This window comes from Panthera pardus, unplaced genomic scaffold, assembly GCF_024362965.1.
Source record: "Panthera pardus isolate Hobbes unplaced genomic scaffold, ASM2436296v1 HiC_scaffold_22, whole genome shotgun sequence".
NCBI classification, from domain to species: Eukaryota; Metazoa; Chordata; class Mammalia; order Carnivora; family Felidae; genus Panthera; species Panthera pardus.
Window position 1 is genome coordinate 19570315 of NW_026526788.1, and position 72089 is coordinate 19642403.

Consider the following 72089-nt stretch of genomic DNA (forward strand, 5'->3'; position numbering starts at 1 on the left):
TGGCAGGTCTCCAGTTTCCAATGGGACTTTTGCCTGTGGGGAGGCCATATGGCCTCTACCAAATGCACTCTAAGCAGGGGAACTGCTTCTCCCTGTGTGATGCACAAACTCCTCATACCTCACTGGCTGCTCCTGGGGATTCAATCCTCACCAGAGCACTGCCAGGTATTGAGCTTCAGAATTTCTGACTCTGGGCTTCACTCTTTATAGAATCCTAATGGTAATTGAAATCTTCTCCTTTTTCCCTATCAATGGTTTTAGGGAATATATTTCTTGTTCAGTTCCTTGTGAGTGTTTCCACTCTTTCTCTTTCTCTCCTGCTACTTTCAGGAGGAGTGCTTTTCCTGCATGATCCCAGTGTGCTGCACTCTCCCTCTTTCTCTTTGTCCTCTCTCCAAAAACAGCTCCCTGCTCTCTGCAGCTTTTTCTCCTCCAGTTCACCTCTCTGCACTGTATGCTTGCTGAGTTCTTTGGCTCAAGTTATGCATATTATTGTGTTAATTCTAAGATCAATTTCCTAGGTGTGCAAAATGGTTTGGTATTGATCTAGTTGTGCTTCAGGAAAAAGACAAGCTGAGAATTTCTATACTACTTCTCCATCTTGGAAATCCTCACTCATAAAATACTTATTAAACAAAACAAAAAAGGGTAACTTTTCTGGTAGAATCCCCTAGACAGCACCTTAAATCAAATGATCAAAAAGAACATCATCATTAGTGGGTCAGATTGAATTTCAAATTAGTTGAGAAGTGTTACAGCATTACTTCCCTAGTATTCTTGCCCAAATTGCATAACTTGGATCTAATCATGACAAGATATCAAATTAAGGAACATCCTACAAAGTAAATGACCTATAATCTTCAAAAGAGTAAAGGTCAATAAAGTTAGGAAAGACTGAAGAACAATTCCAGCTTGAAGAAGGCTAAAAGACATGACAACTAAAGGCAACACAATGGCGCCTGGGTGGCTCAGTTGGTTAGGCATCCGACTTCGGCTCAGGTCATGATCTTGCAGTTCATGAGTTTGAGCCCCATGTCTGTGCTGACAGCTCAGAGCCTGGAGCCTGCTTCAGATTCTGTGTCTCCCTCTCTCTCTGCTCCTCCCCTTGTGGTGCTCTCTTTCTCTCTGTCTTTCAAAAATAAATGTTAAAAAAATTTAAAGGCAACACAAAATCCTGATATGGATTCTTTTTCTGTAAAAAAGATTCTTGGAACAAACTGGAAAAATTTGATTGGGATCTGAGAATTAGATGGTAGTTTATGTCAATTTTAGCTCCCTGATCTTTGTATTGTGGTTATGAAGGAAAATATCCTTCTTCATTGAAATTACAAACTAGTGTACTCATGGGTGATAGGGTATCATGTAGGCAACTTACTCTGATATTATTCAAGAAAAAATATTTTATACTACTTTCAACTTTCATTTAAGCCTAAGATTTTGTTTTTTAAATTAGAAACTCTGTAGTCTAGCTAGTCTGCCCATTTCCTAATACCAGCTCCACCATTTATGAGCCAAATTCTATGTATTGCATTTTATTTTATTTTATTTTATTTTATTTTATTTTATATGAAATTAATTGTCAAATTGGTTTCCATACACCACCCAGTGCTCATCCCAACAGGTGCCCTCCTCAATACCCATTGCCTTCCCTACCCTCCCTCCCACCCCCAATCAGCCCTCATTTTGTTCTCAGTTTTTAAGAGTCTCTTATGGTTTGGCTCCCTCCCTGTCTAACTTTTTTTTTTTACTTCTTCCCCTCCCCCATGGTCTTCTGTTAAGGTTCTCAGGATCCACATAAGAGTGAAAACATATGGTATCTGTCTTTCTCTGTATGACTCATTTCACTTAGCATAACACTCTCCAGTTCCATCCATGTTGCTACAAAAGGCCATATTTCATTCTTTCTCATTGCCATGTAGTATTCCATTGTGTATATAAACCACAATTTCTTTATCCATTGGTCAGTTGATGAACATTTAGGCTCTTTCCATAATTTGGCTATTGTTTTATTGCATTTTAATTATTTATAAGAGATAGGTTTGTTACAGGATTAAATGAGATAATACAAGTAAGACTTCAAAAAAAACTATTCAAAGAATTATAATTGATATTAACAAATATTTAAGTATTTAAAAAATTAGGGAGGAAAGAACAGAGAAAGAAAAGACAACGTAAATTGTAAACAAATAGCAAAATGGTAGACCTAAACTCAGTGATATCAAATATAAATGAGTTAAACATTCAAGTTAAAAAAGCATAGATTGCCAGACTGATTGGAAAGAGAGCCCAACTGTATGTGTCTAAAAGAAACTAACTTTAAATATAAAGACACAAATAAATTAAAAGTAAATGGATAGAAAAAATTATACCAAGTAAGTATCACAAAAATGGACTATATTAATATCACACAATTAGACTTCAAGACAAAGTGTACAACCCCAAATAAGAAGGACCTTATTGGAAAGATAAAATAGTCAGTCATTAAGTAGACTTAATAATCATAGATATATATGCATCTGATACTGGAGCTTCAAAATATATGAAGCAAAATTTGAAAGAACTGAGGGGAGAAATAGACAAATCTATAGTCAGTTGGAGATTTTTATCATTCTTCTTGGTAATTGGAAGAACTGGACAAAAATTACTAAGGACAAAGAAGATTTGACCTGATTGATAGTTCTTCAAGTCTGTACCCAACACTTGCAAAAGTTACATTTTTTGCAAGTGTATATGGAATGTTCTCCCAGTGGGGGCATGAAATAAGAATCACCTTCAAAAGATTGAATATTACAGAGTATATTCTCTGACCACAAGAACTTAGAAATTAGTAACAATATGATGTCTAGAAAAGCCTAAATATTTAGAAATTAAACCATACTACACTGTATTTTGATTAACTTGAATTTAAATTAAAAACAACAACAACAAAGCAAAACATTATAACTCCAAATAACACATAGAAAGGTTGAAGAAGAGCACAAGTGAAAACTAAAAATTATCCAACCACTTTGGAAAACTTTTTGGTGGTTTCTTATATACATATATACTATTGTCTCTTTTTTTTTTCCATAACATATACACTGTTCTATCGCCCAGCAATTCCAATCCTAAGATTTTGTCCTAGAGAAATGTCAACAATTTGTCTATAAAACAAGATGTACATGAATATTCATAGCAGCTTTATTTATAATAAATACAAACTGGAAACAACCCAAATGTTCATCAACTTGCGATAGGAGAAAAAAAAATTAGTATAGTCATGCCATAAATATTACTCAGCAATGAAAAAGAGTGAACTGCTGATCATATAACATGGGAAAACCTCAAAAACATTATGTAAGCTTAAAAATTAAAACAGTAGAGTATGTATTGTATTTTTCTATGCACATGACATTGAAAACCAGACAAAACTAATCTATGGTGATAGAAATCAGAAAAGTGGTTCCCTATGGGACCAGAAGGGGTGTCTAGGGAATTTTCTGAAGTGATAGAAGTGTTTTATGTCTGGATTGTGATGTTGTTATACAGGTATATTCACTTGTCAAAACTCATAAAATTGTACATTTAGATGTATGTGTCTCACTGTGTGTAAATTTTAACTCATTTTTGAAAAGATATTTTTTCGTATATTCCTAGAATTCATATTCTACTGAGATAATCAGTCATGAATAAGATAAGTGATATCCCTAAATTGCAAATATGTTGCTTCTGGAATTAAAAGAATAATATAAATATTAATAAAACCACCTCAGTGAATAGAGGTAGAAGAGGATCTCATAAAGCATGTATCATTTGAAATGGATCTTGAAGGTTGTGTAGCAATTTTTCAGGTGAATGGTGGGAGGTCATTCTATGCAGACAGAATGCATTGTGCAAAGGCACATGACATTGACTATAGAGTGTAAGCTAAAGATGGAAAGGAGGGGTTCAAGGACAAATTGCAATGGGCATTTTGGAGTAAGCTGAAGCATTGGGCTTCCATAACACAAACCTGTAGAGGTTTTAAAGCAATGGAATGATATGATTAATGTGTCTTTTAGTAGTATGTAGGATACCCTGGAATAGGAAGAAATTGATGCCCATGTCCTGGACTCTCAATGCCTTTTGAATGAAATTGCTCTGAGCATATCCCCTGCTTGAGTGTGTATTTTAGTTATCTGTCAAATGATGATCAGGACTGTACACTGAATGACCCTAAAGGTTTTCTCTGGGTTTCCCTGCAATGAGCTACCTGCAACTAGTGCTTCTCCATAGTGGTAGCATCTAAACATAGCCTCACTTCTGACATGGTACCCAAATGCTATCAGCTTGGGAGAGCAACTTCCCAAAGTAACTGGTGACCAATTCCATACTGTTTCTCCCTTATGTACAAGGACACTACCATACTTTCCCTATAAAAAGGAAGAGTAATATGGGGGTAGGATCCCACTTTCTAAAGCACAAAAATGGTTCATCAAAATAGCCCAAATATATCTCTCTGCAGGATGAGATCTTGCTGGTGTGTTTCAGAAGTCTCTTTGTCCAGAAATATTTCAAACTCTACACACCTGATTGGACCAGGGGTAGGTCAACCCATACTTTGTTCACTAGCTGACAATTCATAGCCTAGAGTAACAAGATGATTTGTATCATTGACATTCTTCCTTTTGGGGCAATGAAATAGGGAGTACTAAAAGGTACTTGACCATTTAGCAGCAGGAGCAGTTTTTGGAAGAGTGTCAAAAAATGAGTGTCAAAAAGTGCAAACCCAAGCCAAGTATAATAGAAGCTAAGAAGGAGCTGAAAAAAGGAGAATGGGCCAATGTGCAGAGAGAATGGAGACCCCAGGAAAGGGAAAGTAAGAGTACTCAGCCTCCATACCTGTCTTAGGGTTTTTTTTTTTTTTGGGGGGGGGGCGAGGTTACATGGAGGAATTCCAAATTAACTTTAAAGTCCCATAAATTATTTCTATCATTTTTCCACTAGCCTATTCCCTTGGACATTTTCCTTTAAGTTACATGAGTAGAATTCTGTTCTTTACTCTTTGTAAGCCTTTAGAATGCTATGGTAGCTATTGTTTTGAGCTTCCTGAAAAGCTTTCCACCACCCTTACCTTGTAGTAAAAGATTCTGATCCCTGGCCACAGGGAAGAAAGGTGGACATGTCAAATAGGCTTTTAGAAATATAAGACTGAAACTGGAGTGAGAGTTTGGGCTGGAAAGAGATCATCTTCATCATATAGATAAAAACAAGGAAGTAATTTTTTTCTATTAGTTTTTATTTTAATTCTAGTTAGTTAACATACAATGTTATCTTAGTTTCAGATGTACAATATAGTGAATCAATACTTCCATATATCACCATATGTTCATGATCACAGGTGCACACCTTAATCCCCATCACCTATTTAACCCATCCCCCTACACACCTCCCCTCTTGTAACTATCAATTTGTTCTCTGTAATTAAGAGTCTGTTTCTTGATTTTTTCCCCTCTCTGTCTTATTTTTCCCTTTGCTTATTTGTTTTGTTTCTTAAATTCTACATGAGTGGAATTATATGGTATTCATTTTCTCTGACTGACTTATTTTGCTTAGCATTATACTCTCTCGCTCCATCCATGTCATTGCAAATGGCAACATTTCATTCTTTTTTATGGCTGAATAATATTCCACTGTGTGTGTGTGTGTGTGTGTGTGTGTGTGTGTGTGTGTGTGTGTAATCACCTCTTCTTTATCCATTAATCAATTGATGGATACTTGGGCTGCTTCCATGTCTTGGCTATTGTAAATAATGCTGCTATAAACATAGGGGTGCATGTATCCCTTTGAATTAGTGTTCTTGTAGTCTTTGGGCAAAAATACCCAGTAGTGCAATTAATAGATCATAAGGTAGTTCTATTTTTAACTTTTTGAGGAACCTCCATACTGTTTTCCACAGTGGCTGCACCAGTTTGCAGTGCAAAAGGGTTCCCCTTTCTCTGTATCCTTACCAACATCTGTTGTTTCTTGTTTCTTTGTTGTTTCTTGTATTTTTGATTTTAGCCATCCTGACAGGTATAAGTTGATGCCTCATTATAGTTTGGATTTGCATTTCCCTAATGATGAGTGATGTTGAGCATCTTTTATGTACTGTTGGCCATCTGGATGTTTTCTTTGGAGAAATGTCTGTTCATGTCTTCTGCTCACTTTTAATTGGATTATTTGTGTGTGTGTTGAGTTTTATAACTTCTCTATATATTTGGATACTAACTCTTTATCGAATATGTCATTTGCAAATGCCTTCTCCCATTCTGTATGTTACCTTTTAATTTTGGTGATTGTTTCCTTTGCTGTGCAGAAACTTTTATTTTGATATAGTCTCAATGGTTTATTTTTGCTTTTGTTTCCCTTGCTTCAGGAGACATAACTAGAAAAAAGTTACTACAGCCAATGTCAAAGAGGTTACTGCCTGTGTTCTAGGACTTTTAGGGCTTCATGTCTCACATTTAGGTCTTTCATCCATTTTGAATTTATTTTTGTGTATAGTGTAAAAAAGTGGTCCAGTTTCATTCTTTTGCATGTTGCTATCCAGTTTTCCCAATACCATTTGGTGAAGAGACTGTCATTTTCCCATTGGATATTCTTTCCTGCTTTGTCAAAGATTAATTGACCATATAACTGTGGTTTATTTCTGGATTTTCTATTCTGTACTATTGATCTGTGTGCCTTTTTTTTTGTACCAGTACCATACTGTTTTGACTACTATAGCTTCAAGTAATACAACTTGAAGCCCAGAATTGTGCTGCCTCCAGCTTTGCTTTTCTTTTTTAAGTTTGCTTTGGCTATTCAAGTTTTTTTGTTGGTTTCATATAAATTTTAGGATTGTTTGTTCTAGTTCTCTGAAAAAAAATGCTGTTTGTATTTTGATAGGGACAGATTGCTTTGGATTGCAAAGTAAGGTTTGTAAGTTTATTTTGAGAAAGCAAGAGAGAGAGAGAGACAGAGAGAGGGAGAGAGAAAATTCTAAGAAGGCTCTATGCTGACAGCATAGATGTGGGGCTCGACCTCACAAACCATGAAATCATGACCTGAGCCAAATCAAGAGCCCCACGCTTCACCAAATGAGCCACCCAGGTGCTCCCCTAAGGGAAGTAATTTTTATAGAAAACTTCCAACATATTAGGTACTGGCACATTATATATATCAATACCAATTAATTTTGATACATCCAGGGATGTATTGACAGAGGAGGGAACTGAGGTTTAAAGAGTTTAAAGTGGCTTAGCCACTGTCATGCAATGGGTAGGGGTCAGAGTGATCAGTCTACAAAGCCCATGCCCCTCCATCAACCCTGGGGTGCCTCCCAGTTTATGGGAGTTCAGAAGGTCTATCTTCTAGGAAGATATTAATGATGAGAGCAAGACTTGGAATTCTGGGGCACTCCAGCTCTTGAGAAGAGGAGCTAGCCAAAGAAAAGGGAAAGACCCACCATGGTGCTATGGGTGTGGGTGAGTACTTTGAAAAGCAAAAGGGTGTTCAGCCGTCAAATGGTTCAAAAACATCAGGAAGGATGAGGAGTGAATTGGATCTGGTAATTAGAAGCTCAAGTGTGACCTTTGTGAAAACCAATTCTGCCGGTGCTGAAAGTAGAAGCCAAGTTTAAAATTTTTTTTTAATGTTTATTTATTATTGAGAAACAGAGAGAGACAGAGTGAGCATGGGAGGGGGAGAGAGAAGGGGAGACACAGAATCTGAAGTAGGCTCCAGGCTCTAAGCTGTCTGCACAGAGTCGGACCAGGGGCTCCAACTCACAAATCCTCACAAACCTGAGATCATGACCTGAGCTGGAAGTCAGACGCTTAACCGATTTAGTCACCAGGCGCCCCAGTAGAAGCCAGGTTTTAATGAGCACACAAGTTCATAAGAATTGAGGGAGTGAGGAGTGTCAGTAGACCGTATTGAGTATGGGCTGTGACAACAAGGGAAGGAGCCAATAGTGATGGCATACCTCAGAATTTGGAGTTCCAAGGAGGAGCAGGCATGAGGGATTAGCAGTGGATAGAGCAGGATAGAGTGGGCGCCTTTTGAAATAGGAACTAAGGAGGTAAGAAAGGAGTCATAATTGGTAGGTCTGTGCATGTGTGAGAAATTTGGGCAGTTTATACGGTTGAAAGTGAAATCTACAAAAGTAAAAATAAAGGATCAGCTGCAGCACATATTGGAAATCCCTGTAAGCTTACAAATTCCTAATTTGTTATCCCTCTTTTATAGATTGGGTACTTCAGGTTCAGTAACTTGATCAAAATCAAATTGCAAAGACCAACTCATGACCGCGAAGTTCTTAACCTAGGTTGAAGTCAGCAGTAACTCGACCTCGCCAGCGGCCGGCGGCCCGGGACACGGCTGGAACTACACTTCCCAGTGTGCTAGGCTGGGCGGGGCGCGAGCGGGGAGGGCGCAGGCTCCTTCCCAGAAGCAAAAGCGGAAACAAAAGAGTCTCGCCGGCGTCCCCTCCCGCACACTCGCGCACACTCGCGCTCGGGCGCACTCGGAGCAGGCACCGGCTGCCGGAGCGAGTTGGCGAGCAGCGAGCCGGGGACCTGCAGGGTTGATCCAGCCGAGCGGAGAGCGAACAGAGCCCACGACGACCCTACGTCCCCGAACCCTGCAGCCGCCCCCAGCCGGCCGGTGTCCCCGCCGCCCTCCCTGACCCATGGCGCTGAAGAGGATTCAGAAAGTGAGTGCGGAGGCCAGGCCTGGAGCGGCGGGGTGCGCTTCGGCTCCCTGTCCACACTCACCCGGGCGATGGTCCCGAAAGACGCGCTGAGAGGGCACGAGATGGGAGGGTGGGCGGGGATCCGGCCAGAGATGCCGGACCGGCCAGAGGGCACTGGATAGGTGAAGTGGGAGCAGGAGCAGGTCCCGGGTGGCCGGAGGTGCTTGGAGGCGGGGGCCCCGCTGCGGGCTCGCGCAGGAGCTGAGCCAGGAGCCCTAGGGTGGAGATCCTTCTCGGGCTTCAGACCTTCCCGAAATCTGTGCTTCACGGTCACGACTGGATTTTGCCCTATACCGGTCTAGTTTTGGCCCCTGTCATGCTGTTTCCTCCACGCTGTTTCTTAAGCGTGTTCTCTTATGTTCTTGCTTCCCCGGGCTCCGGGAGAGGGCAAGGAAGGTGTGGTGGGCCTGCAGCCTTTCTCCTCGGTACTGTGGGTTTGTTCTTTTTCTCCTCTGCGGTTGGCTCCTGCTCAGATCCCCTAACGGGCTGGAAAAGCCCATTTGGGGCCCAGGAGCCAGAAGAAGCCTCTTTGCCTCTTCTATTTTGGTACCTCTTCTGCTGCCACTTCAGGTCACATAGCTGTAGTGAAAACATAGTTGCTGATACACAACAAGATGACCTCCTGGCTGTGATTCATCGTGAGTCAAGCCAAACAGGTTTTTTCCCCCTTATGATAAACTTACATGTAAAGTTCGAAACACAAAGAAACTGCCACAGTTTAAGTTGTTTGATGCTTTGACACATGAGTATAGAATGAAGAAGAAATGTGTATGTTCATTCGACAAATATTTATCCATTCCAACTCTGTGTAAGGAATTATCTTCCCTTGCATAATACTGTATTTATTGCTACTGTTTCAGATGTGAACATCCCACAAAATTGGGGTTGGGGCATTTTTTTTTTCTGTTCAATTTTATTTTTTGTTGGGTTATTGGTCTGTTCACTGACACAAGTTTTAAAAAGGTTTTATAGCTACAGTTTATGTGGAGAACACTGAGAATTTATATCTTAAATGGGGAGTGTTTCAGCAAGTTAAGCCAACAACAGACAGCATGCCTTGTAAATAATTTTAGAAGAAATCAGTGCTACAGAAAATTTTTATTAGGTTTTTCAGGCATGAAGTGATAGAGATATATATACATTGTGCTGTCATCTTCTAGTACAGAGGACAGCAACTTTCAGGTCCAGACTTTTTTGTTGTTCAAACACTGAATCTGTAAAATACTGTGTGTGTTTGTGTGTGTGCGCGCGTGCCATTTGAGGGTCTTTCACTATAAAACTAACATCATTAAAACTAATTAACTTTCACTATAAAAGCTAACACTCCACATCTATTGATTAATGTTTTCTGATTTGAAGATAATGCAGTTATACATTCAAAATTATCCTAGTTTTGAAGCCCTAATCAGCATCTTTGCCATGCCTTGTATACTTACAAATGATGATGTAATATTGGCTTACATTTGAATTAAACAACACACATGTTCCAAGGAAGTTTTAAAATTCCATTTCCTCCTTTCCTACTTGTGACAATTCTTCATAAGACTTTGCATATACCATAGCTTTTAAATAATTTAGAATTTGTCCACAGCAAGTAGACAAAGAAAATGGACACTATTTGTGAATACTTTACTGGGCAGTTGTTAGTCACCATGCTGAACCAATGTATTTGGCTTATATTTATAATATGGAATACACCCAAATCATATTTTTAATTTATAACAGAGTTGCCTGGTAAAAAATAAAATCACATAAAATTGATGTTAGGCCTGTAACAAATTGATATTTTGGAGAATAAATTGGGGATCACATAATGTCGCATCTCTATGTGTCAGTCTTTGGCTTTCCTTTTTTGTTATCAGAGAAGTTGACTTGCACAAATCTCCCTTTCCACTAGTCACATGTTCCATTCCCTCAAACTTTAAGGGGTGTTATTTTGTTTGATTTTCCACTTTTCTTACTTTTCACACCTTGATTAGAAACCAGTTCCAGGTAAGGTGTGCTGTTTGCCTTATGAACAGTAACAAAGCCTTTTTTTATATCATCAGTATATAAATTTATATTTGAATCTTGGCATGTTCCAACCAAAGAAGATGAATATTAAAGAAGATGAATATTAACTTTTGGCCTTTCTCTGTAAATGTATGAAAATAACACTATCCAATACCTTCCAGGTCATTGGGTTGTGATTTTCCTTTCCTAAAGTGGCAGACCTTAAAGTTGTGTAGAACTACTGAGAACTCTGCATTTTGGAGTTGAATAGAGGGTAGGGGCAGCTTCAGAATAGCTTTGGAACTGCTTCTAGGGTAGCATATTAGAAATAACTGTGGGACGCTTTCAGACTGTCCCCGCTGTTGTAAATGGAAAGATGTTGAATCCCTCAGATAGGCTGGGGTGGAAAGAAGGTTGAGAATTATTATTCAGAGAAGGAACCTGAGGCCAGGAGTGAAGGAATGCTTTGTTTAAGTTAATCTCTGAAGAAGTGACTTGAGAATGTTGAAAAAGTCATGACTTCACATTTCTTTACCTCATGTGAAAAGATTAAAGATGATTGAATTAAAATTGTATGTATATACGAAGCATGTAGATATCAATGCTTAAAATATATTTTTATAGTAAAGTATGCTAAATGACTTAATACTCCTATTTAGACATCCAGTGCCAGTTTTGCATTTCAGCTCATAAATTTACACACCCATGCCCTATTTTTTGATACAGTAGAAGATGTTATCACAGTCACCTAAATCACTAAAGGGAGAAAGTTTGGACAAAGTCTGAGGAAAGATACCTAAGATATATTTGAAAAAAGAGGATAGTTTTTTAGCTGGGCATCTATTATTTTCTAGAATTATTTCTAAGTGTTTCTCTTATCAATACTATGTTTAATCCTTGATAAGCTTTTGTTGGAAATCACTTTTAAAATTATGAATGTTATATCATAATACTGCATGTTTTGAAAAGCAGAAGAAAAACAGGAGATCCTAATATAGTCATTATTATCATCTTAGTATATTTTTTTCTAGATTTTTTTATTTGATAAATTGAAGTTATGATCATCATACTATCATGATATGATATTATTGCTTTTTTGGTCTTTTGAAAAGTGAAACAAGTTTTGTTTTGCAAATATAGCAACACAGATAACTACTCCTTAGTGTACAGTTCTATCCTCAAAATGGAATATTTGCTTTTTTAATAGTAATTTGACTTAAACTTCTTATGTAAGAAGATTAAAATACAACTTTATAAATGTTTTGAGCTGCTGAATTTTTTTATTTGTACAATTCCACAGTACACTCTTTATATCAGTCTGGGAGATCTTAGGATACTTAAAAAAACAACCAAGCCCTTTGTGGATAGAGCATCAAAGAGAAGAAGATCTGTTTTTTTATTTCTCGCTCTGTGACTTACTAGTCTGTTTCCCTATCCATATAATGATACTGTAGCTAAGTACAACCAGCATGTAATATATAATGATTACTCTGTGATAGATGCTGTTCTAAGTGTTTGACATATATTAATTGATATAACCATTAGTGAATCCAAGAAGTTGAAATAATTATTATCCCTGTTTTGCAGATGATGAAGCAGAGGCACAGAAAGTTGAGTAATGTATTGAGAATCACATATCTAATAAGTGGCAGTGCTAGGGTTCAAAACCAGGCAGTTGGCTTTAGATTCCATGCTATTAACCATTTTAGTACATGGCTTTTCTTATCCAAATGGACTTATATCTATTGTATTTAAATTGATAGACATATAGAGTCAAGTGAGTTTATGGTCATGATTTGCAAACTGGACTATTCTATACATATGTAAAGTGGTATTTAAACCTTGGCATATTTAATCATTTTCACTGATGCATCACACTGTGTTGTTGTGCATTTTAAATCTCTGGTCTCAAGTAACATATGCTGAATCATTTAACATGGTAAATGAGTAATATAACTTTGTTTATTCTTGTTCTATCACTTAAAATTTTTCTCCTCCAAAGGGATTTAGAATAATTGTTTGGAAGTTATAAATATTCTGTCAAAGTATCATTTCATTGTGAAGTTTTCATTTGAGAAAACTATTTATGAACTGATACAGCTGTTTAGTCCCTCTAGTGGCTTTGAGTAGCAGTCGACTGTTCAGATGACACAAATATGTTAGGAAGACTTGCAGATTACAAGATTAGGTCTAGGACTCCAGGTTCTTTCAGTAAAGAAGGATACAACTTTGGGGCACCAGGGTGGCTCAGTCTGTTAAGCATCCACTTTGGCTCAGGTCATGATCTCACAGTTCGTGGGTTTGAACTCCACGTCAGGGTCTGAGCTAGAAGCTCAGAGCCTGGAGCGTGCTTTGGATTGTCTCCCTCTCTCTGCCCCTCCCCCACTCATGTTCTGTCTCTGTCTCTCAAAAATAAATAAACGTTAAAAAAAAGAAGGATATAACTTTAACAAAAATTTTAGAAAGGAAGAACACAGTATTTATGCTTCTTGGTAGATGAAGTGGTTTTCCTTGAGATGAAAGGAAGAAAGTGTTCTTTTTCTAAAAAGCCACAATGTCAGTTTTTTTGGCTTCTAAATCTTTGCAATTAAGCTCACTCTTCCTTTTACCCTGGGTATCATGTATTTTTCTTTCTTAATCACAACAAAAGTGTAAAAAAACAAGATAACCTATTACAGGTAAAGAGTTCTGAGGTCCTTCTCTGTGGAAATAAATAGCATAGATCTAAATGAAGCTGTTTATGCCTATTTTAGGAAGCCAAACACATATTATAAAAACCAAGTTAGCAGGATGTGGGATTGCCCCCACTAAAGCAGAGTAGCATCCTTACATGCTTTAGTTCCCTGAAATACACATAGAAAGCATATTTAATGAGTGCTACTAATCAAAATAATAAGCCTGATACTTTCCATCAAACTGAATTAATGGTTGTCTATAATGTATTAGCTCTCCTGTCTTCCCACCTTCTTTTTAACAGTGGGTGAACTGATATTACATTAATTAAAAACAGGTATTGAGATACTTGTCCTGTCTCCTTTTAACCTTGTGATGCTGGAATAAAAGATGCTAGAATATACAATCCAGATTTTCAGGGAATTGGAGGGATCCTCAGGCTACCTCAGAACATCTGTCTGAAGGCAAAACAGGTTCTGTTTCTAGCCACTCTTGGTCAAGATGGCCTCTGAAAAGCTGAACTTTTTCTGCATTTAATTGGTTCTGGGATGAATTTGAAGGTTCTGTTAAACACATTACACAGTATTAGAGGCTACTATGTTCTGCAGTTGTCCTTTGTATGGGGAGGAAGCTACCATCCTGAAGCTTAGTTTAGTGCTACCCATAGTGTTTCTGGATGTTTCCTCCACTGCTCTCTATTCCTATTATTCTGTTTTTTGTTTTGTTTTGTTTTGTTTTGTTTTGTTTTGTTTTGTGGCTCTTTCTCTTCAGTGTACCACATTGCTTATTAGATGCCTAGTATCGTTTTGGATTTATGAAAACCTTTCCAACAGGGATAAGGTTGGTGTGTTGCTTCCTTCACTTTAAACTTACTTAGTAGTGCAAACAATCTGACGATTCTCAGTGCAAATGACTACCCTCCTTATGTGAGCGGAGTCTGGATTTTGTTTAGAGGGAACCAAAAAGACCTGATGGCCTGTGCTCATTGTTCTTCTCTAAACCAGTAAAATTCTGGCCTGTGTTTTTGCTTCCCCTAAATTTTGATGTGTTGTATTTTCATTTAGTTAAAAATATTTCCTAATTTCCCTTTTGATTCTTCAACCCTTGAGTTATTTAGAAGTATATTATTTATTCTCCCAATACTTGTGATTTTACAGATAGTTTTCTTCTCTTTTCGGTCTTTTTTTTTTTTATGTTTATTATTGAGAGAAACAGAGCCTGCATGGGAGGGGCAGACAGAGACGGGGACGGAGGATCTGAAGTGGGCTTCCCTCTGACAGCAGAGCCCAAGGTGGGGCTCAGAATGACAAACTGCCAGGAGCTGACCTGAGCCGAAGTCAGACCCTTAACCTACTGAGCCACCCAGGCGCCCCCAGATAGCTTTCTGTTATTGATTCTGAGTTAATTCCATTATGAACAAAGAAATTGTTATTTGACTCCTTTTCAATATTTGGGATTTGTTTTATGGCCCAGTGTATGGTCTGTACTTTATCCTTCCATAATAGTGATGCCCTTCAGATGCCCAACATAGCTTTTGAATGAAAATATTTAATGAATTCCAGACTTCATTTTGCCAGTTTCTGGTTGGTGTCTGTGGAGCCTAGGTTATTTCTAAGGAATGAATGCCAAACCTTCCCGATGTCTTCTTGCACTTTTATGAGCTTCCAGAACAGGAGTGATGAAACCAATTTAGTGGGTCATAAACATCATTTTAAAAAATGGAATAGAAAATGGAATATTAATGCTTTAGGTATAGTAAGAGTGGTAGTGTTTCATGAAACTTTTTTTTTTAATTATATATTTGTGCCTGTGCCCTGTGCCTGTGTGTATGTGTGCTAGGTTGTACTATATGTATCATATTTTTCTTGTTATGAATTGCTGTAAGAAAAGTATGAAAAACATTGTTCAATAGCATAAGATCCTTAGGTAAAATTAATATTATCAGAAATATATGCCACACATTCGTATGTGTGTATATATAGAGAGAGCAAATGGACATACATACACATAGAAACACACATACACATATATATATATGTATATATATATTCACATATACAGTATAAAGTACTGTAGCCTTGGAAACCGTTCTATTTGCTACAAACCGCCAATGCTCATTGTTTTCTACTAAAAGTTGTAGCATTTGTGATATATAACCACAGTATTCAAGAATAGTGCTGAGTGATACTAAGATTAATTGATTTATTATGCAAATACTTATTAAGTGCCTGCTGTATAACAGTTATTTGGGATAGAACTGTAAGAAGTGATACATAATAAATATTTGACAAATATTGAAAGATATGTTGGTCTTTTAAGTAGTTTTTAAGAAATAGGCTGCTAGCTTTTTATTCTTTCATTTTTTTTCTTTCTTTTTTTCCTGAAGCACCTTTCTTTGTTACTATGAAGTAAATAGTAACTTTTAATAATGTAGCATTGAAAATGCTCTATGTTGCATGTTACATTGTGTGTTAGAATTGTATTATGCATTTTGAAAAGTTGTCTGTAATTTTCTATCATGTTTTTCTTGCCTCTCAGAGTATCTTTAAACAAAAACACTCCTCAAAGCTTATGGAGTAGTGTTCATTTCTAACCTTTTGTAAAATTAGAGTTCCTGGGAAAAGAAAAAGAATCCCTTTTCATTTCCTCACTTGTCACACTTTTGTGTTTCTTGAGTATGGCTGAAACTGTACAAATGACCTTAATTCAAGTACCAGAGTATTGTTGACTCCAATATTGATTGAGAATAATGGGCTGTAGTTACTGTAGCCTTGAGGTGAGTATTGTTTCAGGGTGGGGAGAGTGCTGGAGTGGAAATCAGATGGTCTGAGCCTTTGTTCTAACTTTGGCTTTATGACCTTGGCCAAGATACTCATAGTCTTTATTTTCTTTATCTAGAAATGATGCATTGAACTAGATCGTTTCCGTGGTCCTTTCTGATTTATAATGAGTCTTTTAAGATGTCTTACTCTTTGATTAAAAAGCAGTTATTTGTGATGCAAATAAGATATATTTCTGTTTTTGTACCAGTATCACATAACAAGCTTTTCTAATTCCATTTAGCTCCCATCTGTTTCACAGGTATCTTTAAAGTATAGAGATCGTTTTATCCACATATTTAGAAAACTGCCTTATACAGCTACCTTCCATGTAGTAGATTTTTTTGGATTCTAGTTAATGCATTTATGTAGTACCTTCTGTATATAAGGCATATACAAAATGAAATAAGGAGATACATGGAAAAGTGATGTATAGCTAGCATGAACCTAAGAAATTTAAAACTATTAATAGTGAGAAAGATACCATAATTATTGGGTAGACTTATGAAAGTACAATAAGGAAAATGTAACATATTTGAACAGAAAGAGAGTTGAAGGTTGGAGAGACCAAATTTATTTAGGGAAGATCAGGAAAAATATTATGCAGATGGAATTAGATATAGGTTTGGAAGAATGGGTAGCATTTTTAAAGATGAGGTTCATAAAGGAAGCTACAGAAATGAAAGCACCAGAAAGTACTTGTCTTGTTTAGGAAGGAACAGATAATCCTGCCTTTGGGAAGCATTTGGGGAATAGTAGACATACAAGTTCATACAGTGGAGGGCCTTGAAGACTCATCATGAGAAATGTGTACTTAATGCTTCAAATTTGGGAAAGTTTGGGAAGCCATTGAAGTTTTTTTGAGTAAGGAAGTAACAGTCTTAATCATATTCTTAGGTATCCATTCTTGCCCTCATAGAACATAGGATTGTTTACCATTTGTAATTACAAATCTGATGAATGTCATAGTATAGAGTTCTCTGGGAATATAGCAGGGACCCTTTGAAGTGTTCAAGCAAAACCTTAAAAAAATGTGTTTAAGATGAGACTTTAAAGGTAAAAGGAAAGTAGGTAAAGTGAATGAGTGTGTGTGTGGTGGGGAGGTGCTTAGGAGTCTTCTATCTAAAAGGAAACAAGGGACAAAATAGCATTTGGGGACTTTAAAGTTATGATTGGTATGGAGAGCATTGGGGGAAAATGGTTGCAGAGAGAAGGAGTCAGATGCTAGAAGGCCTGGTAATAAGCCATTTTAAGGATTTATAAATTTTATGTTAAAGCTAATGAAAAATATTGAAAGGGTTCAACTTGGTACTTTGAGAAGATGATTTTAACTACAGTGTCTTGGTAGAGAAATAGGACAAGTCAGTTAACCCACTACACTTGTTTAAGTGAGATCCAAAGAGGGTCTGACCTAGGATGGTGGCAGAAGACATTTGGAAAGAGGGTTATATGAGAAACCCTGGCCTTTTTGAGTTGGTCTGACCCACCCATGCCTACTTGGCCTTTCAGATCAGATCTCTAAGGCTCGGTGGTCAAGGCAGTCTCTTCAGACCCCTACTACCCAATCTGTTCTCAGATACTTTAATAGTGTCTCCCTGATTTGAACCTTTGGCTTCTTATGCTGAAATGTCTCATCTTGCTCTTCTCAGACTTTTTTTGTCCATTGGACCTCAGTTTTTTATATTCTGGGACCCTTTCAGTGGGAGGGATTTGGACTGAAGGAGAATCTGAACAACTTGTACTGATTAATATGAGGGATGGGAGAGTGGGGTGGGATATGATGAAGGAATCAGATGGTGATTCTAAAGTTTAGAGTTTGGATTACTGGAAAAAGTATATTTTTATCATAATACTTCATAAAGAAGACTGAACTACAGTTTTTACTGGGATATCTTAGATTTATCTGAGATGCATTTTTATTTATGTAATTCCTGTAATGGAAATATATGTAAAGGAGGTGACTGGGAGTCTTCTCTTTAAGAGGAAGCTATGTTTTAAACTACAGGCAAGATAATATCGTGGGAAATTGAAAGTCATTATGACTGCTGTAGAAATCACTGGGAAAAAGTGGTTGCAGATCTGAGATATTGGGTAGATGATGTCCCTAATCTTGACCTCAAACATTTATTCCAAATTATGCTCTTTATAACTCTGGTTCAATAAATACTATTTTGATGTAACAAAGTCAGTAGCATAACTGCTTTCTTCATCTTTTTTTGTGCAGAATTTGGCTGCATTATTATTATTGATTGATTGACTGATTTTTTAATAAATAGCCTTTACCAGATATATCTGATCCAGAGACAGTGAAGCAGCTAGGACCATTGTGTTGAAATGAGTAGTTCCTATGACTTAATCAATTGGATGCCATCAGCATTTTGAAGTCTTCCAGGAAAAATCTGCATGGTTAATAATAAAGCTGTTCTTTAATTCAAGAGTTTAAGGAGGTTCTGTATATGGAGACCTTTCTGACAATTGTTTGATATCTCTATTGAAATAGCTCTAGTCAGCTGGGTAAGGAGACCAGAGTCTGAACTGTAAGCCTGTGAATGTTTATTTACAGACAAATCAAATATAGCTCATATATCCCCTTAGAGACAACATCAAAAATACAATGTGGTAAGAATCACTGTCTTGTTTTAGGAGTTTTCAGGTAAAGATAGTTGTGTCACATGAATTAATTGCCTGTTGAGCCAGGGTTTATGAAATAATGTTTTCATATGCTTTGGGTTCAGTAATTTAGATTTTGGACTGTAAATCAGTCCCTATGAACAGGCTGTGCATTAATGTCCTTTATACACATCCAGTGGGGTATATATTGTATCTATTACAGAGATTTAGACCTTCTGAACATTGAAGCTAGAGAACAACCAAGCTTTTTCAGTCTGGTCAGCATAATTTTTTAGAGAATATTTACTGCATAGTGTCATATTAAGTTTGATGGTAAATAAATAAGGCAGCTCTGACTTGTTAGCTTTCATTCTCCACTGTTCAGGTTGGACTTTTAGCCTTCTGGGAACTGAGAGATTAATGCAAGCCTCTCTTCTCTTAGATTCCCTTCTTTGTTTCCTTTTATTTGTTTACTTTCTTTGAATTAGGCTGCCTCATCTACTTTTAGATTTTTAAATTCCCTAGAGGCAGGGACTGTGTCTAGGTTGGTTTTATGGAGAACACTCAGCATATTGTGGGGGTGTTATAAACATGCCATCTGTATCAATTTAAAATTCAGTTTCAGACCTCTTAGTACTTTCCTTTGTGTCTACTTGGTTATAGAAATCTGAACTGGAATAGAGGTGCTTAGCCATGTAAGGCTATATAAATCCATTAAGTACACATTTTTGTGGACGTATAATGCTTCTATAGTTCCAGTCAAAATCTGCCTTTCATATACAATATCTTATATTTTTATCTTTAAATTTAGATACCCCAATTAGTTTTTTTATTTGAATGTTAATCACATTGGAATAGAAAATTGCTTCACTGACAGATTACTTTTGTCTGGAGCATCTTTCACCAGTTTGATGGTATTTATTGCCTGATCTGTGTTTAGGTATAAGGTTAGTTTGTTTTAAGCTTACTTTGTCTCAAAGGAGAAGAAGGAAATTGGATCAACTATGTATTTCAATTTTAGATTTTAAAAGTCACTGGAAATGAAATTGGAAGATACACCCATACATTAGACACACACGCACACACACACACACACGCACACACCACATAGTGTGTTGACTATAATGAATTTCTTTTCATATATGGATTCATAACTAGTCTCATTGTTTGATAGACATCTGTTAACATTAGAAGATTTCTACATATTTCTGTTAGGTATATACCTGACAGTAAACTTGCTGGGTCATTAAGTATTCCTGTGTTTACCTTTGGTAGTTAATGTCAAACTTTGCCTCATTCACCAGCAGCATGAGAGTTCCAGTTGCCTACCATCTTTGCCAACACTTAAATTTTTTCTGGCTTTTTCACTTTAACTATTCTGCTGGGTTTGTGGTGGCATCACATTTTGGTTTTAATTACATTTTTCGTTGATGCCTAATGAAGCCAGGCCCCTTCTCATATATGTATTGGCTGTTTGGATAGTCTTGTCTTGTCTTGTCTTTTCCTTTCCTTTTCTCTTCTCTTTTTTCTTCCTTCCTTCCTCCCTCCTTTCCTCTTTCTTTCTTTCTTTCTTTCTTTCTTTCTTTCTTTCTTTCACAGTCTCTTTTATAAAGTGCCTATTCGAATCTGTCTTTTAAAAATTGATCTGTAGATAAAGATTTTATGTATTCTGGATGTGGTTCTTTTGTCAGATATGTATATTACAAATATTTTCTTCTGTTTGATGGTTTGCTTGCCGTGTAATACTTTTAATGTGTCTTTCGATGAACAAATGTTCTTGATTTTAGTCCAGTCCAAATTTTTTATTTTTTCCCTTATGGGTAGTGCTCTTTGTTTGTGTCCTGCTTAAGAAGTTTCTGTCTCCTCCAAGGTCATGAAGACATTTTATGTTTCCTTTTAAAAGCATTATTTTATCTTTTAAATGTAAACCTATGATCTATTTAGAATCCATAGAACCATATCCAAAGATATGGTTTGAAGTGGGAGAGGTCAAGGTTTATTTTTTTCCCATATGGATACCTAGATGACCATCTATTGAAAAAATTTTTCTTTTCCTCCACTAGAATCCTGCTGACTTCACTTTTAATTTTTGAAGGCTAGGTTTGCCATTGTTTTCTTTCCATTTGAAATACATTGATAAATAACGTAAATACTCATGGTCCCACTCATATGTCAGACACCATCACTTTTGCTTCTACATCAAAAGTGCTATTTGTTTATCAGAAATAGTGATAATATCCTAAGTTGGGTTTAAAGGATATATTGTCCATTTCTTTCATGTGCAACTCTCTGCAGTTAAACTTTATAGAGCCCTAGGGAGATACCACCCCATTAAAGTGTGTGAAAGATACCCCCTGGATTTGGCTTATGCCCTGTGTGGCAAAATGAGGCAGCCCTAACTGCTACTTGTAATAACTGGCTAATACAAAAACAAAATACATTAAGTTTTCTGTGCTGTAGCAATCCACCTTTTGCAAATAAGGGTTATTTTTATTTAAGTATAGTATTGTAGTGTGCCACAGGTTTAAAGGGGTAGAGTAGGAGATAGTCTTTGAGGTAGTATATGTGGCTTTCCCGAATTTACTAGATCATATAACCTTATTTATTAATGTTTCATACTTGTACTTATTTTTTATTTAAAAGGTAGTTAGTGTCAGTCCAGATATTCTATGCCAGTTCCTTACTAGATCACACTTCTGTCCTAGGAAGAAACTTTCTAAGATCCTTAGAATGTTCTAAACTTGAGTAGACACATTCAGAAGATGACTCTTGAGGTGTATGGCTACTCTTAAATGTATTTGCTTGGAGACAGAACCATTTTTAAGTTTCTAAGAATCTAGAGTCCCTCTTTACTATAGCTTTTAAACTGTGTCTTGTGAAGTTATTTTTTTCCACAAATCAGTTCTCCTTGAATTTCATGCCTCAGTTTAATCATCAACAAATATGCCTGACTGGTGACTTAGGAGGATTTTTATTAGCATCATAACCTGATATCATTAAGTCTTTAAAACATTGAGAGGGTAAAGGTGGGATAATAGTATAAAAACAGAATCATAATCCCTATTAGATAGGATGTGGAACTGCTTAATAAACGTTTGCTATAATTAGTCCACTGGTTAAATTAATCATGGGACAAAAAACAACAAAAACAAAAAACTCTGTCATTGCCACAAACTGCGACCCTATCCCTGGGCAGCTCTGTCACCAAGGATTGCCAGTGGTTGGAAGATACCCTACTTTGAGCCTGGTCAACTCAGCACAAACCCCTAACTCCTGTCAGAAAAGCAACCAAAAGCTGTATCCTGACATTAGGTCAGCAGCATCCTAAATAAACAATAAGGATGGAATATTTAGAGTTATGAGGTCTTCTAAACCAGAAAAAAAAAAAACAAAAATTACTAATGAGAATTTTGTGTGGCTTTGGCTATTTTACTAGAATATCATACATTCTGTAAATTGAAAATAGTTGCAGCAGTAGCATGATTTTTAATACTTTAATGATTAATATTCTTTTGAGATTCATTTTTAGGTATGATTATTTGTTACTTAAAAGGCCACCTCGGTGTTTTTAAGTGAACTGCACTCTTCTCTCTTAACACCTGTTATTACAATACTCTTTTTATTATATGTAGTCTACATGGCTACCTAAGGGAATAATTGATTCTGATTCTGTTGCCAAGTCTAATTATTTGCATTTCTTTAATGTTTTTATTTATTTTTGAGAAAGAGAGACACAGAGAGACAGATCATGAGCGGGGGAGGGGCAGAGAGTGAGCAAGACTCAGAATCTGAAACAAGCTCCAGGCTCCAAGCTGTCAGCACAGAGCATGATGCAGGGCTCCAACTGGAGATGAGATCATGAATGGAGCCAAAGTTGGACGCTTAACTGACTGAGCCACCCAAGCACCCTAATCATTTGTATTTCTAAAAGATTTAAATTTGAGTTGTCTATTCCCTGCTGATCATGTTTTTCCTTAAATTTTATTGGTTAGCTGAAATCATATCACACACCCTATATGAAAGGCATTGTGCTAAGGGTTATGGAGGAATCCATCAATAAAATGCAATAAAACCCTAGTTTAAAAAAAAAAAAACATTCTGGTAGAAGAGGAAAAGGAGGGAAGAAATAAGTTCTTATTATAATACATGCCAAATATTTAGGTACTTTTGCATTTTCATTCAATTTTCAATATAGTTCTTCAGGGTTACCAGTGATGTCCCCAGATGAGGCACTTGATACTCAAAGAGGTTAAGTTGCCCAGAGTCACACAGCTAGTAAAGGTTAGTGCAAGGCCAGATTTCATCCAAGTCTGACCCCAAAACTTGTGGTCAGTGACTGTTGAGAAGATGGCCACTATTAAGGAGAATGGGTAAATTTTGGGCATAGGGAAACAGAAAGAAGATTATTTTAGGAGAAAGAAAATTGTGAAGGCCAGAAAATTTAGCCTTATTACAACCAAGTAATCAGGTGAAACCTGACTAGATGCTCTCAAACTTTTGGTTCTTAGGACCTCCTTGTATGAAAAGCACTGAGGGCTTCAAAGAGCTTTTTTGTTTGTATGGGTTATATCTATTAATATTTACCATATGAGAAACAAAAACAAATTTAAAAATAGTAATTTAGAAATAACAAAACCATTACATATTAACATCAAGTAACATTTTTATTAAAAATAACTTTTCCAGGGGCACCTGGGTGGCTCAGTTGGTTAAGCATCCAACTCTTGACTTTGGCTCAGGTCATGATCTAACGGTTCATGAGTTTGAGCCCCACATTGGAGCTGCACTGTCAGTGCAGAGCCCGCTTAGGATTCGGTCTCTGTCTTTCTCTCTGCCCCACCCCCGCTTGTGCTCTCTCTCTCTCTCAAAATAAATAAGAATTAAAAAAATCAAAATCTAAGAATTAGATGATAGTTGAATCCTCATATCTGCTTAGGAATTCAGTCTGTTACAATATCACATGCCATATAACTGGAAAACTCCACTGTATACTCATGAGATATTGAGAGTGAAAAAAGGTAAATAACATGTTAGTTTTATCATGAAATTAATGCTGTCTGCATAGACCTCCTGAAGGTGTTTTAGAAAACCCATGGGACTTCTTTGGAGTATTATTGGGCAAGCTTGTGAAAGAGAACCCAATTGAGTATGTAGGGTTGAGTTCATTGGTTAAGTTTGGTTTTTTTTTTTTTTATTTTTTTTATTTTTTTTTTTAAATTTTTTTTTTCAACGTTTTTTATTTATTTTTGGGACAGAGAGAGACAGAGCATGAACGGGGGAGGGGCAGAGAGAGAGGGAGACACAGAATCGGAAACAGGCTCCAGGCTCCGAGCCATCAGCCCAGAGCCTGACGCGGGGCTCGAACTCACGGACCGCAAGATCGTGACCTGGCTGAAGTCGGACGCTTAACTGACTGCGCCACCCAGGCGCCCCGGTTAAGTTTGGTTTTAATAAACAATGTGGGAGCCACTGAAATTTTCTAAGGGAAGATGAAATAGAGCTGTGCTTTTAGAAGATTATTCTACACATAATGCATAGATTTGGGAAGCAATTGTAGTTGTACTATAATTGGTTGTTGAGGTAACTGTGATAAGCAGTGTAACAGATATTGAGAATATATTGTCCTCTTCATCTGACTATACATGAAGGACAAGAGAAAGAGTCAAAATGATGCTGAGATTTTTGAGCCTTGTGACTGGGAGACTAATACTCTATTAGTAGATCTAGGAAACACAGGAGAAGAAGTAAGCTTGAGAAGGAAAGTAGTGGATTAAGTTTTAGAAAAATGTACAAAATCTACAAAAAAAATGTTTTACGTTATTATTACGTTGAAATAAATTTAGTCTTAGAGAAAAGTTACAAAAAATGATACAAAAAATTCATATGTATCCTTCACCTATTTTTCCCTAATATCTACAACTTACATAACCATAGTACATCTATCAAAATGAAGAAAGTAACATTAAGTACAATACTATAAACTAAACTCCTGACCTAACTCAGATTTCACCAGTTTTTCTACTGTTCTTTTCCTATTTGAGGATCCATTCTGGGACCCCACACTGAATTTATTTGTTATGTCTCCTTAGTACATATATTGTATATGTACTAAGATATGTACTAAGATAGTTCCTCGGTTTTCCTCTTATAAAAATTATTTAGTGAAAAGAGAAGATGTTTATTATAAGTGTAGTGGAAAAAAGTGTCTTTTCATCTTTTTAAAAATGCCTAAGAACCTGAGTAAAATTTCACTATTTTTTCTTTAAAAAGTTACAAAAGTGGGCACCTGGGTGGCTCAGCCAGTTAAGCATCCGACTTCGGCTCAGGTCATGATCTTGCAGTTTGTGAGTTCAAGCCCCGGGTTGGGCTCTGTGCTGACAGCTCAGAGCCTGGAGCCTGCTTTGGATTCTGTGCCCCTCCCTCTCTCTCTGCCCCTCCCCTGCTCTCAGTCTGTCTCTCTGTCTCTCAAAAATAAATAATAAAAATATTTTTAAAAAATAAATGGTTTTAAATGCTTTGTCTTTGAGACCTTTTACCTTTAGTCAGTGTGAGGTAAAAGCATGGCCATGAGGAGGCCTAGGCAAGGGATTAAAATGAAGCAGTTATTTGGAGACTACCTATAGTGTACATCCTAGATTTCGAGGTACTTGGTGGAATAGGAAGAAGTGTTCAGGAAGTCAGAGCCAGGGTCGGGTTGTGAACTGTATTTTAGAGTGGCTTCCATGAGCAGTAAGAAATGTGAAGTTAGGTTTTGGCTCTTACATGAGGATCTTATGGACTTGAGCAATTTGTATAATTCAGTGATGATTCTTAAAGAGACAGTGGAGAGAGGAGCAAAGGAAGAGATTACTAATCCTAGAATTTCCTTTTGAAATAACATAAGAATCACTAAATTATTTTTAATAGAAAATTTATGTGGCTGTGATGATAGAAGTAGATAAGTAAGAATGTCAATTAAATCAGAAAAACTATAAATCAATAATAAGACAGTTTTTGAAAAACTTGGAGTAAACTAAATCAGAAGAGACAATTTAACAAGGATCAGTGGTTCTTGTTTTGTGTGTGTGTGTGTGTGTGTGTGTGTGTGTGTGTGTGTGTCCTATCTTAAAAGTACACTGGCTGCTGAATAGACTAAGAACAAAAGGGTGGGGTTTTGGTTTCTTTGGTTTTAGTTTTTGTTTGTTATATATTTCACCCCCTTAGCAAGTCTCAGAATTCCTCATTTTTCTTTATTCAGTTTTGGAATCTGTAGTTTTCTGGGTGAGGGAGAGTATATTTTGAGCCTTTTGTTTTCTGTTGGTTCTGTCTGTAGCTAGACAAAATAGTTTCATTTATATATTTCCAAATATATCAGGGCATTTTCTAGAGATGTGGTTTAAGAAAGGTATAGAACCTTAGATATTTAGACACCTAAAAAGTCTAGGATGTGTTAGTCTCCTCACCTAAGCATTAGTGTCATTATTAGTAACTAATGATCAATCTCACTGTTAAGAATGTTTGATGTACTGTCAGCTGCTTCTTTCCTATAATAAGTGAGCTTTAAATAGACAACTTAAGAACGTAACCTTTACAGTTCAGTTGTGAGATTTTTTCTCTTGTCCTGAGCTCTAACTGCTCCTAACAGGAGGTGGAATCAGGGCACAAAAATATAAAAACAAGATAACCTTTATTTTTCTATAATATGTTAAGGAGATTTGAAGAACAGTTTAACATTTAAAATTTGAACATGATTCAAGGCTATTAAAAATAAAATTAATATGGAGTTGTTAGTATACAAAATAAATTTATGTATTTATATATATTTGATATATTCACACATACAATAGTTCTGTAAAAGCTGTATGGAAGTTATTTATAACTTCCAGTTTTTTAACTATGGAAACTCATTTTCTAAATAACTAGTTTTGTAGTTAAGATAAGGGCAAACTAGTCCTATTTATCCATTTACACTAATGTTTAGAAAACTCAACGTGATTAATATTTTCAGAAGTAATCTCCTAAAAGCCCAGATTAGAAAACTATTAAATAAAGCACAGTCATCTAAAATGGATCTTGACTTGGGAACACCCCTCCCCCAGTCATTTAAACTGTTCAATAATTGCATTCTGCTACTAGAGAATTGGACAGTTATCCATTCCATATTAACGTAACATTTACTTGAATGCTTACTACATGTCAGGGATTGCTGTACATTTCACATGTATCATTTCTCTTGTTTGTTATAGAAACTATGGATAAAGGTACAAATGCCACTTTACATTGAAGAAAACTAAGGTTTAGAGAGGAAAAAAAAATGTTTTGCCCAAGATCATATGGCAAGTGAGTAATGGCACCTGGACTTGAAGTTCCAAGCCTTGCTTTTTGACCATTTTTGCTAAGTCAAAGACTGAAATCTTCCTCTTTATTGTTCAACTATACCTGGAGCAAAGAAGCTGCTAACTGTGTTAAATTCTTATCAGGAAGAAGAATATAGCACCAGCTGTGAAGATAACAGCAACAAAAACAAAATGAAAGTACCAAGATATACTGGAGAAGATTTGGAAGAAGGAGACCAGAGTTTGCATTTGGCTCAGTTTTAAGCTCATATGTCACTTTCTTAGGAAGGCCTTTCCTACCACATCCTCTTCCATATTTGTCTCTGTTAGAACACTGAACTCATTGCTGTAATTATACAGTGATTCTAAGGTGCACATATTTTTCATTGTAGCATGTCTAAAATCTGGATTCATCTTATAATTGATGGTATCTTAATTGGTAGCATTTCTTCTTAATTGTTGGTACAGAAAATAAGGATGTAATTTATGTTCAATGGCATCTTAGATTTGATGAAACACAGTATTTAAATGTGTTCCCATGGAAAGGTTTATATCATTCCAACAGTTTTAAGTACCAGGTAGAGACAACGATTTTCCAGTTTCTAACCTAGTTCTCTTTTAAAGTCCAGATCTGCATGCATGATTAACTGAATCTCCCTTTGATACCACAGGGATCCCTGTTTCAATATGTGTACTTTCCAAACAAACTTTGTCTTTTAGTATTCCATCTCAGTAATGGAATCTACATTTGTGAAGCTAAAAAGCTAGAAGTTTGCCAGGTTTTGAATCCTACTTCTACCCTATACTAGTTATAAAGAGACACAGTGAAACGTTTGCCTTTATTCTTCACCTGTAAGATGGGTACCATAATAACACCTACCCCCTGAAGTGGTTAGGACAATAAAACATGGAGTACATGTTAGCTGCCACTAATCTTCATGATAAATATCTGTGACCTCTCTCCTTAACTCTATACATGTAATTTCATCATGAAACCCTGTGAGAGGTAAGCTCTTCAAAACATCTCATTTCTATCCACTTTTATCTCATTGCTACTTCTCCACCCCAAGCCCTCATTTTTCTCACCTATACTAATAGCTTCTCCTCTTTTGCATCTCTAATCTGTTCTATACAAAGACCAGTCAGCCATCTTTCAAATCAGGTCATGCAGCTTCTTAAAACCCCCAATCCTTGGTATGATGTGTATTGTTCTCAGTTGTCTGCCTGGCCTACATTTTCAGCCTCATCTTTTGCCACTCTACCTCACAGTGTCACTCATTTCTCCCAAAACAAATTCCCATTCATCCTTATTTTTCAACTTAGATGCCACTTCCTCAAAGACATTCTGATCTTCCAAACTTGAAGTGGGTACTTCAGTCCTAATGTATAATCTTTTATATTGAATTTATACCTTTCAAATTTGGGGTGAAGGTAAGGAAGTTAAATGATTTCTCCAAGGCTTGTGATGCTAGTTATGGCAGAACTAGAATGTCAACCCAGGACTGGCCAACTGTCATTTCCATGATCCTTCATTTTCTTCCTTGAGAGCAGAAAAGAGCATATGAATCAATGTGCCAGGCTTTCAAATATGGCCTGACTTCTCTCCTTTCTTTCCATTTAATCTTCAGGTTGTTCTTTCAATATCCATTTGGCTGTCAGCCATCACTCCCAAAGTAGATTGTAAACCTACTGAAGTCGTTCTTCATATATTCTTATAGTATAGGTGCTTTTTTTTTTTTTTTTTTACATGAGAGAGCATTTGCATGAGCAAGGGAGGGGCAGAGAGCGAATCCCAAGCAGGGATGGGGCTCAATCTCATGACCATGAGATCATGACCTGAGCTGGTATCAAGAGTTGAATGCTTAACAGACTGAGTTACCAAGACACCTCTATAGCATTCTTATATATCTAGCACTTACATAAATTACTTTGCGTACAGTAGATACTCATAAATATTTTTGCCTTAGGAATATTAGAGAAAAACTATTGTAATCAATTTAATTTTTTCAAGGTTTGGAGCTATCTCACGAAGGAATTTCATACCTCCCATCCTCTTCTACCAATCAGTAACAGTACATTGGCTGTTTCATATTTTGAATAGAACTGCCTAAAATTATTTTGAAGTAATTTGTGTCTATTCTATACAAAGACAATAGTTTGTGTCTTCATGAATTATTATGATTGTGTCACTGGAAAAACAATTAACCTTAAGTATTTTTGCTTTGCTACAGGAATTAAGTGATCTACAACGTGACCCACCTGCTCATTGTTCAGCTGGACCTGTGGGAGATGACTGTAAGCATTGCTTTCTTGCTAGGATTTTGCTACCATTAATGATATAGGTTTGAACACTTGTTAATGACTCCAAAACTCCTTTGTTTGTTTCAGTGTTCCACTGGCAAGCAACTATTATGGGACCTGTAAGTATGATTCACAAATATGAAATTAATTCTCTCAGCCATACTTCATTCTTGCCATTTCACCTTTGATCAGATGTTTGTAGCTAAGGTGGAGTTTTTTTGTACTCTGAATCACTCAGGAAGAAAAATACAGTTAAAGGATTTATGATAATTTTCTAAAGCAATGGTGGCAAATACTTGCTAGGATCACTGTGATTTTTCCTTTGCCACATCCTTGATCATTACACATAGTCATGGATCATGCATAGTGCAACCAGCTGTGTGTTTGCTTTATCTGTTTAAAAAAAAATTTTTTTTTAACGTTTGTTTATTTTTGAGACAAAGAGAGACAAAGCATGAATGGGGGAGGGTCAGAGAGAGGGAGACACAGAATCTGAAACAGGCTCCAGGCTCTGAGCTGTCAGCACAGAGCCGACACGGGGCTCAAACTCACGGACCGCGAGATCATGACCTGAGCCGAAGTCGGCCGCTTAACCGACTGAGCCACCCAGGCGCCCCATCTGTTTTTAAACACAAAAGTCAGTTGTTCAGAACTAAGCATTATTCTCACATCACCAAGTTTTGTAGGTTAGAAATGAGTCTCATTAACTCAGTAATGGAATACCTGCAAGTAACAAGCACCAGTTTACAATAACTTTCTTCACTGTTCGCATGTGTGAGAGAACGGATGAGATACTGCAATGGATCTGTCTTTGCCACCTCACGATTGGTTGTTTTTAGTTTTGGTGTATTGTACTGAACTCAGAATTACCTGTGATTTTATGATTGGCTTTTCTTAACACTTAACCACCTTTGTTAAGATTATTTCTTTCTATACCTAAGAGGCAGTTATGACTTGAAACAGGCTTTTCTTTCGTGCACAAAAAACTGATTGCATAAGAATGGGCATTGACAACCTTCTGGGTGAGAGTATACTAGTAGCATGTTTCCATGAACATCATTCTCTCTTCCCTCCCCTGAAAGAGCTGTATCTAGTAAGCCATAGAGGTTTTAATCATATTGCCTTGTGTTTCACTTTTAAAAACAATAGCAATTACTGAATTTTCAGAGCTGGAGTCCTCGGAAAATGTCTCAAATTACTAAATTGTTATATTAAGTTAGCTTACCAAAGGGTAAAATGCAATATATTTATTTAAATAACAACAGTAAGAATCTAGGTATTTGTTTTTCATTGCTTACTAAGAACCTTCAAAATACTATTATTAAAAGGCCCACCCTAACCACTTGAATTATAGCCCTTCACAGATATTTCTTAGGTGAATCACATGTAGCAAATGGTTACAAATGATGTTACTCATCCCCCCTTTATTTTAGTAATGCATACATGCCACTCTATAATATGATTTGAATATCTGAGCAGACCATATCTGTTGATTGTAATTACTTACATTTTCCACATTCCTTATAATTTTTGATGAACTAGAATTAAACTAGTAAGAATAATTACACTGTACAGTTTTCTAATGTATATGCAGAAACTTAAGGAAGTAATGATAGTCTTGCTGTTATTACCAAAGTGGTAGTTTAACATGATAAATTTAATTAAATATAAAGGAGTCAAAATAGAATTTTAGGGTTTAACTGTTACTAAGTGAAGATTGGAGGTCTGCATTGTGTGTTACTTAGCCTTTCCTTTTTATAACTTGGTCTTTTTAGTTTATCTCTATTCTTGCCCCTTTCTTATAGGACTATCAGAACTTAAGTTTTATAAATAAAAAGGTAAACATAGCCCTAACCTTTTTTCCCATACTGATTACTGTTGCAGAAAATTCTTCTTTTCTCAAAGCAATCTTGCGTGTATACTGATCTTTAAAAATCTTTACTCACAAACAGACCTGTTTGAGTAAGTCACACCACTGTGTGTGTGCGATTTTTATGTTTAACCATCATGATTGTTGTCTTCCTTCATACCTGCAAAGGGAAACCTGTTTTCAAGGTAAATGATTTGAACTTATGACAAAATGATGGCTTTTTTTTTTTCAAATATATTTGGGGGGAAATCATCTTAGGTTATTAAATAAATATAATAACCAAACACTGATGCAAATATTTGTAATTTCAGCCTGATAGCGCCTATCAAGGTGGAGTCTTCTTTCTCACTGTACATTTTCCGACAGACTATCCTTTTAAGCCACCAAAGGTATTTTTAGTTTTATGATTGGTGTGACTCCTTTATCAGGGATTTTACTTTCTACCCCAAGATATGTTCATGATATCAGAGACTTTGGGTAGATTAGCATGTTCAAACTATTCTGTAAAATCACTGTATCTAAAATATGCTTTCTTACTCAAATATTGGACTATATCTGTAAAACAAAAGGTGGTATCTGATATACTATAAATTAGCTTCTTTACCTTTTTTTCCCCCCTCCTCATTAGATATATATGTAGTTTGGGAAATTTTTTAATGGTCAAAAATCAGACTTTTCTTTTTTTTTTTTTTTTTTAATTTTTATTTTTAATGTTTATTTATTTTTGACAGAGAGAGAGAGAGACAGAGCATGAGCGGGGGAGGGGCAGAGAGAGGGAGACACAGAATCCGAAGCAGGCTCCAGGCTCTGAGCTGTCAGCATAGAGCCCGACGCGGGGCTCGAACTCACAGACCGTGAGGTCATGACCTGAGCCGAAGTCGGACACTCAACCGACTGAGCCACCCAGGTGCCCCCAAAAATCAGACTTTTCTGTTCAGAGGATTATCTTTCCAAAGTTGACCTTATTTCTCAGTTCTTAAGTATTCAACAAAAATTTATTGAGCACCTCCAATGTTCTGTTACATTGGGGACTACAAAAGTAAATATGACACAGCCCCTTTATTAAGTATGGTAGGGAAAATAAAAACATGTTCTTATTAAATTAAATTTAGACTAGACCTGAAGAGAAAATAAATGATGGTGACATCAAGGAGGGACAGATTTGTTAACAAATTCTGTCACTTGAAATAATTATTTTATATTTTTAAGAACACCTGATTAACATTATATTTATGAAACAATATAACAATAACTCTTGTGGAAGATTAGAATTGTTAGCAGATTCCTTAGGATAAGTAATAGGCTGAGGCCCCTCAACTTGCCTCTGGAACAATGTCAGCACTCTATTTGTAGATCCAGGCATCACTTGTAAGTATCAGTGATTTTCAAATTAAGAAAAGGATTACTTTGAGGGATGATGGAAGCCATGGTTAATTATTCAGGTACTACTCAGCCAGTCATACCAGCTATCATGGATTGTCACATTTTTGTTTTGTTTTTAGATTGCTTTCACAACAAAAATTTACCATCCAAACATAAACAGTAATGGAAGTATTTGTCTTGATATCCTGAGGTCACAATGGTCACCAGCTCTGACTGTATCAAAAGGTAATTTCATTTATCAGATTTATAACAGCTGATAACAGTGAGACAAAAAATATTTAGGGACTAAATATTTAGGGAAGTATTAGCAGAAGTATTCAGGGACTAAAGTTAAAAAAAAAATCTGTGTTTTCTCCTGCTTTGATTTTGCTTTTCTTACCTAGTTCTTCTATTACTCTTTTGCTTTTAGCAATTAACTTATGGGGAGGGGTTGATGGGCAAATATAAATGATAAAATGAGAGAAATCTTAAATGTTAGAGCTAGAAATTTGGATAAGCCTGTTGACATTTTGCCCCTTTAGTTTGGGCTTTAAAGAGAGAGACAGAGATAGAGTAAAAATAAGATTTTGGGACCAGCTGCCTCATTTATTATGTGGGATTGTTGATGTAATGAGTAAAGCTTTATATCTTTTACTTCATCTAGGAAATACCTGATTAGGCTGAAAACTGATTTAAAATGAATGACACATTTCACTCTTTAGAATAATGCACTACATTTAGCATGTTATTCTAAACTTTGAATAATCAATAACATTATTGTAATGACTGATAACATAATCCCTGCGGATTCTCATCTTTCACAGATATATAGTTTTGTTCTTTGCTAAATTATCAGATATGTACCCTAGACTATCTGAAGCCTTTTTGTTATTAGCCAATACTATTTGCTGTGCCAGCCCTCTTAATTCATGTCTTGTTTCTCTAGCAGAAGAGAACCTGACTGTTCAAAATATTGTTTTGAGTTAGAAGCATCTGCCCCTGAAGTAATTTGGTAGTTTTCCCTTTTTGTAAAATTTTTTTAAAATTTAGGAAAACTTATTTCTCTTGAAGGATTCAGGGGAGGAATCTATGGTCATTTAAAATGTCTTTTAAATAAATGCTATCTGAATGTTTAACTTATTTTTTATAAAAGTGATAAGGATTATAGGAAGCAGCATCCACAGCCATAATTATTTCAAATATTAGGTAAGTAGTAGCCCTTCAGGTCAGCTAGTTATTATGACTGGCAGCTTTTCTGACCAAAAATATTTGTTTAAAATGTTCATGTCGATTCTAGTGCCTTTTTAAAAAATCTCACATAGTGTAACTGTTATGCAGTAGATGTAGGAAAAATTTTCTGTTGAAGGGTTATTCAAATTAATATACTCTTTTCCTGGAATGGTATCACAAAATGAAATTCATTTGGCATAAGTGCTTAAGTACTTACACATATAAAAGAAATGGCAGACTGCCAGATGTTAAGCATTTATCTCCTAACTCTTGCAGCTTTTTATAAATATTAATTAGTATGGTTGGCTTCTGGAAACTATCCTTTAAGAAGAATTTCTAATAGCCTCAGTTTCCTCATCTGTAAAATGGGGATTATAATAGTATTACCATATAAGGTCACTATGCATCTGGCACATAGTAAGCACTCAAATGAATGTTAACTATTACTACCTTTTTCCTTATCTTAAAACATTTGATTTGTGTGCATGATCGTGAAATAAGGGCACCTGGCTCTTGACAGCAAGAGTGGGGAATGAAGAACTTCCCTCTTGGTTATTTTATAGGGTAGCTTATACTTTTGTTCATTTGTGCATTTTTCACTTTTTAATATTTTAAATGGTTTATTTTGCTTTTTATCATGAGTTTAGTATGGAAACTTTCTAGGGATGTGGGCCCAGATAATCTACCCTATTGGTTTAATATACAAGGCATAAAATTTCACTGGGCAGATAAGGAAGATGAATAAAATATTAGTTTTCTCATTAGCCCTGAGCAACCCCTTGTCTGTATCATTTAAGAATTAACTCTGCTTTATGCATTCACTTGTGGATTTGTAAGAGTAGGAAAAGGTAAAGGAACATAGAGGTGGGTGAAGATGAAATATTGTTCCAAAGACTCCTTGTACCCCCTCAGAAGTGGTAGCATGCAATTGAAGCAGAAAAATGAGGAACCAGAGTCCTTGTTCCTTACTTTTTCAGATACTTAGATTTTTTTTTTAAATGTAGCTATTTGAATTTGTATTTTGACATGGCAGTAAACAACTACTTTTTCAATTTTCACTTATATTTTAATATACTATACAAGCTATGTATTGATAACTGTTCACATTATGTTTAAATGAGTGATACAAATGTGTATGGAATAAAAGATTCATTAAAAAATCTGACAAATGTTTCTTCTTGGTAGGCAAACTATAGCACCAAAGTAAAAAAGTGCATAAACATGAGTCCGAAATGGTTTTTGGACTGTTAACTGTAATTTGATTGCTTTAATTTGAATTGATTAGAACATAGATCTTCTGCATTAGATAATTTTCTCATTAAAATACAAAAATATCTCTAAGAAATATCTAAAGTTAGGATACGTTCTAACAATGTTTTGAATTAGGTACCATATTTGGGGTGTATACATATTACCTAAAAATATTTTTGTAGAGAACTCTTGAGTTTAAATGTTGTTAATAGTTACTTTAGAGATGCACATTTTTTAAATAAGTAGAAATTCAAATAGAATTTAAAACTTCAAAAGTTTTAGTAATTTTTTATTATATACATTGTATGGTAATTTTATAATTTTAAATATTAAAAATACTTGCTCCTAACCAAAGATAATCTAAAATGTAATTTAATATGTTTATTTTATTTTGTTTTCTTTGTAAGTTCATTGTCTATATTCAGTAAAGTCATTTTCATACATGTGATTGTATAAAATAGATCATTATCTAATGTGATGTTCTCTTTTCAATCTAGTTTTATTGTCCATATGTTCTCTACTTTGTGATCCTAATCCTGATGACCCCTTAGTACCAGATATTGCACAAATCTATAAATCAGACAAAGAAAAGTAAGTGTTTACTTATATTAGTTTCTGCTTAGAAGTATTTCTAGGTAGTCTGCCAAAACATAAGTATTATTAATATATTTAAGTCCATTTAATTGTGCTTATTATCTTTCCAATGGAAGATATTGTTCCTTTTAAAATTTTTTTAAAATCTTTTTTAAATCTTTTAAAAATATTTTTATAAAAAATATTGTTCCTTCCTACATAGTGTTTAATCCTTTACTATTTAATAGTACATGTTTATATTTGCATGATATGTCATGTTTTTTGATAGAAAGAACTATCCATAGTTCTAGGTAATAAATTTAAAATAAAAGTATTTGATAATTGGAAAGCATTGAATACTATATTCCTTATCTTCTCCCCAGAAGAGAAGATATCCCTAACTGCCTCCACCCTGACCTAATTTTCAAGCTGCCTCATTTTGCTGGTACCATTGATTCATTTACAGTTTACAGATTAATGCCCATTCAGGGTTGGCTTTTATAGATTTGTTAGAAATTGGTTTCTTCATTTTTTTGTTAATAACTTAGGTATTTTTTTATATTGGTTGTAGAGAAATCCATCAGTTAAAAAATCACTTGTTTTCTGTTTTATTTAATGTATGGTCTAAGTCACATTGACCCAATAATTGGCATATGAACGATTATTGCAATTAAGTGTAAGATGGTAGAATATACAGTTTTATGTAAACAGGTCTTCTAAAAGGTTCAATTTGTATGTTTTTACTATATCCCTTTTGTATGCCCACAGATACAACAGACATGCAAGAGAATGGACTCAGAAATATGCAATGTAAAAACAAAAAAAATTTTCATATATACCAGAGTACTGTAAAATCTAGGTTTTTTCCAACATTAGCAGTAAATTGAGCACTGTTTACTGTTTCATTGTACCATGAAATCTTTGATTTTTATCCATTTTACATGTATTTCTGAAGCAAGACAGACTTCCAAAAATACCCTTAAGACTGTGATGAGAGCATTTGTCATTTTGTATGCATTGAGAAAGACATTTATTATGGTTTTTAAGATACTTGGACATCTGCATCTTCAGCTTACAAGATCTGTAGTGCATCTGAAAAGCAACCAAATTATTTTTTGCTGAAACTAGATGTTTTTACATGAGAAATACTGTATGTGTTGTCTAAGATGTTATCAGTTTTATAAATCTGTATTCAGATTTCATTCTTTGTTAGCTCACTTTATAATTTGTATTTTTTTACTGTATAGACTAAATATATTCTATGTACATGTACCTAAACTCGTTACCTTTTTCCTGTGAACAGTATTGAAAAAACCCAACAACTGGTAATTAAATGAATTAACTGTCTGTCTCCCTTGTTTTAGGGTATTCTGTAGATTGAGTGCAGATTTCTTAAACCTGAAATGATCTTTACACTGTAATTCTCAGTATCCTGATTATGGAGAAACACTTGTTTTGATTTTGTTATACTTGACTTAACTTTATTGCAATGTGAATTAATTGCACTGCTAAGTAGGAAGATGTGTAACTTTTATTTGTTGCTATTCACATTTGAATTTTTTTTTCTGTATAGGCAATATTATATTGACATCTTTTACAGATATTAATGTAGCTTTTTCCATATAAATAAAATGCTTTTTCTACTATTTGTCTTGATTACTTAAAGAAATAAATTATCTATAAGTAAGGATAAAAACTATAAAATTTTGCATGAAAATTAATTCCAAATTGTGGAAATGAGGTCTGTTGTATTTAGCATTAATTGCCATTGATTCTAAAAATTCTATTTCTTTAGGTTTGTATCTGTTTACTGTATTAAAAGTCTAGAGGATGATATACATTGGTCCCTTGTTATAGAAGAGAATTTAGAATATGCTGAGGTTTGTCTTGGATCACATTTTAAATGGATTATTTACTAAAGTACTGTGATGAGTATAAGGCAGTGTCACCCACATTGAAGAAAGCATAGACCTGAAAAATACATTAGTTTAATTCATTAAAATGCCCCTCTAGATGAAATGGACATTGTATTTCTTAACATTTTAAAAGCTAGGATTTTTATCATTTGGTGTCATCACAGTTTGAAAGAGGACATCCAGTTTTTACTAAAGATGTTATAAAGAAAATTCTAAAATGATGCTTTCCTCTGTTTTTATAAATTTCCAGTTAAAAAGTGATTTAAATAAACAGGTTATCTTTGCAGATTTTAAAGAAAGCTAGAAAGTTTAATGTTTTAACTTGAAAAAAATACATTTCTAATTATTTAGCATGCTTACCAAACTTGAGTGGGTGTCATTTTTAAGAAGAGTTGTAGCTCTTTGGATTATTGCAGTAGCTGTGTAAGTGTACAAGAATCTGTGATTGATGTAGTCATTAGCAAAGCATTTAAATCACTTAAGTATTTTATCATGGATCATTATTATTAAAGTACAAAATAACCTGTTGTTAGAAAATGTGTTTTTATAAATGAATGTAAAAATAATTAAATGAATTGTGAAGTGGATGTTTAAGAAAATAGAGGCTTAAAAAGTACTATTAAGTAATGTCTTGAAACAGACATATCATGAAAAACACTGCTTTACTACCTATATGATTATAAGCTACATTCACCCAGAATTTGAACACTCAACATCATTAGATTTCAGTATTTAGTGTATTTTGATAGTAAAGGATTTTGTTTCTTGAATATCTTCCACTTTTTTAAAACTTTGATTTGTGTGGCATTTATTTTTGGAAGTGGCTTTTTTTTTTCCTTTATTAAAGTTTTTGAAAGTTGTCTAACTTGTTTGCCTTTGCTTACATCTGAATTATACGACCAGATTCTGGAAGAGTGAACACAAGTTACCATACTTAAATAAAAACCTTAAGAGTTCAACAGTGGCATAATGATTAGCCAGGTCACCATTTTGGTTATGTTGTTTTTGCTTAATGCTGACAAAGAGTGCATCAATTACCTTGTACAACTGCAAGTTCAAAGCAGGGAACTTCCTCCATGGATTAATCATTAATTTAGGGACTGCTTTGGAGTGAAGAAAATGAATAGTCTTTGGAGATTTAGGATTTTAACCTTTTGAAGTCTTGGGTGGTCCAAGACAGTTGGAAACCATATTCAAATTGGATTCTGGACACTTGTAACTGCCACATATAGTAAATCAGTAATACAAGTTGTAAGGGTAACCTGACTTGCATCCCCCAACTAACTCAAAAGCATGTGGTTCCTGTGGTACAGGCTTTATACCTACCTATGTAAACCATATATGATTATTCATTTTTGCTTTAAGTTATCCCCTTGCCCCCCATCCTTAAACTATTTAAGGAAGGTGAAAAATTTACTTTGTAGATCAACTACTTATAAATTGCAAAGAATCATAAGGTATCAGGTGAGAAAGAAACACAGAAACAAGAGGAACCCTTGTTTGGGTTCAAAAGAGTAACTTTTTAAAAAACTTGAAAAAAATGTCACGTAGTTTTTCATTTCTTTTATTACTTTATCACAGTGATCTGTTTATCTTTGTATATGATTCAGTCATTGATGTTATGCAGGATCCTGCTCTCACAGTTCTGTATTTTTAAGATGGAAAGATTGGGATATTAATTTTCCTCTTAGATTAAAAGAGATTGTTGGTCATGAAAGAGATTGTTGGTTTGATAGAGTAGAGTATCCTACTCTATCAAAGTAGGATTTTCAAAAAATGTTTGCTTAAAACAGAGGCTTAAATGCAATTCATTAGCCCTAAAGGATAATGCAGGTCATTTGTGAAAGTTCTCATTTAAAAAAAAATTTTTTTTATTATGTTTATTTAATTTGAGAGAGACAGAATGTGAGTGGGGGAGGGGCAGAGAGAGGGAGACAGAATCCAAGCAGGCTCCAGGCTCTGAGCCCTCAGAATAGACCCAACACGGGCTCGAACTCACAAGCAGGGAGATCATGACCTGAGCTGAAGTCTGACACTTAACCGACTGAGCCACCAAACACCCCTAAAGTTCTCATTTTTTTTTTTAATGTTTATCTATTTTTGAGAGACAGAGAACGAGCAGGGGAGGAACAGAGAGAGAATGAGACACAGAATCCAAAGCAGGCTCCAGGCTTTGAGCTGTCAGCACAGCCTGATGCGGGGCTCGAACCCACGAACCGTGAGGTCATAACCTGAGCAGAAATCAGTTGCTCAACCGATTGAGCCACCCAGGTGCCCCGTTCTCATTTTTTTAATAGTGCTTCTCTAATAGTTCTAATAGTTGCACAGATGAGAGACGATTCATCTGATTTCACTTGTAAAAATTGCTATGTATAGATAACTAGTCGTGTGTGTGTGTGTGTGCTCGTTGAGTGATGTTGGCAAACTTCCTACACACTTGATGTGCTTTCACCAGAAGTTTTTTCAGTAGTAGTGATAATTAAAAATTTGTGGACAGCTGATGTTTTTGGTTGTAGAAATAATCTAGTGTAAAAGTATCTTCAGGACAACCTGAGTATTAAACCACTTAGTTGTATTGTATTACATTTAAATTTCTGCTGCCATTATCCTGTTATATATAAGAATGTAGTTTTAAATTATAAATGAATTGAACTAATAGAAGGAGGGAATATTCACCTAAAACTATTAGCATTTGGAGGCATTTTTATACAATAAGATATATTTCTTTAAAAACTTACTTTAGCACTCTATTAGGTTCTACTTGTAGAGGAAGGGATGTGCCTTTTTTACCTCAGGAGGAAGTTGCCTTTATTATTCTGAGTTATGCTTTCCCCATATAATTTATTTGTGTGACGATCTCTTTACTGCAAAGGATCACGATGAGTTGTGTATGAAATACAGTATTGTAAATTCTTAATATACATATTATGAGAAACAGTTGTGACACCACTTGTGTTAGCACTTCTGACCCACTCGTTTTAGCAGTCCCGTGAGCACCCACACATTCAACGTGTCAATGTAATTCATAAGACTAAGCATGTGGTCATACTCCTAGCTAAAATTTATTATAGTGACACAGTGAAGATACACAGCTGGATCAGAAAGAGGAAAAGACTAGAGTCTAGAGGAATCCATGTGCAGGCTTCCTATGCTGTCCTTGAAGGGGCCACATTGAGTGCACTCCCTCCAACAATGCATTAACCTGGGCACACTGTTTCTCCCTAGGGAAACCTGTTTAAAATTCAAAGTCCAGAGTTTTTATTGGAGACTAAATCATATAGGCACATTTTGCCCTCCAAAATCCTAATCTCCCAAAAGAAAAGCAAGTATTCACCATAAATCATATTGTTTTTAAACAGTCTTATCAGGCTAGCACAGCCTATACAACCTTTGCACATAAAGAAAATTTCAGAACCAAGTTCTAGATGCCTGCTGAGGGTCAATCTTGTAAGCAAGCCCTTCTAAAGATCAGGCCTGCACCGTTTGTTGAAAAGACTTTTCTTTCCCTTTGAATGGTCATGGTACTCTTGTTGAAAATCAACTAGACACAGGTTTATTTCTGGACTCTATATTCTACAGATCTACATGCTTTATGTTAGTACCATACTATATTGATTACTGTAGCTTTGTAGTAACTTCTGAAATCAGGAATTATGGGTCTTCCAAATTTGTTCTTTTGTGATAGTTTGACTCTTCACGTCCCTTGTGATTCCAAATGCATCTCAGGGTCAGCTTTTCCACTTCTGCTGAGATTTTAATTGGGATTGTATTGAATCTATAGAGAGGTTTTAGTAAAGACATCTTTTGTTCTGGTTATTTATTGTTGAATGACAAATAACCCCAAATTAAGTAGTGTAAAGGAAAAACCTTTTTTATTATGCTCATGGATTCTGTTGATAAGGATTTGGGATGGGGCACAGTAGGGATGGCTTATCTATTCCATGATACTTAGGCCTCAGTTGGGAGCAACTAGGGACTGGAGGCTTAAACCATCAGGAGGTTTATTCACTCAGATGTTGGCATCTGGACAAGTATTGTCTACTAGAGCACTTATTAAAAGACTTTCTATGTGACTTAAGCTTCTCACAATATGGCAGCTCAGCTCTAAGAGGGAGCATCTGGGGAGCAGTGTTCCAAGAGAACAAGGAGAAAGCTGCATGACCTTTTATGATCTAACCTTTGACGTTACAGTGTCACTTCTGCTGTACTTCATTGGTGGAAGCAGTTATAAGCCCTCTCAAAGGGAAGGTGACATAGACTCCCACCTTTCCATGAGAAAATCTGGGGTCACTACCACATCTTATGAATTCCTCCATTCCATGAATATATATTCATGTTTAATGGTTGAATGTTTTATAGTTTTATGCGTAGAGGTCTTGCATATTTTTCACTGGATTTATTCCTAGTATCTGATTTTTAAAATGTATTAAAATGTTTCTCATTTTCTATGTTCTTACTGTATAGAGATCAATTTATAATATTTTCCTTGTATCTGGCAACCTTGTTAAATTCCTTTTTAATGGTTTGTACAATTTTAAGGTTTTCTGCAATTATATTTATGTAACCTGTCAATAGTGATAACTTCCTCATTTCTAATATATATATATGTCTCTTATTTCCTTTTCTTTCCTTGTTGCATTAGCTATGACCTCCAGTATCATGCTGAATAAAAATGATGACAGCAAGCATCCTTTCTTGATTTCTGAGGGAATGCTTTCATCTTTTCAGTATTAAGTATGGTGTCTGTTTATTACTAAATTACCATCTATTCCTAATTTATGGATCATTTTTACCACTGTTGAGTTACATGTTAAGTTTTATTGAGTACTTTTTCTACATCAATCAAGATTATTATTGTGCTTTTTATCCCTTTTCTCAATGTAGTATGAATTACATTAACTGATGTTCAAATGTTAAGTTATCTCTACATTTCTGGACTAAACCCCCTTTGAGATGCATTATCCTCTTCTAAAACCGCTGACTTCTGGTGGGAGCTAGATGGCGGCATAGGAGGAGGACCCTAGGCTTGGCTCATCTCAAACACAGCTAGATAACTATCAAATAATGCTGAATATCCAAGATTGACCTGAGGACTGACAGAACAAACTGCACAACTAGACAGAGAGAAGAGGTCAGCCACAGGAAGGAAGTGGGAGAAGAAACAAATTCTAAGTGCTGCGGGGGGGCGGCGGGGGGGGAGCCCTGGTCGAGGAGAAAGGCAAGACAGAATGGAGTGCACAGGGATATGCATAAGGAGAACACCTCCCCAAAGCCAGTGGCTGGGAAAACGAGAGGCACTGATATTTTCATGAGTTTTTGCAACCAGTGGGGTCAAAGACTGGAGTTTCAGACGTCAGCAGGTTTGGCTGGGATAGATCACTGAAGGTGTTGCCCTGCTCCAGGAGAGAAAGCATGCAAGCAACCTCGGGGCAGAGGGCATGATCTGAAGATCTAAGGTGCGCGGGAAGAGAATGTTTGCTCTGCTTGGAGTGCATCTGTGAGAGGTAGCATTCACAGAGAAGCCTCTCCTGTGACCAAAGAATGAGGGGGGCATCATTTCCCTCCCCTGCCCCTCAGAATAGGTGCAGAGACCTGCTGAGGACCACTAACCCAGATACTGGCTGTTTAGTCTGCTTTGTTCCAAATCCCATACCCCTGAACTTGAGTGCCACTGCCCTTGTTGGTCAAACCTGCATCAGTTGCAGCATGGTGAGACCCACCCCCAGAAGACTAGTGCAAGTATCCCTGCCATTCAAGGACCCTAAAGTTTGGAGTTATAAAGTCACCAGGCTTGGCTGGGATAGAGCCCAAAATGCACTGTTCCGCTTCAGGTGGGCAAGCAACCCAGAGACAGACAGCATGAAAACAATGATCTGAAAAATGCCTGGGATGCAGGAGGGGAAATTATTCACTCTTCTGGGAGTGCTTCCCTGAGAGCAAGAAGCATGGGCTCCCCTCTAGGGGACAAAGCAGCTGGCTGGTGCCATTTCCCTTCCCCACCCCTCAGCATCAACCAACTTCAATAAACAGCACAACACCAACACTGGTTGCATAACTGGCTTACAGCAAGTCCTGCCCTGCTGTGCTCTGTTGATACTGCTTTTTTCAGGCAAGTGTGCCTAGGGACTAGAGCAGCAGGCTCCTTCTCCAGAAGAATAGAACAAACCATGCATACACCTTGCCTACCAACCATAGAGTTCTACAAGGCTTCAGTTCTAGTGGAAGTAGCATCAGGTCTCATTTAACAAGGAGACCATAGTACCCCTAGTTAAAACTCATCATACTCTGGCCAAGGTCCAAAAATACCCACTCCCGGCAAGGAGAACCTCTGCATATGACTGACCTGAGGGACAGGCTGCCAAAACACATCAGCAGAGTGCACACAGCACACATCAGACATTCTCTGAAGCACCAGGCCCTGGACACTATATGACCCCTTCTTTATAAAGACATCACTCTCAGGAGCAAGAAACACAAAATGCCACAATGGAGGAATTCATCCCAAAAGAAAGAACAAGAAAAGGTCAGGGCCAAGGATCTAAGTGAAACAGATATAAGTAATATGCCTGATGGAGAATTTAAAGCAACAATCATAAGAATACTTGCTGGGCTTGAGAAAAGCATGGAAAACATCAGAGAGACCCTTACTGCAGAGATAGAATTAAAACAGAAAAGAAAAATGCAATAGCTGAGATTCAAAACAGATGGACATAATAAATAAAAGCATGGAAGAAGTGGAGGAATGAATAAGTAATATAGAAGATAGAATTATGAAAAATAATAAAGCTGAACAAAAGAGAGAAAGAAGAATGATGGATCACAAGAGTAGAGTAAGGGAACTCTGACTCCATCAAGTATAATAACATTTGTATCATAGGAGTCCCAGAACAAGACAGAAAAGGGGGGCAGAAGGTTTATTTGAAAAAATAATAGCAGAAAACTTCCCTAATCTGGGGAAGGAAACAGATATCCAAATCCAGGATGCACAGAGAACTCCCATCATGATCAACAAAAGCAGGCCAACACCAAGACATATCATACTTAAATTTTCAAAATATAGTGATAAAGAAAAGATCCTAAAGCAGCAAGACAAAAGAAGTCCCTAACTTACAAGGAAGGACCCATAAGGCTAGGTGCAGATCTCTCCATAGAAACTAGGAAAGCCAGAAGTGAGTGGCATGATATATCCAACATGATGAATGGGGGAAATCTATAGCCAAGAATACTCGATCCAGGAAGTCTATTATTCAGAATAGAAGGAGAGATAGTTTCCCAGAAAAACAAAAACTAAAGGAGTTCTTGACCACTAAACCAGCCCTACAAGAAATATTAAAGCGGACTAATTGAATGGGAAGGAAAGACCAAAAGTGACAAAGACTAGAAAAGAACAAAGAAAATCTCCAGAAACAACAAAACAACAAGTAATAAAATGGCACTAAATACACATCTACCAATAATTACTCAATGTAAATGGACTAAATGTTCAAATTAAAAGACAAGGGTATCATATTGGAGAGAAAACAAGACCCATCTATATACTGCCTACAAGAGACTCATTTTAGACCTAAAGACACCTGCAGATTGAAAGTGAGGGCATAGAGAAACACTTACCATTCAAGTGGATGTCAAAAGAAAGCCAGAGTAGTAATACTTATATCAGACAAACTAGATTTTAAAACAAAGACTATATAATAAGAGATGAAGAAGCGCACTATATCATAATAAAGGGGACTATACAATAAGATTCTAACAATTGTAAATATTTATGCTACCAACTTGAGAGCATCCAAATATGTTAAATAATTAGTAACAAACATAAAGCAACTCATAGATAATAATACAATAATAGGAGACTTCAATAGCCATCTTACAACAATGATACATGATGTAAACAGAAAATCAACAAGGAAACAGGGCTTTGAATGAGACACTCAACCAGATGGACTTAACAGATATATTCAGAACAATTCATCCTAAAACAGCATAATATACATTCTTTTCAAGTGCACATGGGATGTCCTCCAGAATAGATCACATACTAAGTCAAAAATCAGACTTCAACAAGGACAAAAAGATGGAGATCATACCATGCATATTTTCTGACCACAATGTTATGAAAATTGAAGTCAACCATAAAAAAAATTGGAAAGATCACATATACATGGAGCTTAAACAACATGCTACTAAAGAATGAATGGTTCAACTAGGAAATTAAAGAATAAATAAAAAAAAATACATGGACACAAATGAAAACGAAAACACGATGGTCCTAAGGGTTGCAGCAAGGGGGTCATAAGAGGGAAGCATATAGCAATACAGTCCTACATCAATAAGCAAGAAAAATCTCAAACAACCTAAACTTACAACTAAAGAAGTTAGAAAAAAAGCACCAAATGAAGCCTAAAACCAGCAGAATAAGGGAAATAATAAAGATTAGAGCAGAAATAAATGATAACGAAACTACTTAAAAAAAAAAAAACAACAGAACAGATCAATGAAACCAGGAGCTGATTCTTTGAAGAAATAAAATTGATAACCTCCTAGCCAGACTTATCAAAAAGAAAAGATCACAAATGAGAGAGGAGAAACAACAACCAACACCACAGAGATCTGAACAATTATAAGAGAAAATTATGAAAAATTATATGTCAACATATTGGGCAATGTAGAAGAAATGGATAAATTCCTAGAAACATATAAATTACAAAAAATGAAACAGGAAGAGATAGAAAATATGAACAGATCAATAACTAGCAAAGAAATTGAATCAGTAATCAAAAATCTCCCAACAAACAAAAGTCCAGGACCAGATGGCTTCACAGGGGAATTCTTCCAAACATTTGAAGAAGAGTCAATACTGGGGCATGTATCTGGCTCAGTCAGTGGAGCGTGCGACTCTTGAATTTGAGGTTATGAGTTTGAGCCCCATGTTGGGTGTAGAGATTACTTAAAAATAAGATCTTTAAAAATAAATAAAATTAATTATAGCTAGCTAGCTAGATGATAGATAGATAGATAGATAGATAGATAGATAGATAGATAGATAATAGATAGATAGGAGTCAATACCTATTCTTTCAAACTATTCCAGAAAGAAGACATGGAAGAAAAACTTCCAAAGTCATTCTAGAGGCCAACATTATACTGAGTCCAAAATCAGACAGAGACCCCACTAAAACAAAGAGAATTACAGGCCAATATCCCTGATGAACACAGATGCAAAAATTGTAAACAAAATACTAGCAAATCAATCCAATAGTACATTAAAATAATCATTCACCATGATCAAGTGGGATTTATTCCTGGTTTGCGAGGGTGGTTCAATATTCACAAATCAATCAATGTGATATACCACATTAAGAAAAGAAAAGAACCATATGATCCTCTCAATGGATGCAGAATTATTTGGCAAAGTACAACATCCATTCATGACAGAAATCCTCAAAAAAGTAGAGAAAAAGGGAACATACCTCAACATAATAAAGGTCACATATGAAAAACCCATCCTCGGTGGGGAAAAACAGAGCTCTTCCTCTATTGTCAGGAACAACACAGGGATGCCCACTCTTTATTTAACACAGTACTGGAAGTCTTAGCCTCAGCAATCAAACAACACAAAGAAAAGTCATCCAAATCAGCAAGGAAGAAGTCAAACTTTTACTATTTGCAGATGACATTTGCAGAAAATCCAAAAGACTTCACAAAATAATTGCTAGAACTGATAAACGAATTCACTAAAGTCACAGGACACATTCCATATCCAAAAATCAGTTGCATTTCTATACACCAATAGCGAGCAGCAGGAGAAATCAAGAAATAATTCCCACTTACAACTGGACCAAACACCTTAAGATACTTCGGAATAAACCTAGCCAAAGAGATAAAAGATCTGTATTCTGAAAACTATAAAATACTGATAAAAGGAATTGGAAATGACACAAAAAAGAAATGGGAAAATATTCTATGCTCATGGATTGGAAGAACAAATATTGTTAAAATGCCTATACTTTCCAAAGCAATCTATACATCTAATGCAATCCCTATCAAAATACCACCAGCATTTTTCTCAGAGTTAGAACAAACAATCCCAAAATTTATATGGAACCACAAAAGATCCCAAATAGCCAAAGCAATCTTGAAAAAAAAAAAAAAAGCTGGAGGCTTCACAATTTTGGACTTCAAGTTATATTACAAAGCTGTAGTGATCAAGGAAGTATGGTATTGGCACATAAACAGACACATAGGTCAATGGAACAGAATAGAAAACCCAAAAATGAACCCATAACTTTATGGCCAACTCATCTTCAACAAAGCAGGAAAGATTATCCATGGACAAAAGACAGTCTCTTCAACAAATGGTGTTGGTAAAACTGGATGACGACATGTAAAAGAATGAAACTAGACCACTTTTTTACACCATACACAAAAATAAATTCAAAATGGATGAAAGACCTCAAGGTCTTTGGTGATCTATGAGCTTCATGAACTTGGAAATCCAAATATCCCCAGATTTAGAAATTTCTCAGCAATTATTTCTTTAAGCTTTCTTCCCCTTCTCCTTCTCTTCTCCTTTTGGAACTTCGATAATTTTCAGAATGTTTCTTCGTATGATATCCCATAGATTATGTAGACTTTCTTCATTCTTTTCCATTGTTTTTATTGTGGTTGTTGTTGTTCTCCATCTAAATAACATCAAAGTTCTTGTCTTCTGACTCACAGGTTCTTTCTTCTGTTTGTTCATTGTGATGTTGATGCTCTCCATAGCATTTTGCATTTCATTCATTGAATTCTTCAGTTCCAGAATTTGTTTTAGTCTTTTATGATTTTTATCTCTTTGTTAAACTGCTCATTTTTTTCATGTATTGTTTTCTGATTTTGTTGAATTGTCTTTGTGTGTGCGTGTGTGTTTTGCGGGGGGGGGGGAGAGAGAGAGAGAGAGGGAGAGGCGGGTGGGGGGGGGGGGAGAGAGAGAGAGAGAGAGAGAGAGAGAGAGAGAGAGAGAGAGAGAGAGAATCTTAAGTAGGCTCCATGCCCATCATGGAGCCCAACTTGGGGCATGTTCTCACGACCACGAGATCGGGACCTGAGCTGAAATCAAGAGTCGGACACTTAACTGACTGAGCCACCCAGGTGCCACCCGCCTTTTTTTGTAGCTCATTCAGTTTCCTTAAAATAGCTATTTGAATTCTTTACCAGGTAAATTGCAGATCTCTATGTTTTGGGGATCATCAGTTCCTGGATGATTATTGTGATCCTTGGTGGCATTGTTTTCCTTGATTTTTTTTATGTTCCTCAAAGTTTTGCATTGCCACCTTCACATCTGACATAGTACCTCCTCTAGTCTTTACTACCTTCAGGAGAGAAATAACTTCCATCAGCCCTGCTAGGGATTCTGAGGCTTTCTTAGATCTTCTATGGATATACCTGTTCCGTGCTTCTTGCTCCCTCTTGTGGCAGAATTCTTAAACTTATATGCCTTATCTTGATTCTGTAATGCACCAGCTTGAGTGCTTGATAGCTTCTGTTTTGTTTTCCCAAAGGTGGCGTTAAAGCTCAAGTTTGTGGTCTCTCTTTGGCCTGTAGATTCCACGTGGTTCTCCATGAGTGCTCACTAGCCATATGTCAAAGTTTGCTCTTACTGCTGTCATCAGAAGTGCACACAGGAAGTTGGACACAGGGTATAAATTTGTGTGTGTAGTGTGTGTGTGTGTGTGTGTGTGTGTGTGTGTGTGTGTGTGTTGCAACGAGGGCTGGGGGGTGCCCATGGCAGTTGGGAGGATCCATGGGTGAGGCATCCCCAATAGCTGATGGGCTGGTTTCTTGATGGAGTCCACAACACCATTGGTAATAGTCACATTCCTTTAATGCCCTCCGAGAATCCTATCTGACACTCCCTCAGCCTCTTCCTACTCCCCAGTCCTGAAGTTTATGATTCAGTGTTCTGCATGGGCTGAGAGGAAAATGAGCTCCTTTACCAGTGTTCTACACAGCTGGGGAAGTGGATTGCTCACTCACATACTGTCACTTTCCCTTGTTGGAGAAAGTGTGGGCTCAGATTTCTCTTGGCCTTATGCTGTGCTGTCTTAAGAAAGAGATGATGACTCTGTTCCTCTTACCTTTTCCAATGTGTCAAAACTTTTTTTTTGTTTGTTTGCTTTTTTGCTGGAAGTTTTTTTCTGGAAACCTGGACTTCTACCATGGCTCTTTTGGCCTTGATTGTCTAAGGCAGTGTTTTTCAGGGACTCCTAGACTGTGGCTTAGAGGGGCTGGAGTGGTTCACAGGCCACTGCAGTGTCCACAGCTGACACTAAGGTCAATATGCCTATTACCCATCACACAGGTGGGTGGAACTCCTCCCAAATCCCTTGGCAAATAGTGCTAGATTCCACAGCTCCCACCTAGGCACTTGTATTCATGGATGAATGTCAAATTGTTGGGGACACAGATGAGGGATGTCTTATTCAGCCATAATGCTGACATCACTCCACCCCCAGTGTGTCTCTTTATAATTGCCCTTACCATGCTATATTATCAGTATCATTAACTGTGAAATACTTTGTGCTTTCCACTTTTTACTCCCTGGCACTTAGCACAATATCTAGCACACAAGATTTCAATTATTAATTGAATAAATAAATAAATTAGGCAACAGAAGATACTTGGAATTTTTAATGGCATATTTAAATGGGGAAGGCATTAATTAAGATAAGTGAAACCAAGCAAAGATAATAAAGTAGAAGTAGAAATAAGAGAAATAAATAGTGGCCTTGGAGGTCTGTGTGCAATTAATGAGAGAAAAGATTAGGCAGAGAAGGCAGATCTACTGGATGTGAAACCTTAATTTGATAGCCTATAAAAAGTCAGTGTAAGTTTTTAGCCAGAAAACTTATGTAATAAGAGCATTTGTTTAGGGATATTTATTTACCACAGTATAGGATTTAAATTGGAACAGTCTGTCATACCAGAATCCTCAAAGTCATTCTTGGCTTGCTGGTTGTACTGAGAAATGCCTTTGGATTTTGAGTCGTAGCAGCATGCTAGTTCAGAATTTCAATCTCTTTCCTGGATTATAGCAATAATCTCCTCACTCCTCTTTTTTAAAGTTTCCTCATTCCCATCACCTTCTGTGCTCCTACCAAAGATATTTATCTAAAAACAAGTTTAACCTACCTAAAAAGTTGTTTATCTTTTGCTAACAAACTCCTTAGCATATTACACACAGACCTTCACAACCTTTTGGATTTGTGTCATATAACTCCTTTCTACATACGTACAGATTTTTAAAGTACACCATGCTCTCATGTATATCTGTGACTTGAAAATTACTGTTTCCTTTTTCTGAAATGCACCTCCACCCTTCCCGACTTGGAAAAAACAGTTCAAGTGTCACCTGCTTTATGAAGCCATCCCCTCCTCCCCAGGGAGATTTAAACAGATGGATAATGCCTTAGTCATCTTTGTATTTTTAGAAGTTATTGCAGTATTTAAAAAAAATATTATAAAAGATTAATATTACTGTTATATTTTGGGAAAAAATGTAAATCAATACAGATTTATATACAGTAAAAAGTGAGTACCATCTACACACTCATGCAATACTCAGGTATAATCACCAGTAAGCCAAATTTTGTGTGTATTATTTTGCATACTTTTTAATGCATTCACACACATGTGGATGTATGTGCATAGTCAAAAAAAGTTCAAGCCTAAATGTTTTTGAATGAATGAGTGAATAAAGGAGCTTAAGATGTTATTATTATTTTTAATGTTTACTCGCTTTTGAGAGATGGAGAGAGACAAGCATGAGTGGGGTAGGGGGAAAGAGAGAGGGAGACACAGAATCTGAAGCGGGCTCCAGGCTCTGAACTGTCAGCACAGAGCCTAACTCAGGGCTCGAACCCACAGACTGCAAGATGTTATTTTAACAGTCTACTCATTAATTAAAGAAGTCAAGAAAGCCTTTAAGGGATAGAAAAGAACAGTATATGAGTATTGAAAAAATAAACTACTGTAACTTGATGACTCACTAGCTTATATTGTCCTTACATACAATAAAATATAATTCCAAAGTTGCAAACTATGGATTCATAGGTGGAAATTTTTAATAAGATGCAACAAGAACAAGAATCCTTCCTATCTCTCTCTCTCTGAATACCAGTTTTCATGTCTGTATAATACAAAGAATTCCAACTTGTAGGATTTTGAATGATTAGAGATAATGTATTAAAATGTTTGGCACACCAGAGGGGAGGTGAGTGGGGGGTTGGGTTAAATAAGTGATGGGGATTAAGGAGTGCTCTTGTTGTGATTTTATTTTATTTATTTATTTAGTTTATGTTAAAGAGTGAGTGAGTGTGAGCAGGGGAGAGGGGCAGAGGAGAAAGGGAGAGAATATTAAGCAGGTAGAGAGCCTGACACGAGGCTCAATCCCATGACCCTGGGATCATGACCTGAGCAGAAATCAAGAGTCAGGTGCTCAACCAACCAAGTCACCCACGCGTCCTAGGAGTGCACTTGCTGTGATAAGCACAGGATGTTGTATGGAAGTGTTCAATTGCTATATTGTACACTTGAAGCTAATATAATACTGTATGTTTACTAACTGGAGTTAAAATAAAAACTTAAAAAACATTTGGCACATATTTGAGCAATAAATTATAATTTGAATCGATCAGGTGTTTTATAATAATGTGAGGGCAAATACTCTAAGTTATCCTGTTTATTAATAGCATTATTCCATCAATATAATCATTCTGGATTTCTTCCACTCTTTATGTCAGCTTTCAGGAATATCCAGCAATATGAATTTGAATTTTATAATTTGCATAAAATTATAGCTATCCTGTTTTACTTGTCCTACCTCCTGCTGACTCATAGAATCAACTTTAAAATAGAAAAGCTATATTTATTTTGCATAATGCTGCCACAGCAATGGCTAAAAATAACTTTGATATGCTGTTAATAATTAAGGCTGCATCTACACTTTGCTCTACTTGAGAAATAATTTATAAACCAATTTGGATATCTGGGAACTATTAATATGCAATAGATCTTTCTTTCTAATTTTTCTCTCCCTTCTATCCTTTTGTATACTATTTTAAGGCAAACTCAAGTGTGGTCATAATAGACACTAAGTAAATGAAAATGTATTAAAAAAATTTTTTTTCAATGTTTATTTATTTTTAAGACAGAGAGTGTGAGTGAGGGAGGGGCAGAGAAAGGAGAAGACACAGAATCTGAAGCAGGCTCCAGACTCTGACCTGCCAGCACAGAGCCCCATGTGGGGCTCAAACCCAAGAACTGTGAGATCACAGCCTGAGCTGAAGTTGGATGTTCAACGGACTGAGCCACCCAGGCGCCCCAAATGAAAATTTTTTGAAGGAAAAACTTACATACACAGTTTTCTACTGTAACTAATTAAAATCTTGATTTATAGAAAAGATAAGCTTTTTCCCTCTTGCTGCATTAAATTGTTATACTTTTATAATTTTCATGTGTTGTTGCTTTGTTTTCCTAATCAGAGTGAACCTCCTTGGGACAGGAACAATGTCTTATTCTTATTGTGCTACTTCCAATACCTATGCAGGGCTATTTAATTGAGTAAATTGTCTTTACATGTGGTGTTTACAGTATAATCTTATTTCTTATTTCTACATTTACTTATGAGTTCAGAATGCATCTATTCCTTGTGCTAAACCTATCAGGTGATTGCTCTTATTTTAGTGAGTTTATTTATTCATTATAATTACAAAAGCAAAACTGCTTTCTTTTAGGAATATTTTTTCTTTGAGTGATATCACTGTATCTAACTCCATTATTCAGTAGGGAATTATCTTGGTCTCTGCTGCTATTTATTGCTGCTGCTATTTATTGTTGCTATCTTCAACTTTACCAAGTATCAATAAACCATGATCATTATTTTCATATATATTTTCCAAAATTTTACATGGTTCCTATCTCCACACATAACTGTCCCTTCTATTGGCAGCTGCTATTTTCTAACAGGTAGTTGCTATTTTCTACGAGGCCAAATTTGCATATAAGTAATTTGTGCAGATACAAATCTTTTTACATTTTCTTTCTTGCTCTTCCTCCCTTCCTCCCTCTTACCCATCTGTCATGCTTAATATACTACACTAAGTACTACAACTGATAAGTGATAGGAAGAAGAATAAGACTTGATCTTGTCTTCAAGAGCTTACCATCTATTGAGGGAAAAAAAAAACCATCTGCACATAAAAAAAGGTTAAACACCAGAGCAGTATATGTCACAAGTAAATAATACAAGCTCACACACTATAGAAGATTCAAAGAAGATATTTGGGGCTGGAATAATGTATGTTGAATGAGTCTGAGGGATAGTCTTATACAATGGGGGAAGCATTAAGACAATGAATTGGAAGACCAGGTTTTCACATTCACAACTTACTAATTAGTGTATGTAATTTAATAGAGACAGAAAATGACAAAGTAATGACAGGTTTGTGATGCAAATCTGACTTTGGGGAAAATTCATACTATACCTATAATTATTTAAAAGCTAATAATAATTGTTATGAGTAATATAAGGATAATTATAGCCACTGTTTGTTGACCCTCTTACTATGTCCCAGGGACTCTGTTAAGAACTTTTTGTACATTTTCTAATTTAATCTTTGTAACAATCCAAAGAATCAAACATTATTATCCCCATTTCACAGAAGGGAAAACTCTGGGTCACAGAAATTGTCATTTGGCAAGGTCACTCAGCTAGTAAATAACAAAAGCAGGATTCAAACCTAGATCTAACTTCTGAGTCTGTATTCTTATCCAGTAATTTCCATAACTTTGGCATATCACACAACATGCAATGGTAAACTCAGAGCCAAATGAAGTGGTTTCAGTCAGAAGAAATAGATGTTTAAATAATAAATTATTTTTAAGCAAGGTTGAAGTGAGAAATGAAGCTCTAGGGGAAACAAAAGCGCCAGTTCATGGAGGACTTGTATGCCATGTATGAGAACTTAAACTTAATACCATGGGCAATCAGAAGCCACTGAAGGTTTCAAATATAGAAGCATGATCATTGCCTGGCATGGAGTCTGTCTTAATAAACAAGTGAATAAATGAGATTTGCCTTTTAGAAAGACTGACTTGGTGACAGAGTGGAATATGATTAGGAGGGAAGTAAGCCTGAAAGTAGGAAAAGTACTTGTAAGAGTTTGGGAAAAGATGTCAGAGCCTGAACCAGTGAGTGGCACATAGGAGCTGGTTGGTACTGGCCTGGACAATCAATTATATATATCTCTTCCCAACTTCAGGAGTAATGATACCAAGTTGGTAGTTTGAAATCAGCCATCGTAGGAGTGTCTATATCACAGACCTCAGCAAACAAAAATTAGGGCTTTCTTTTTGAGACCTGACTTACCAACATATTACTGTCCTGAACAAAAGCAGCAGCAATTGGACTGGAGAAGAAGGAATACTTACTAGAGGGGTTAATGAGGTAGAATCATCAACATTTATCATTAGCTGGTTGATGGGGAAGAAGTTATGCCACCAGCTAGACCCCTGACCTTTACTGCTCACCTGCTAGTACCTACTGACCTTTGTCCCACATTTTTCCTTAAGCTCTTCTTTCTAGCTTCTCTCTTAATTCAGGCAAAAGACCCAAGGGGAAGGAAACCGAAACTACCCCTCAAGCAATGACAACTGCCTGGGCAAAGAGTTCAGTCAGCCCAGACTAATTTGAGATTAACCCCAACTCACACCTGTACAGATGGACCATGGAATGACTGACAGTTACCTTTACCTCATTATAATACTAAAATCTCCATCCAAGGAAGAACACAAGTCTCATTTACATAACATATGATGTATGTATAGGCACGTTTCTTTAAGGTGCACGCATGACCTTATGCCCACCTCTACATACAATGACAAAGCTTCCCTATCTAAATATTCATCCTAACCCTAAATAAAAGGAACTCATTCACCCTTGCTCAGAGAGTCATAGCTTTGGAAGTTTATTCCCCATCATCTCCTTATTTGCTGCAAATAAAAGTTTACTTTGTGTCACAATTCCATCTGGTATAGTTTCTATCTGTGACTCGCCAAAGACCAAACTCATGTTAGTTCAGTTACAGTGTCAATGGGAGATATTATAAAATGATTTATCAAGTTATTAGCTTGGATGATTCAAATGGGATACAGGTGCTTCTTAAGAAGAGAAGTTGTTCAAAACAGGAGAAAGATAGTGAATTCTGTTAATGAAAAATTGAAGTATCTGTGAGACATGATGGTAAAAATGTCCAGAAGACAGTGTTTATGTAGATTTGGGACTAAAATGGATTCAATATAAGATATGGGAACCATGAGAATATAACTGATAGCTGAAGTCATGGGAGTAGATAAACTTTTAAAACAAAATAAAAGAACAGAACCCTAGGAAGGGCTGTGGTAAGTCTTCATGTTTCATAAGTGAAACTCAAAGATAATTTGAGTAAGCAGGTAGAATTATATTTTCTTTGTAAATGCTGCATTTGGAATAAAATTTTGCTGCAATGTAAATGACTGTTAAGGAATATCGGTATTTGCTGAAAACAAATATTATAGATCAGATTTATAAGACCTTTACAGTAAGATCAAAATGACACTCTAAAAAAACAAAAAGATTTTTTAAATATCCAAAAGAAGTTTTGTGGGAAATCAAATAGCTATGTCTTAGTTAAGGAGATTATAGGGAATGCATTACACTGCTTTCTGGCCCTGCTGAAAACAGCTGACCAGTATCTAGTTAGTGCATATTTAGGGGTTGGGTCTTTCCTGTGCTCATGAATTCCTTAGACCATGTTATCTATGGAATATCTCATCTTGTTCTCCACCCTGCTTTCTGCATCTGCTCTTTGGTGGTCTTGGGAATGCCTTGTTTTTTGTGCACACTTTCTATAGATCTTACTGGCACATAGCCAAAGACATATTGTGCAATGTTCTCCCTATAATGTATGCTTAATATATACAGGAGCTGGAGATCAGGTCGGGGAGATTTCCCTTAGCCTCCCTCTCATCTCTCTTGACTTGCATGGAGTCTTGAATAATCTTTTCTGCTGAACCCACAATTGATGATAGGCTAAACCTGCAATTGGTGACCCCAGTGTGATAAGCCGAACCTGCAATAGTTTTTTTAGCAAATAACTGAAAGAACAAAAATATTCTAGAAAATATAGAGAAAACAAATTATTTCAGAACCCAGCTAAAATGTTATAAGGAAGTATATTCTATACTTACCTCTGCCTTGTTAGTGCATTATAATTGTTTATTTCCTTCTGTCAGACTTTATTGGGAGTGGGGGAAGGTTGTGTCTTTTACCTAAGTTTGGGGCCTTGTACGTAGTTATGTAATCAGAAAAAAAAGCTGTTTTTCCATGTCAAGATGAGAAGTTTGAACAGATGACCTGGAAAGTTCCTTTCAACCCTGAGAGACTAAGAAAAGGGAGTAGTGATAGTTGTTTACATACCACTTAAAAGTGGGCTTTTCCTTTGTTGCATCAAGGGCCAATGTTTCAAAGCTACAGAAAGCAGTTGACTCTCAGCTTAATATTACAGTGGTAAGAATTTTCTAACAAATATAGCTACCCAATAGAGGCTGTTTCAGAAGGAAATAATTGGAATATAAAAGCTGATCCTTATGTACCTTTAGTTTAGGTCTTCCCAATCTTTTTCATGCCATTGCCGACACAGAAAATGGTTATACAGCATATCGATCAATATCTCAAGGCGTATTTGTCACACTTTCTCAGGACTTCGAAAAAACTAATCTAGTCTAACATCCTCATCTGCAATGGGGGAAAGTGAGTCTTAGGGAATGCTACATTTCCGGATCAAGACTTTAACGTTAATAATGGGAATAGAGTCTTTGCACGACTAATCAGCCAAAGTTTCCTCCCTACTAATTAAGCAGGGTTGGATGTCAGGGTTGAAGACTGGGTCTGGGATAGTTGCAGTGGAGGGGACGAGGGTCTAGTTCAGTATTGCTTTAAATGTGGTCCTATGACCACTGGCATCAGAAATTGTTAAACAATGAGGAACCTGTTGAAAACAGAGTCACGGGCCTCACAGATATACTGAATCAGGCACTGCAGCAAGTCCAGGAAATCTGCATTTTTAGGTTTGAAACGTGCCCCACTTCCCCCGCCCCAGCAGTGTTTTGGATACTGAGCGCCAGTTGCGGCCTGAACTCAGCGGCTCTGCTGGTCGCGCAGCACCCGCCAGCTTGACCTCGGAGCAGCGCAGGCCGCACAGCTATCCCGCGTCCTCGCGGTAAAACTGTTACGTACTGGCCCTTTCGGTCGTCACAGGCGGACGCCAGCCAGCCCCGCACTGTTGCGGTGAGGTGGCCACAGTGCCTCCATCAGCCTCCAGGCCGGGCGGAGGAACCGAATGCGGAGGGGAGGGCCGGGGGCAGAGGTGGCTCAGCTGCGCCTCCTCTAGGCCAGGGCTCTCCGCAGGCAAGCCGGGCTGCGGTTTCCTTCTCCGCCCCCGAGCCCTCCTCCTTTGCAACCTCACCCACCGGGAAGCTACTACAGCGCCTGCGTGAATTCTGCCCTGCCTAGCTCCCCGGCTACTGACCGGATGTTAGCCGATTTCCCATAGTGCCTTGCGAGTGGCGGGCATGAGAGTAAACTACAGAGGGTCACCAGCGGGTTCTGTTCGTCATTGTTGGAGTTCTGTTGTGCCGCGGGGCTGTAGGAGGTTGGCGCCTGGTCGCTGCCTTGTAAGTTGGTGCAATGGCGCTTTTCCGGGGCGTGTGGAGCGTGCTGAGTGCACTGGGAAAGTCCGGAGCGGACCTCTGCGCGGGTTGTGGAAGTCGACTGCGCTCTCCCTTCAGGTAAGGACCTCTCGCCTGCACTTCAGGAGGCGGCACGGCTCAGGACGGTCTGGGTTGGAGTGTAGACGTTTTCGTACACTTTTTTGTGTCTCCTAGGTGGTCCGGGCCACCGTGGCGCTTTGAATCATGCCGCGACTTTGCGAAGGGGCTGGTGGTTTTGCGACCAGGCCTTATCCAGCAGTCTTACTTTCCGGCCACCCTCCACCTTTCCTCTTCCTTCCCGCCGCTCCGCGCTGTCCAACCTTGTAGCCCTCGTTCAGAGTTCTCTGCGAAGTCGCGCGCCAAAGAGTCTCCCTCCATCAGTAGAGGCGTTGAGAAGGCAGGGTCCAGGAGCTGAAGTGCAGATGCTTTCCTCCACTCTGCCCTTCTTAACAGGCATAGATGAAGCTTTGAGAGTTCAGTTTTGCAGGTCTTTTCTCTGGTTAGGACAGGGTTTTAAAAGTCACTAACACCGTGCCATATATAGCATTCTGATAGCGTCTTTTTGGGGGGAGTCTGTGTTCATCTAAAAGTGAATATTGGCACTTAAATACTTGATATTGGTTATTTTCTTTATACGTAGTTTTGCATATGTACCGAGATGTTTTTCATCCACCGTGAATAGTTATCCAAAGAAGCCTCTGACTTCATACGTTCGATTTTCTAAAGAACAGCTACCCATATTTAAAGCTCAGAACCCAGGTAAGGAGTTTTGGAGCATTTACTGTTTTCTGATGTAATAAAGAAGCCACTAAACAGTTTTACTTCAAACTTGATTTGCACTTTGAAAGCATCCAGTGACTGCGGAAAAATAACCATTAACGTTTAGTGGTCTGTAAAGTATGACATTTTTTACCAAGTACAAATTCCTTATAAATAATTGAGCTAATGAAAGGTATTTTTATTTATTTCTTATTACTATGTATATTTTATTGAGGTATAGTTGAAGCACAGTGTTACACTAGTTTCAGGTGTACAACATAGTGGTGACTGGACAACTGTATACATTATGCTATGCTGACCACAAGTGTAGCTACCATCAATCACCATACAAGACTATTACAATACCATTGACTTTATCCTCCTGACTTACTCATTTAATGAAAAGTATTTTAAAAATAGCAGCATGTGGAGTGGAAGCACCCAGGGAAGAAGATGAAAAAGCTGAATTTTGGGGGTCTAGTTGCCATTGGCCTGGAGCACCATTGATGAATCATTTTATTACTTGCTTTAGCTCCTGCTTCAGGGAATTGTTAATGAAGTTGCAATGAAATAACTTATGTGGATGTGTTCTGTAAACTGTAAAGCTCTATACAAATTGCTAATTCCAAGAGCTTTTTCACTGGAAATCGGTTGACTTCCTGAAAAAAAAAAAGATTTCCAGGTAGGATTTTTGTTGACTCCCTAGAAAGGCTGTGGGCCTTCATTTGTGATTATAGTAGTGTAAAGATAATAACTAAATTAAGAATAGTCAACTTTATGATTTCTAGAGCCCTTTCACAGGGTACTTGTGAAAACCAAATGAACTGTAATGAAAATTCCTACATTATAAAGAATTGGTTTAAGAGACATGTTTAAGAAGTACTCACATGTTTTAAAATTTTGTAGTTCAAACTAAGTGGTTTGTTAAAATGCCACTCCAGTTAAGATGAGGAAGGAAATGGGGAATAATGACTTGATCAGTTAAGATGAGGAAGGAAATGGGGAATAATGAATTGATTTTAGAATAGCTTGTTGCAAGTAGTGTTTCTGTAACTGAAATACAAGGCAGTGTTACGTGAATCAAGATTATATTTTATTGTTGAGTCAGGTTTTATGAACTTAATAATTCCTGAAAGATGGGAAAAAAATTTTTGTTTGAAATATGAAGTAAAAAAGCTTGAAGACAGTGATTACCCAACTGCTTAAACTAATAATTTTGGGAGGGTATGTGACATATTTCTTAATTATTAGGTAACAGACTTTAACAATTCTGGATAAAGTATGAAATTAAAGAAAACCTAAATCATTGTATTATATGTGGTATAGAGGTGTCTGTAATAAAACTTAGAGCTAAAGCTAGACTTCCTAGAAGTCTTTAGAAATTAATCCTGAGACATAAAATTGTGACTTTTTCATTTTATTTCAATCTATAGATGCGAAAAATTCAGAACTAATTAGAAAAATTGCCCAGCTATGGAGGGAACTTCCTGATTCAGAGAAAAAAGTAAGCATATTGGTTTTCAGTATTGCTGACCAGTTATTCTGCAGTTAAGAATAATAGTCATGTCCTTTAAGGGACTAGATGATTAAAAAAATTTTTTTAGTATCTGTTACCTATAAAGGAACTTCATACTTTCTGATTCATAATGATTAGAAAATGGGTGTATGGCAGTGGCAACAAAGGGTTGGCAGTATCTGAAACTGAAGACTAGTTGTTAGACTCTCACCTTTGTTAACATTTTTATGAAAAAAACATGTTTTTAGTCCATATACATGTGATTCCAGAGCACATTTTTCACTTGGTGGTTTAGTCTGTCTTTTTATTTTTTTTTAATTTTTATTTATTTTTAATGTTTATTTTTTTTTTAATTTTTTTTAATGTTTATTTATTTCTGAGACAGAGAGAGACAGAGCATGAGTGGGGGAGGGGCAGAGAGAGAGGGAGACACAGAATCAGAAGCAGGCTCCAGGCTCCGAGCTGTCAGCACAGAGCCCGATGTGGGGCTCGAACTCACAAGTTGTGAGATCATGACCTGAGCTGAAGTCGGACGCTCAACTGACTGAGCCACCCAGGTGCCCCTAGTCTGTCTTTATCTGAAGTCATGCAATTGTCTTTCCCTGGCGGGTGTGCTGTGTTTGATTTATCAGCAGTAATTTATTGACTTCATGTTTGGGTTTTTATTTATAGATATATGAAGATGCTTACAGGGCAGACTGGCAGGCATACAAAGAAGAGATAAACAGAATTCAAGAACAGTTAACTCCAAGTCAGATTGTATCTTTGGAAAAAGAAATCCAGCAAAAACGTTTAAAAAAGAAAGCATTAATAAAAAAGAGAGTGAGTATCAGTGAAATATTTTTTTCCTTTGGCAAAGAACTGAAATTTATAGAACAATGAATATTGGGAGTTTTTCTTATTTTGATATATGTGGCTAAATGGTAGAATGTCATCAGGAGTACCCCAGTTAGGAAAAAATGGGATAACTCTTTTCTGCCACTAGGACCACTTGGCATTGAGTCTGTCTTGGAACCCCTTGTTACTACTTTTGAATGTATCCAAATTTAAGATACGTAGTTAGGACTAGAATGAAAGCTGAAGGAACAGAGTTATGAAACAGCCAAATCAGGAATAGCAAGAATCTTTGTGTCTGTGTCTTGTCTAGGATAACCTGCTGATTTGAATTGTTTTATAGGTAATGGTGAGTTTGATTATGGATGAGTTTCATTATGGATGTTGCGAAATAGACTGATTTCATTAACACATCAGGAAAAAATGCCTTTATTGTATCTAGTCAAATAAGAAGTCCTATAGGATGAACTACTTTTCCTCATTAAACACCCCACATGGTTCAGATTTGTAGTCTGGTCCCAGTTTAAGGTTATTAATCCACATAAATACTATTGCTTGAAAGACTACATTTTTCTGTAGGAACAGTGTTAGGTATGAGATGGTCAGCTTGCTGGTCCAGTACATATACTGTAAAAAATGGTCATCAGAGTTAAAACTATTTCTTTGAAAAAGTAAATTTGAGACTTTAATGTGAGAGGACAACATATGTCTCCCTGACTCTTGTTGAGCTCTCCTAGCACCAGAGTTCAGGACTCACCCATTTTAAGTCAGTAATCTAGATAGCAATCTAGTCTTCTGATCCAATTAGTAAAAAGGAGCTAGAAAAGACAATAGAAATACAGTGTCTGCATAGGGGTATTTGGAGGGGTGGGTACTGAAGTTTATTCTCCCTCCTTTATTCTCCCTTCCTTTTTAATGCACCCATCCAATGTAAGAGTGGAGAGACCAGAAATGAGGATTGGGCAGTAATATGGGATTTCCCTTTCATATATTTCTTTTTCTCTTTCTCCTCCTAGTATTCCCATTTTATGTTGGTTACACCTGTTCTAAGTTGTCCTATAGTCCTTGGATAGTCTTCAGTTTTTGGTTTATTTTTCAGTCTTTGTTCTCTTTGTTTTGGATTTTTGAGGATTCTATTATTACATCCTTTAGCCCAGTGATTCTTTCTTCAGCCATGTCCAGTCTACTAATAAACCCATTAAAGACATTCTTCGTTTCATTACAACATTCTTGTCTCTCTTCTCTCTCTCCTTTCTCTCCTCTCTCTCTCTTTTTTTTAATAGGTGCCATACCCAGCTTGGAGCCCAGTCTCCTGAGCTGAGATTAAGAGTCAGATACTTAACTGACTGAGCCACCCAGGCGCCTCTGTTACAGCATTTTTGATCTCTAACTTTTTTTGTTTTTTGGTTTTTTTTGGTTACTTCTTGGGATTTCTATCTCCGAGTTTTACATTGCCAATCTGTTCTTACATGCAATCTGGAGCCTTTAGCATACTAATCTAGTTGTTTTAAATTCCCGGTCTGATAATTTCAACATCCCTCCCATATCTGGTTCTGATGCTTGCTTTGTCTCTTCATATTATGTTTTTTGCCTTTTAGTCTGCCTTGGAAGTTTTTTCTTGATTGATGGACATAATGTACTGAATAAAAGGAACTGCTGTAAATAGGCCTTAGCAATGTGGTGGTGAGGTGTGGGGGTCAAGAAAAGCATTCTGTAGTCCTACAATTAGGTCCCGATCTTTTAGTGAGCCTATGCAACTGGTCTGTGAACTTCACAAGAGTTTCTCAGTTCACTCTTCCACACTCCCCCTCCCCATTAGGTGTGAGTCAGAATGACTAGAGTGTGCAGGAGTTGGGTGTTTTCCCTTCATGCAGGTAAGTTAGGCTCTGGTTAACTAGTTTCCCCTGAAGGCAGGCCTTGTTAATAGTTGAGTGCTCAGGCATTTCAAAATAGTTTCTTTTCCTCTCTTCCTTTCTTACAGAAGCAGGGGAAATATTTTTTCTGGTATTAATTGTGGAAATCTGGTTTAGCTCCTAGAAGTATATCACAATACTGTGAGGACTGTCTTCTTTTTTTTTTTTTTTTAATTTAAGTTTATTTATTTTGAGAGGCCAAGAGAGCCAGCAGGGGAGAGGCAGAGAGAGAGAGAATCCCACTCTGTCATCGCAGAGCCCGATGCTGGGCTCAAACTCACTAATGGTGACCTGAGCTGAAACCAAGAGGCGGACGCTTAACTGACTGAGCCACCCAGGCGTCCTGTGAGGACATTCTTATGACTGGCTCCCCCTGAAGCCAGAACATCCAGCAATTAATTAATTACAGTAGAGGTTTTGGTACCCCAGCACTGGTTCCAGCAGGGGTTGCTTCGACTCCCTGTATTTACTTGTGTGTCACTCCAGTCTAGGGGGCAGCAGTTTGAAACAAACTTCTCTCCCTTAGGGATCCAAGAGGGTTGTTGATTTTTCAGTCTGTTCAGCTGTATACTTATTGTTAGGAAGGATGATGAATTCCAAGCTCTAGAAACAAAAGGGGAAACAGTTACGTTATGAAGTACCTGGAGTCTGCAGTAGTTTTATAGTTGTTCTGTGTCTGAGAAGTCCAGGAAGAATGAGGTTAATCACAGGGGCTGTACTTTATTTATGAAATAAAATTGGGTTTGTTATTGACTTTAACCAAATTGCCATTAAAAACCACATAATTTATGAATTACAAGTACTACTATCCAAATTCAAAAACTAAATAGAATAGTGCAGCATCCTTTATTCTCTGAAACTCAGAAAGTAAACATTAAAAAAATTTTTTTTTAATGTTTTTATTTATGTTTGAGAGAGTGTGAGTGGGGGAGGGGCAGAATGTGAGAGGGAGACACAGAATCTGAAGCAGGCTCTAGGCTCTGAGCTGTCAGCACAGAGCCCGAACTCAAGAGCTGTGAGATCATGACCTGAGCTGAAGTCGAACACTTAACTGACTGAGCTACCCAGGTGCCCCTTGAAACTAAACTAACTTAAACAGTAAGGGATACATGTATTTGCTATTTCTTGCCTCCTCTGTCCTTTGGTACCTAGTTAAAAGAATTGAATTTAACACATCTGTTGAAGTTTAAAAGTTGAGAGATACCAAGGAAGGAAATGAAATGAGAGATTATTAAACAGATACTCTAGTGTTTATGAGTTGTGGTAGAGGCATATAGTGGCTGGGAGATGGTAGTGTTCTGGAAGGATGAAACTGAAATTGTTTTAACCTTTAAAAAAGATTTTGTACCTAAGTGCTCAGTTACTCACTTCATGGAGACCATGAAAATAATATGTAAGGGAAAAGTTTTTATATGGAAAATAACTCATAAAACCTTTTATAATTTTCAAAACTTAGTGCTATCACAAAAATAATTCTGATCCCAAGAGTGAGTAGTCATTTTGTATATACAAAGAATCATAACATTCACTTATAGGAACTTCCTGTAATGCATAGTAGTGAATAAAGTTTCTGTAGGTAAAGTCTTACAGAAGTTAAAACTATATCTAACTCTTCCATTTTTGTTACTCAGGAGTTAACAATGCTTGGAAAACCGAAAAGACCTCGCTCAGCTTACAACATTTATATAGCTGAAAGGTTCCAGGAACATAAGGATGGTACATCACAGGTAAAGCAGAATTAGATTTGTTTTTTAAATTTTTGTTTTGATTTTTAAAATATTTAGACAGAAAATTGTAGGGGTGTCATATGTTAGGATGTGAAGAAAAGTAGTAAATTGTTATAAATAAGTACTTTATACAAATAATGCCCTCTTGTATCTTTTAAAGGAAAACACATTTTCTTGCCACATACAATTTGAGTACTTAGCGGCCAATATATATATATTGTCAGCTTTTTTAAATTTAAAATAATAACATTTTCAAATTTATAGGGGTGTTAAAGTTCTGGACTTCTTATCAGTCAGTCCTGGGACTGTTTTACCATCACTGGGAAAGAATGAGAGTGGGATTATAATACTTTGTACTGGGATTTGAGTATAACCTTGCTTCATATTATATCCTTTAATAAAATTTTGGTTATGCCCATGGGAATGTATTACACCCATGAGCATCACCATATGAATATGTCAAAGAAGAAAAGAAGTGTGTCATTCCTGCCGTGGCTTATTCTTTCCTTATTTCCTTGTTAGAAGCTCCAAATTGGCAATTGTATTTTTCCTTTTATAATATGATAGGGTAAGAAGAGCATACGTTCAGATCTCTAACTTTTGTCAATTTGAGATGAAGGTTTTTGCCACTGTGCCACATTTTGGGTTATTAGGATCTGTAGTTCATTTCATAAGTCCTGTTTGACACTTGATTAAATAATATGTATATGTGATATGGTCTTCCCTGGCTGTATACTTGCATTTATTTACTCCTTGGGATTTTAAAATTGTTTCTATGGCCTTAAATTACTAAAAATATATGCTTGTTTATTTTTTTAGTTGGAATTTGCTCAGTCATTAAATGACTTTGGATTTAGTTTTCTTATCAGTGTAAAAAGGTTGTACGCTAGAGAATGCTTCTAAATCAGTGGTTCTCAACTCGACTGCACCTTGGAATCACCTAGAAAGCTTAATGGCTGAGGGACCCTATCTCAGGATATTAAAATTAATGCAACTATCATTTTTATTCATTTAAAAAATATTGGGTATATATCCTTGTAGTTAAAAGAATCAAAATAAGACTTGTTATAAAAGATAACCAGTTTTCACAGCCCTGTCATATAAGTGAATACCTTTTATTGTTAGCTCATTCTTGTGCTGTTTATCTTCATTTCTGTAAATAACAGCCTTATATTGTTACTTCTTGATTTTTTTTCAATTTTCAGCATTACCTATATTTTAGGCATTATCTCCCATTATTTGAGATGAGCATTTATTACTTTCTCATCCCACTGTTCATGTTTCCATTTTCCTGCCTCCCAGTATACTTACAATTTTGGTTAGAGAAGTATTGAGTATGATATTTGCTATGCCATTTGCTATGCCATTTGCTATGACTATTTTTTTTTAATTGCAAAACTTTCACTGAAGTTCAGTATGTCTTATGTTTTTGTTTCCTTAGTTTTTTATGTATTATCAGTAATTTAGCCCCAAACCCTTAAATATTTACCAGCTTTCAGTGCATTTAGATGCATTAGCTATTCTGTCAGTTTCAATCTGGAACCTCTGTTTTGTTCCACTTTGGTTGTAGCCTTTTATTGCTAGTGCACAGTTGACATTCATCTTTGTGGTGGTTTTGCTTCTGCTGTTGTCTTTCTTGGTTTACTGATTTTATTATAGGAGCATCTCCCCAGTGAGAGTACATGGAAGATCAATTTTTTGAATTTTTGCTTGTCTGAAAATAATCTCTAACCTTATATTTGCTTGATAGTTTGGGCATAGAATTCTAAGCATAGAATCTAGAGATCATGTTCTTTCAGAATTTTAAAAATATTGCTTCTTTCTCTTGTTAATAGCTTTTGAGAAGTATAAAGCCATTTTGATTATTGGTCCTTTGAATGTGATCTGGTTTCTTTTTTCTTCTCTCCCCTCCCCCCCCCCCCCCCCCCCCACCTTTCCCGCTGTGTTCTCTTTAAGACCTCATACTTGTTTTTGTGTCTTCTGAGCTGGTCCTCTCATTTTCTTTTCTGTATTGTTTTTCTCTTAACCTTTTTTGCTTTTCTTTCTGGGATACTGTATACGTACATTTTTACTTAATCTCCTTGTTTTCAGTGTGGTACCACTGGCCCCAACTGTACCTAGTATCCACAGAGTAGCTCTATTTTACCCTTTTGAGGGGATAAGTCCTAGAATCTGCCCATGGTGGGGATTTAATCTCTTTTTCAAGAGAATTTCAGTCAGTCTTACTGTTTTAAGCACACCTTTCACCACCGTTTTCTACCTATCTGGTGCTGCCAATTCCTGAGCTGCTTGGGAATTCTGCATTGTAAATTGGTTTGCTTTACGGCTTTCCCCAGTACCAGGTTGGGAATCTGCCTTCTTGGTTAGGTAACTCAGTTACCATTTCTCCACCTACTTTTTAGCTGCTAAAATTTTGTGTTGGTAGTTTCCTCTCCTGTTGTCTTTGTCCATGTGGGTTTATGCCTTAAAAAGTGTTGTTTATTCATTTACTTAAAAAAAATAAACAATAGAAATTTATTGTTCACAGTTCTGGAGGCTGGGAAGTCCAAGATCAAGGCACTGTCATAGTTGTCTGCTAGTGAGGTCCCTCTTGGTTCATAGCTGGTACCATCTCACGGTGTCCTCACATGGTGGAAGGGCTTATTTAATGAGTTTTAGGAAGGAGCAAAACTAAACATCTTTCCATCTCTTTAATTTTCTTTAATGAATTACTTTATTAAGGTGAAAGATCAGATTTTTTTATGCATGCAACTTTATAAATTATTGTTGAACTCAGTGAATACAAAAGCTTATGGATTAAACATAAGGAAAAAGCTTAGCTATGAAAGATTGAAGCAATTCCTTCCAGAGCTAAGAGAGCAATTATTTAGTGAGTAAATGTCCCTGAATATATTAGATGTGTTTATAAAGGTAAGTATTAAGTATTAAAGTGTTCCAAAACATGATGGTTATGTAGTCTCAGATACTGTCTATACCTCTATTTTTGTTGGTAGGATAAAATAACAGAGTTCTGGTCAGAACAGTAAAGTTCATTATTCTCACTCTGCTTCTGTTTAAAATCACTGATGACTTCCTCTTAGATTTAAATAGATTCTTTTCAGACCATTTTCCTCCCTTCTTCACACTTGCCTTCTCCGACCCCTCTGCCCCTCATTCTTCACCCACCCATTTATTGCCTCAGTCTCTGCTTTCTGGGAGCAACAGCACATACTGTGTGAGGTGTGCTGACTCTCCTCTCTAACTCTCCTCCATCCCTGGGTTTCCTGCATCCTTTAATTTTATAAATGAAGAACCAAGCCTAAGAGAGGTAATAATGACTTTTTCCAGGTCATATAATTTAAGTTCAGCTAAGTAGAATTAAGGACCAGTGTGGTATTGTTCCTATGAGTATGCCTGAATACTTAGGTACAAATTTTAGAATAAAACATTAAGATACAGGGAAGAAATAAAACATTTAAGTCTTTGAAGTTAGTCTATCATAGGAATATAGATTTATACTTGAATATAAGTATTGTTGAATCAAAAAAGATACATCTGCACAGCAAAGGAAACCATTAACAAAGTGAAAAAGCAACCTACTGAATGAGGGGAAAGATTTGAAAATCATATATATGAAAAGGTTAATATCTAAAATATATAAAGAACTTGTACAACTCAGTAGCAAAAAAACAAGCTGACTTAAAAAATGGGAGAAAATCTGAATACACATTTTTCCAAAGAAGACAATACAGATGACTAACATGTACATAAAAAGGTTTTCAGCACCAGTAATCAGGCAAATGCAAACCAAATGAGATATCACCTCATATCTGTTAGAATGGCTGTTATCAAAAAGATAAGAAAATAACAGGTGGTGGCAAAGATGCTGAGAAAAGGGGGGGCGCCTGGGTGGCTTGGTCGGTTAAGCGTCCGACTTCGGCTCAGGTCATGATCTCACGGTCCGTGAGTTCGAGCCCCGCGTCGGGCTCTGTGCTGACAGCTCAGAGCCTGGAGCCTGTTTCAGATTCTGTGACTCCCTCTCTCTCTGCCCCTCCCCTGTTCATGCTCTGTCTCTCTCTGTCTCAAAAATTAAACGTTAAAAAAAAATTAAAAAAAAAAAAAAAGATGCTGAGTAAAGGGAATCGCTGTGCATATGTTGATGGGAATGTAGATTGCAGCTCACTGTAGAAAATGGTATGGAGTTTCCTCAAAAAATTAATAGAATTTTCATATGATCCTGCAGTTCTACTTCTGGATATTTATCCAAAGGAAACAAAAACACTAACTTGAAAAGATATCTGCACTCCCATGTTCATTGGGCATTATTTACAATAATCAAGATGTGGAAGCTATCCAACTGTCCATTGATGGATGATGGATAAATAAACTGGTGTGCATGCATTATTCAGCCATCAAAAAGAATGAAAATTTTGCTGTTTGCAGCAACATGTATGGTCTTTGAGAGCATTATGCTAAATGAAATAAGTCAGAAATAGACAAATAACTGTATGATCTCTCTTATATGTGGAATCTTGAAAACAACAACAAAACAACCAAGTTCATAAATAGAATGGATTGGTGGTTGCTAGAGGTTGGGGTTGGGATGCAGAATGGGTGAGAATGGTCAAAGTGTACCAGTTTCTAATTTTAAATAAGTAAGTCCTGAAGATACATTGTACAGCATGGTGACTGTAGGGGTGCCTGGGTGGCTTCATCGGTTGAGCATACTACTCTTGATTTTGGCTCAGGGTCGTGAGGTGAGCTCCGTGCTGAGCGTGGAGCCTGCTTAAGATTCTCGTCTCTTCCTCCCCCACTCACGTGTGTGCACATGTTCTCTCTCTCCTCTCTCCCTCTAAAAAACAACAACATGGTGACTATAGTTAAAAATAATATATTGCACTTTTGAGGGGCACCTGGGTGGCTCAGTTGGTTGAGCATCCGACTTTGGCTCAGGTCATGATCTTGTGGTTTGTGAGTTCAAGCCCCACGTGTGCTGACAGCTCAGAGCCTGGAGTCTGCTTCAGATTCTGTGTCCCCCTCTCTCTCGGCCCCACCCCTGCTTGTGCTGTGTCTCTCTCTGTCTTTCAAAAATGAATAAACATAAAAAAATTTTTTTTTAAATGACATATTACACTTTTGAAAGTTGCCTGGAGTAAATCTTAAAACTTCTTGTCACAAAAAAAAATTTTGTAACTATGTATTGTGACAGATTAGTTAACTAGACTTACGGTGGTGATCATTTCACAGGATATACAAATGATGAATCAAGTTTACACCTGATATTAATAATGTCATATGTCGATTATATATCAATAAAAAAGGATAATATCTACATTCCATTCACTTTTTGTGTGTTTTAAGTTTAATAGTTCTTACTTAGAAAGACGGGGCTCCTGGGTGGCTCAGTCGGTTGAGCGTCTGACTTCAGCTCAGGTCATGATCTCGCAGTTGACGAGTTTGGGCCCCACGTTGGGCTCTGTGCTTATAGCTCAGAGCCTGGAGCCTGCTTCAGATTCTGTGTCTCCCTCTCTCTCTGCCTTTCCCCCGCTCATGCTCTGTCTCTCTCTGTCTCAAAAATAAAGATAAACATTAAAAAAATTTTTTGTTTTTTTTTTTTTTAGAAAGAAAGGTAAGGAGCCCCTGGGTGGCTCAGTCAGTTAAGCATCTGACTCTGGCTCAGGTCATGAGCTCATGGCTCGTGGGTTTGAGCCCTGCTTCAGGCTCTGTGCTGACAGTTTGGAGCCTGGAGCCTGCTTCAGATTCTGTGTCCCATCTCTCTGCCCTCCCCCACTTGGTCATCTGTCTCTCTCAAAAATAAAGAAACATTAAAAAAATTTTTTAAAAATGGAGGTAAGGAATTGATAAGACTTTGCCTGTGATTCTCGATATCAGATTTTATTATTGGAATCAAGAATTAAAAAAGATCTTTCTTTAACCACTGAAGTCTCTGTATCTGGTACTTAAACTTATGTGTTTTACAGGTAAAGCTGAAGACTATAAATGAAAACTGGAAAAATCTCTCCAGTTCTCAAAAGCAAGTAAGTAGTATGGTTTTAGTCTCAAGTGTCTAGTTGGAATATCTGTGAGAGAATATATTAGGGCGAGGCTTTATTCATGTGAAAACAACTTTATATCACTAGTATCACAAAGTATTTTAAAATTATTTTTATATCTTTAGGACCAGTTCAGCTTTTTTCTTTTGGTAGTTTTTAACTACAAATAAAAAACAATGTCACTCATAAAGTGTTCACTCTATCCAGTGACAATCTCACCTTGCCTCAGCTCCTTTCCCACATCCCAAACCCTGAAATTGTCACAACTTAATTATCTTTAACTCTTAGCCTTTTTCTCATCTTTTATATCAAAAAAAAATTCCTTCCTTAGTCCCCCATTATACATGTAGAATAATAGTAAGGTGATTTCTAGAGTATATGGAAGCATTCCAGAAATTAATTGTAAAGATTCTTCTAAAAGAAATTATTTTAACAATTACACTTTTTCTCAGGTGTATATTCAACTTGCTAATGATGATAAAATTCGTTATTATAATGAAATGAAATCTTGGGAAGAACAGATGCTTGAAGTTGGACGAAATGATCTTCTACGTCGCACAGTAAAGCACCAAGCAAAAAATGGCATTGAAGAGTATTAAAATAGAAGATTGAGTTATGTTCATAATGGATAGACACAAGAAACCAATTAGGTCTCCATATCTGATGCTGTTGAAAATTAGAAAGGATAAAGTTGGTGAACATTTTATATTTAATTCCTTTTTCTTTAGCCCATGGACTTCTGCCAGTTCAATACATTTTGTATTAGTATCTTGCTTTGGAAAACCCAAACAGATAAAAAGTTCATGTGAAATTTACTTTGTGTTAAGGAACTACTGAGAATCACAATAATCCATGAAATGCAGTAGTGAATCATTT

At 36.6% G+C, this 72089-nt stretch overlaps 2 protein-coding genes across 5 annotated transcripts in view; both read left to right on the forward strand.

The window, feature by feature from the left end:
* The first annotated feature begins 8442 nt into the window (after positions 1 to 8442).
* Positions 8443 to 37376, forward strand: UBE2D1 (ubiquitin conjugating enzyme E2 D1). Of its 3 annotated transcripts, XM_019436092.2 has the most exons (9): positions 8443 to 8695; positions 27054 to 27147; positions 27288 to 28149; positions 29375 to 29438; positions 29532 to 29563; positions 31626 to 31703; positions 32817 to 32922; positions 35655 to 35748; positions 36499 to 37376. In XM_019436092.2, the coding sequence occupies exons 5-9, from the start codon at positions 29555 to 29557 to the stop codon at positions 36542 to 36544; spliced, it is 333 nt and encodes a 110-aa protein (XP_019291637.1). In that variant the 5' UTR covers positions 8443 to 8695; positions 27054 to 27147; positions 27288 to 28149; positions 29375 to 29438; positions 29532 to 29554; the 3' UTR covers positions 36545 to 37376. The 3 variants fall into 3 exon arrangements, with proteins under 3 accessions (XP_019291637.1, XP_053766263.1, XP_019291636.1); XM_053910288.1 differs by having other exon boundaries at positions 27054 to 28149; XM_019436091.2 differs by lacking the exons at positions 27054 to 27147; positions 27288 to 28149.
* Positions 37377 to 58297: 20921 nt separating this feature from the next.
* The window catches only part of TFAM (transcription factor A, mitochondrial), a 17093-nt gene continuing 3301 nt past the window's right edge, over positions 58298 to 72089 (forward strand). The window contains exons 1-7 of one of the 2 annotated variants that reach the window (XM_053910289.1): positions 58298 to 58510; positions 59073 to 59191; positions 60625 to 60695; positions 61380 to 61529; positions 65086 to 65181; positions 71142 to 71198; positions 71666 to 72089. The exon at positions 71666 to 72089 is cut by the window's right edge and continues 3301 nt beyond it. In XM_053910289.1, coding sequence (XP_053766264.1) covers positions 58410 to 58510; positions 59073 to 59191; positions 60625 to 60695; positions 61380 to 61529; positions 65086 to 65181; positions 71142 to 71198; positions 71666 to 71812 — 741 coding nt within the window. In that variant the 5' untranslated portion in view covers positions 58298 to 58409 and the 3' untranslated portion in view covers positions 71813 to 72089. The remainder of the gene's footprint in view (positions 58511 to 59072; positions 59192 to 60624; positions 60696 to 61379; positions 61530 to 65085; positions 65182 to 71141; positions 71199 to 71665) is intronic. The other variant, XM_053910290.1, reaches the window with a different exon arrangement.

Excerpts from the sequence above, each read along its gene's own strand:
- UBE2D1 (XM_019436091.2), top strand. The coding sequence starts at position 8,672 with ATGGCGCTGAAGAGGATTCAGAAA. Across the intron at positions 8,696-29,374 it reads CGCTGAAGAGGATTCAGAAA|GAATTAAGTGATCTACAACG; the intron begins GTGAGTGCGGAG and ends GCTTTGCTACAG. Across the intron at positions 29,564-31,625 it reads AAGCAACTATTATGGGACCT|CCTGATAGCGCCTATCAAGG; the intron begins GTAAGTATGATT and ends TTGTAATTTCAG.